This window comes from Sceloporus occidentalis, unplaced genomic scaffold (genome assembly GCF_023333645.1).
Source record: "Sceloporus occidentalis isolate IW3139 unplaced genomic scaffold, rSceOcc1.0.p SCAF_126, whole genome shotgun sequence".
Classification (NCBI taxonomy): domain Eukaryota; kingdom Metazoa; phylum Chordata; class Lepidosauria; order Squamata; family Phrynosomatidae; genus Sceloporus; species Sceloporus occidentalis.
The window spans coordinates 2,176,639-2,234,411 of record NW_028317106.1 but is presented as its reverse complement, the minus strand read 5'-3'; the positions used below and the strand labels follow the sequence as shown (position 1 = coordinate 2,234,411).

The 57,773-nt window shown below is 43.4% G+C and overlaps 1 protein-coding gene across 1 annotated transcript; it reads right to left on the bottom strand.

Annotated features, from left to right (window-relative positions):
- Positions 1-12,816: 12,816 nt before the first annotated feature.
- On the bottom strand, positions 12,817-57,142 carry LOC149281952 (syntaxin-8-like). The gene is made up of 8 exons (XM_089498845.1): positions 57,126-57,142; positions 54,840-54,939; positions 52,649-52,743; positions 52,162-52,272; positions 47,443-47,564; positions 46,023-46,115; positions 20,673-20,774; positions 12,817-12,905 (listed from the first exon to the last, which is right to left on the bottom strand). Exons 1-8 carry the CDS (start codon positions 57,140-57,142, stop codon positions 12,817-12,819), a joined length of 729 nt encoding a protein of 242 aa, XP_089354971.1.
- Between the last annotated feature and the right edge of the window lie 631 nt (positions 57,143-57,773).

Genomic DNA, 57,773 nt, shown 5'->3' with positions numbered 1-57,773 from the left:
TGGAAGGTGGGGGGGGGTGAGTGACGTCTAGGTTTAAATGCCTAGGGGGAAAAAAAGATTTTACGTTGTACAAAAAAATGCAAATCTAACATTTTTAAAGTATGTATATCGTTGAAATAACTTTTGAGAAAAAAATCTTTATGTTGAGTTTTGTATATTGTCTAATATCACTTTTTTTTTGTTTCTTTTTCCCCTTGTACCTAGCTTTATGTACAGGGATGACAGTATTAGCTGCGCATGTCTGGGGCATAGTGCACAGGTACCCGCAGAGTATATATATTTACCGATTTCAAAAGATATATATATATATATATGAGTTACTGTAGATTTATTTAGAGAGAAGGAGCAGTTACAAATGGTTTCTTGGGGTGTTTTTGCCAAAGGTGTACCTTTAACGAGTTAAACCTCACTGGCTTTGAAAGATGACCGGGGGGGCGGGGGGTAAAGGGGTGGAGGGGGGTTTAAGGGACTGTATACGGGGGGGGCACAGCTTGTGATTTACCTACTAAAATTAACACTTTCTAATCTGATAGGCAGTGCTTACGAATGCGGAGGGTTTGCAGCTGCAATCCTTAGAACCTTTTTTGGGGTTTGGATATATAGAACTCAGAGTCAAAGTAAGCTGGGGGGTAAAAAGGCCTTTTTTTTCTTTTTAGTTGGCAGTCCAGAAGCAGGACTTTCAGGTCAGCAATATGGAAACGACGTGATATTTGTCTTGTACCCTGTACGGAGGTTAAAGGTTCCAAGGATTCTCTTCTTTAGAACCCTGGAGATAAATTAATTTAACAGGGATCGGTCATCTACGAGAACTTATCATTTATCACTAAACGGTAAAAAACGGCGCTGAGTTGGCGTTTGATGAGGAGCTCAATAAGAACCAGAAGAGGCTCTCGCTCTGCTGCTTTGTGATTCCTGAACGATATAAATTAAACTTTTACGGAACGTTAACGCTACCTGTAGACTATTTCACTTTATGTTGCTAACGATGTAAACTCTTATAGATGACGGTCCCTTGAGTTCGCTCACAAAGCCAAGTGCCCGTTATGTTCCCAAGCGCTCGTCGGGGCAAATTGGCGAGTTCCCCCGACTCTCCCTGGGCTGTGGCTGCGCACGTTTCCAACCCATGTGTGTATCCCCCCCCCCCCCCGCCGCCATGTGTCGGTGCGAAGGATTTGGTATAACCTATAGAGGTATCGGTGTATCCTATCACTATTTTGGGTAACCATGGAAACCATGAGAGTTAGCAGCTTCATGTACAATGGTAGTATTTCTAAGGAACGTAGCGTGGATTTTATAGGGCAAAAGAAAAAGTTTTAGATAATTATATGGGAGAGTAGAAAGGGGTATATCAGGTGTGGAGAGGGGTGATGGAGGGGGTTAAATGGAAGAGTGGGAGGGGTTTTGTGGCTCAGTGGGTGGAGCTAAGAGGACACATTCACATATAAAGATGAATGACTCTTGTTGGTTTTCCTCTTACTCCATTGCATAATATTTTTGAATGAATAACGTTCCGTTTCGGAACGGAGAGATAATTGGCGTTTGCCTTGGCCGGGGGACAGGTTTCAGATGTTTGGTGTGGACGGTCAGGATGTGAGCGGAGTTTTGGAACGAGCTCCTGTATTTCCAGAACAACTTAGAGATGCTAAGCGACGAAGCATTAAATCAGTAAAACTGTGTACACGACCCCCGCGGGCTCCGGCCGGGACTTGGCTGATTGCGGCTGGGGAGAGGGCAAAGGTCGGCTTACAGTAAGAGCCATCGGCGCGTCCGGGAGAAGCGTTCACAATCCCAACGCGTGCTTCTCTTTCCTGGACGGCTGATCGTCTCTGTTTGCTCGGCTAATTTGTACGGATTACCCCGCGCTACATCCGCTCGACACGAGGTCAGAAGTTAAACGGCTCCGGCACGAGGAACCGGCCCCCCGCAGAAGCCGTAGCCTCTAACGCCTTTACGTTACAGAGCTTAGCGAGTGCTTTTTAAGGGCAGGCAGTTCGTTTTCGCTATAATGCGCTTATTGACGGTATTTTTAAATGAAATAACCCAGATTCGTAAATAGTTTTTGTTACGGATATAATTAACCTGTCGCTGCCGGCGGGTTTATAAACCGTATCTAAAACACGTAAGTAGATAATATCGCAGGATAAAATTCTATATTATATATATATTTAAACCCCGATCTTACGAGTCTTGTAATTCTAGTCTCGTTTAAAGTCATCCTAAATTAGTTTTCAATCACTAAAGGACCGCAGCGTAACTTGCTCTATACATCTTTATAACAAGCGAGGCCATCGCTTTCCCCGCGGCTCGAGCGATAAACAAGGGGCTATTTTTGCATCGGAATCTCGATTCAAATATGTTTTGGATTAAAATGTTACAGGACTGAAGGACACGCAAGCTTCTTGTAACTTATTAGAAGCCGCCTGGAACCGCAGGAGTTACGTTTTCGGAAACATTCCTTTCCGTAGTGTTTTTATAAGAAGAAAGTTGGGCAGCGGTTGGTAATATTGACATACATGATCTCAGCTGGCACGAGACGCGCGGGGAAAGAAAACAAACAGAAAGAGGAAAAAAAAGCAGGTGTCCCGGTAGGAAATCTGCAGCTTTGGTTTAACACCAGAAAGTGTTTGCAGGAAGATCAGAGATGGTGTCGCTAAGGGACCCTTAATTAACCCCTGTGCTGCCTCCGTTACAAATTGTTTCCACTTGACCTGTAAACTCGCTAAACCTAAACATGCTGTTTTTTTTTTTTTAACTTAGTTAAATTATTGATGTCGCGGAAATGGCCGATTTTTAGCGCTTTCAGTGCCATTTATGCGTGCACGCAACCCGGTGTTTATCCAGCTGGCAAGCGACTGGTTAAACAGCGGGTTCCAAATAAAGGGGTTGCGCCGTGACTCCATAGTCTTACGCCTGCGCGTCGAGCATCCGTAAACACAGCGTTGGGACAACAGGGTTGAAAGAATTGCTCCTCGGACCGCGTCCTGCGCTGCCGGCTCTGTAGACGCAAATTAAACCGACTCCTTTCTGGCTACTAAAAAAAAACAAACCCACGTATGTCCTCGTGTTAAAAGATTGGCCTTTAAGTTTAACCAGAAATATTGCCTATAACCGTATTAGCCCAAGAGAAGATGGCGTCTATAGTCAATGTTCATGCCTTTTATTGGGCCAACGAAGAAAGAGACGTCGCGCTGGCTAAACTTTCAGGACCTCAGAGATCTCTTCTTCAGATGGAAACGTCGCGTGAGAAGAGACATCTGAAGTCCTGGAAACTCAGGCAACGCGACATCTTTTTCTACCTTGGCCCAATACAAAGTATGAAGGTCGATGACAAGTAAGACACATTCTTCTATGTTTCTTTGAAGCTTTTCGATAGCGATGTCTACCCAAGAATTCTAGAACCTGGAAGCTGTTCACTGGTGGCCAGAGAGCTTCCTCCTAAACGCACCTAGAAGCAACGCGGCAGAGCTCCTCTCGCGACACACAAACGCACAATCTGAAAGTAAAAACGGTACCTGATGTGGAGATTTTCAGCTGGTATCCGTGCGGCACCAAAATGGTGACCTCTTCCTCGCCGTTCATTTAACGAAACCTTCTATTCCACATCAGGTTGTCATCTGCTCTCCGACTCCAAAGCTCCAGCTGTTTCAACATCTCACAGAGCTCATAATTTCTGGGAGACAGAATTCGTGTGATAATTTACTCCGTATTTAACTCGCGATTTCATGTTTTTTGTTTATTAGCGTATCGCATTTAATATATTCCTATAAATTATACTAAACGTGCTTTTGGTCTGTGATCTTTCCAAGGATCATCAGAATACCCCGTGAAGGCGACAATGCAGCCTCTCGCAATATCGGAAAACCTGGAACACCTTAATGCGTCAAAAGATTTTTCTTTAAGAGCCTCAACGCTGTTGGTAGTCTCTCGCGACCCTCAATGGTACGAGTTTTGGTTCCTCTCCATGCGCACAGGTGGTTTGTCATTGATCCATCTGTGCTCATGTGATGAGATCTCAAAACATGACTGCAGATCAACTCCAAGAAACTCTGACTTAGGCTACAAAGGACTCTACGGTCTCTTAGTATAATTTCCATTCTTCGTAAATATACAAAAACATTCAACAATTAATACAATATGACGTCATTGAGTCCCTCTTCTCGCTGTTGGTATCCCCTTTCTCACACCAAGTAAACTCCAAGACTACTGATAAGATCCCGATTTATCTCGACAGACATTATTTTGTTATCCGCATTAACCTGAATAACCAACATGTCGGGGGATGGGGGGGGGGATTTGCTGATGGTATTGTTTTCATACTAATATATTGTGTTAATTATATATGAATATATTTAATGACACGTGGAAAAAAAAAAAAAGGTGTGAATTTTTCATTGTTGTATTCTGTAGGTGGCAACTTTGTAACAAAAACACCCAGTTGGTTAGACTAAATCAGCATTGGTTAATTAAACTTTTGTTAAACACGGATGCCATTTCTCGTCTGGTTCTTTCGCTAACGCCTACATCAGGGGCGCCCAACCTGCGGCCCTCCAACTGCTGCAGGACTACGTCTCCCATACTCCTCAGCCAGCCCCTTAGCTGAAAGAGCATTGTGGGAGATGTAGTCCTGCAGCAGCTGGAGGGCCGCAGGGTGGACGGCCCTGGCCTACATTACGAAATACGGAAGACTTTCCGACGTCGGTTCAAAGATACGGTAAAGAGGGATAAAACCAACATTCTGCTAAATACAATCTGTAACTAAACTTACCTTTTTTCACGGAGGTTTCAGAGAGGTCACCTTTAAATAAAACTAAGAGATTCAAGGCGTTTGGTTCAAAAAGACGTTTATGTAAATATTTGACAAACATTCAAATTCAATTGGCTGTTACTAAACCAAATTGGATATTTGGTTTCGAAGCCTAAAAAAAATAAAAAAAGAAGATACTTTTAGAAGTGAACTTGGGAAGGGGCCGACGGTGACAGACAATTAAGAACTGAAGATGAAATCTGTATGTAAATCAGACTCTACGTAGAAAATAATATCAAACATTAAGATGTTGTAGAGTTAGAAGAAAGTAATATGGACGCTATAGAACAATGATGATTGGCAGTTGCCAGGTGCCTATAGAATGGGCTTGACCTATAGCTATCTGAAAAGGAAGAGCTGGTAGATCTTTTAACGTGATTTTAAGCCTCAGATAAGGTCAGACTTACAGGAATACGTTGATAGAACTGGACGTTTGCGTGAAATCTTCACATCTCTCGCTTTATTCTATGGAGGCTCCTTTAGAAGATGGGAAGACCCCCCAGCTTCCTGCCATCGCCTCCAATCTGCCCTGCGCACGTTCATTCTTGCCACCTGTTTTATGATGGATACAATCAAGGTCCACAAACGGTCATCTACAAAAGAGGCCAAAAAACCCAAAACAGTTAAATCCACACGTTTCCCAGAAAAACGGAAAAGTCCTTATTTCCCAGAATGCTCTGCGGTGAATCACAGCGCTACTTACCGAAGTCTGACTTACCTTCGTATCGCTATAGTATTTTCTTTGCGATGGGGAAGTCGAGGTCGGAAAGCATCATTCTCAGGGTTAGCGTTCCAAGCCTGACCTATAGGCCGACCAAATTTCTCCCCAACGCAGTGCGAACGATGAAGGGGAGAATTTATTTGGTGGTTTTTTTTGTTTTAATCCACAAGTCGTAGGATCTGCCAGATTTCTGTCTTATCTTTTACAAAATATCTCCAGAGCAGACACAAAAGGTCCAGGATTTTAATTAACTTTCTCCGAAGCCAAAATACTCATCTGTTGAACATTGTTCTCCTCTTGTGCGGTTCTGTGCGTTCGCACGAGTAAAGCACTCCACAAGTGGCACTCACTTAAACCCCCTTCTCATTAACATAGTCTGAGAACTCAATTAAGAGGCTTTTTTTGTTTTGAATCCATGCAGGTTTTAATTAAAACTTAGGAAGGCCGAAGGCTCCCCTTAACACTCGGCGCCTTTGTGTGTCGAATATTACGGCAGAATTTAAACTGCCGACTTATCCCCAGGCCAAAGCCTCGCGGCGATCTGCTTATATTCACCAGGCTTTGCACTATTGTGAATTAAAAAAAGTGACTCGGACGGTCTTGTTTTTTGGCAATAAACAGTGAATTTAGAATTAAAGAGCAAGTTGACGCTTATATTGGACCGGGCCGTAGCGGCCTTCTGTTTGTGCCATCGTCAACCACTGATATGTAAGTGTGGATGATGGGAATTGTAGTCACATTAGACATTATTGACACATTTGTGACGCAAAAAAGGAAAAAAAAAAACCAGTTTGGTAACCGTGTTCAGATAGTACAGACAAAGTAACATTGTATTTAGCAGACGGACGCCTAATTTTATCATGGCCGTAAAGCTGTAACTCCCAAATACCAACAAGACTTATAACGTGAGCTGCTTTTATTTTATTAAGTTTCCATCCTGCCCTCCTGCATACAATTTCGGCTACATGTTTAAACACTTCTCTTACATTTTTTCTGAGCGGAGCAGGTTTTTCATTTCGTGGCGTTAGACGTGCGAGCGGAGGGCCGCTGAGAAACGAGTTGTGTACGGTTGTAAATTGCCCACGATGTGAGCAACATATGGAACTCCTCAAACATGGGCCATGGGAAAAAAAAATCCCCAAAAACCCTCGTCCACAAAATGATTGGGGGCAAAAAAAAAACAACAACTGGAAGCGTTAAAAAATCGTGACTGCAACAGCTGCGGCTGAGCCATAAACATTACGTGTGAATCAACAAGCCGCATTTCCCAGAATCCTTTACACAGAACCACAGAGCTAATTACCTAAAACAGAATTCATTTCGTATCGATAAAGTATTTTCTCCTATTTTGCAGAGCCGGCCACATAGATTAAAAAAAGAGAAAAATCTACCTCGATACCGGTCATCCTCAAAAATCCCAAACGTCTAGATTTAAAGGGGAAAAAAAACCATCTATTTGGCTTTTCCTAATTAATGAACAGAATCATCCAGGGAAAACTGAGCTTCTGTCTCAAAAACACTATTAAAAACAAAACTTTTATCACTGAAATAAACAAGTTTTCCCTGGACCAGCCAACCCCCCAAAAATACGAATTATTATAACAACGCGCAGGTGTAAGAACCATCTCATTCATAACAACTTCTGGGACCCGAAGGGTTAATCCAACCTGCTGCTCTCGGCTCCCCAAATATTTCACCCATTAAGCAGCTTCGAATCTCTACGCCGGAGCCAAGTGGATTTAAACCACGTTACTGAGAGCCGCGCAGCTGCTTTCAGACGCACGCAGGTCGGCAGACATTTATATACACGCACTCTATACGTTATATTCAAACGTACTAAATTATTGCAGCTGGGCCGACAGTAATTCCCCGCCGCGGGAAGCAACCCCAATCCGTCCATCGATCCGGGCAAGAAGCCCGCGAGCTGGTGGGAGATCCGTAATAAAAAGTACAAAAGGGACATTTGGAGAGTCTCTGAATAAAGTTTGTAGAAAGGATTAGCGGCTTTAGTGGTCACTATGTAACGACTCACCACCGGTGACATCCCAGTAAGTGGCTTCAAAGTCCAAGGGCAGGTCATGAATCCAAGACCCGCGAGATAAGAGAGGCGTCTCAGCAGCTGCGTCTTCTCAGATCAGGACAATCGGGATTTCTTCGCCAGAACTCGCTTGCCTGCCCCTCGAGGGCTTTTGTTACTTAGTTGGCCAAACGGCTACCACCACAATAGCGATGAGTAATAAAACAATGACCAACAACATGGCTGTGGGGGAAAAAAAATAAAAAACGTTAGATTTCTGGACAATTACACAAAATGAGCCAGCAAATCGTGATCTGGAAAACTAAAGTCTTTACTTGTGAAAGGGTTGGGTATCTAATAAGTAAATTTACATCATATGAAATGAAACAAACACAAATAGCCGTATACAATTTCATATATACAATACATGGTGATGGGTCAGTTATACCCTCTATCACAAACAAAAGATACACAAGCACATGTACTGTGCAATAAGGCGGTTCCTGATTGGTCGGTGGATAAAACCCAAGAACAGGAGGAAAGATTCCTGAAGAACCTAAGAACCTCAGGAAGGGAAATATCATTATTATTGTATTATGATGGATATGTAATAACATGTAAGATGGTCCTGTGAATGTTAGGAGATCCCTCGAGGGGTTAAACAGTTAATCGGCATCCCTCCAGCCTTTGCAGCGGGGCAGGTGGCGTTTGAGGATATGACCGAGGACCTGCACATTCCCAGAGCTACGCTTAGGCATTCCCGAGCCTGGCCTTCTCCGACTCCTGCGGTAATTACACGCTCGTTTCTCCCAATCTCACGGACAATATAACTCCAGGAAGACCGCGCTTTGTGTCGGAGACTCCAGGCGCAGCTCACCCTCGGCTAGCGATCAGGAGATGGGTCTGGGAGCTGCTTCCACAGCAAAAAGTGTCGGTTATAAGAGGGGGTACTCGCTATACAAACTGAATCCATGGTTGGAGAGACCAGGTACTGTGGGGTAATTAAAGTAAAACTAATAATTAAACCATCGCCCCCCAGCAGAGATAGCATAGGAAGGGCACGACTTAGACCAGGCCTAAGAAATAAGTCAACTGAAGTATTAAACCGAACAAAGTCGTTTTGGAAACAATGTTTCGCAGACAGCTCTTACTTATAATGCCGCCATATTCCTAAAAGCAAACATTAGGACACCATCTGGGGGATTTTGTTTCCCTCCTTTATAATTTAGCATATTACCTTCAGTTTAGACCAAAAAAAAAGAAATTAAAAATTAGGAACCTCAAGAAAAAAAAGAATGGCCATCATAGGCTTTTCCCAACTGAATAAAGTCCTCGATCCTTCACTCAACAGCCAAGCGCCCGGCGAAAAAACACTGGCTGAGTCACGACGGAGCGGCAACGAGCGCATTAAGGAGAGCTTATGATTTCAGATTTTAATATCCGTCCTCTCGTGTCCCCCTTTCCCCCGATGTTGTGAGAAAAATCCAAGGGAGCGGAAAAAACGCTGAGAGCTCAAGGAGGGGAAGGAGCAGGAAAAAGGGGGATCTTCTGAGAAGCAGAGATATTCGATGAATATTACGACGCTCTGCGGTAAAAAAAAGGTAAAAGAAGCGAGGGCATCGTTTTAAAGGGTAGAAATCTATGTAAAACTCACAACAACGGGGTAACAAGCCAGGAACTGAATACCCCCTACTTATTTTAGGGGTAAACAAGTAGCAAAATAATATGTTACATTCCAAATTATTAAAGAAAAATGAATTTTCACTGGGCCGCGGTCATAACCGGAATTCTGATACGGCAGATAAATTTCATATATTTTCATGTTTATGTTTTAATTTTTTTTTATTTTTTTTTTGCGCTTCTCAGAATTTTTTTGATAGCGGTTATGTTGAGATCTTTTATTAAAAATGTCGTAAAAGCAGAGGAAAAGGTTATTTTTTTCCATACTGGTTTCCTTTAACGGTCTCTTGATAAAGCAGATCATATATTTCTTTTCACTACATAAATATTTGATAGGTTTTTTTTGCTATTATTTTATCTCCTTTTACTTTTTTTTTTTTAGCTGAAGAATTCTGCAATATATTTTAGAAAATTAAATAAAATATTTTAAAAACAAAATGCAATATTTCGGCTGTGTTGGGATATTTCTTGGAGTTTCGATGGGGGAGACCCACGTACCGCACCCCCCCACACACACACTTTTCTCGTTGGCTTTTTTTCGCATACATTTTTCCCCCCCTCTTTTTATGAGGTTAATCAAATTGCATTTAACTCGGTTCTTGGTAAATTTAACCCTAGGCTTCCTGGGGAATCCCAGCCAGGCAACAATTCACCATCAGTGCGGAGGGGAAAAGTTTCAGGATGAGATGTTGAGCCGCACAAGGACTTTCTCATCGCAGCACAAAGGGGGTAATTGTCGGCTGTCACTGCGAGATTCAGAGTCTTGTCTTTTTGGCCTTGTGGTATTTGTACTGCGAGCTGCCCCGCTCTTTGTGCGGCTGAGAACCTGTCTTGGCTTCTGGCATTTATTCGAGTGCCGTGTGAAGGAGAAAAAGTGGGGGAAGAAAAATAAGGGCGTCATAAATATGTCTAATTCTGACAACTCCCTTGTGTAGGAACAGCAGAAGGGAACGAGTCTTCTGCTTCCAGCGCCGGAACGCCCTGATTTACCGTGAAAAAAACACTCGGGGCTGTCTCTCTAAAAGAGTCCGGGGAATATGGTTCTAATTAGGGGGCTACGCTAATAGGGTTTTAATTGGGGAGGACATGATTGTTGGTGAAATGGGTTTTTTTGTCGATGTTTATGGCCCCCAGCGAAATAGTTAATGATGTTATCGTTGATGGACTGCCACCTGCTCCAGTGCCCAACGTTTAAAAAAAACACGTGATACCCATATTTTGGTGATGTGGGTCCATTTAAATCGATGCTATTTGATGTACACATGGTAGCCGCTCCAAGGATGATTGAAAGTTCTGGAACACGTCATTGTAATTACGTAGAACGTGACACGTATCATGTGGACGGGGTAGAGCTAGTGGGGAAGAGTCTGCAGAAATGGATGTGAACAGGTGCAAGAAAATGACCAAAATGCGGCCAGCCCAAGGGCCGCTGGTACCCCAAGTGAAAGCTTTGTTGGAATCCTCTTTGCCCCCCCCCCCCAAGAGCTTGACATCATAGCCAGTTTATTCGTACATCCCAGACAGATACTCGGAGAGGGCCTAAGCTGGGAGTACGAGGGGAGAAAGGGAATGCAGAGACTTCAAATATGGCACGACATACCCAAATGGTGGACGTTAGGATATATTGCCTGGGCCGGTCTAGGTGGGATAAGGTAATAGGAAGGTAGTAACCCCTAATCCCTCCACAGGGCCGGCACGCGCCTTCATTGTAATCTACACACCTGTTCCCTGCCGTCCAACACCTGTATGGCCACAGAGCCAATACCTATACCTTCTCTCCATTACTACCACCATGGCTTATAAAGACGCTACTGGCTACTAAAGTAGTGGCCATGAAAGAGTTAATCTACCCATCCAACTCCAGGATTCCCCTTTGAGCCGTGCCGGCGATAGCACAGGCGGACTCCGAGGGCACAGCAGGGGTTAAACGTGGCATCTAGTGGTGAGAAGGATATGAGGTAAGTGTTACTTCCAATATTTTTCCCCAAGTCCCATCCTGCTACGCGCTCTGGGTTGCGAACCACGCTTTAAGCGCTGACATTCCTCTGCTTTTGGATCGGGGCTCTGGCACCGTAAAGGCGCAGCAATGCGAAGGGAATGCGGTGTGTCAGTGACACACGCGATGGATTAATGACCCCGCGAGACGCTCAATAAAAACGCACAGAGCCAAGATAAGTGTTACGGCAGACAGCGGCATTCCTCGCGGCTCCTGAGGGCCCACAAATAATGGACGAATGTGTGTTGATGGAACCCAGGAGTAGTGGATCAATGGAAGAGCAGGGCCGCAAAGGTGGCAACGCACATATCTGTAACAGTATCTGTCACGGAATGTTGTGTAATCTGCAAAAATATACATGCAGATATTATACTAAGCGGGGCGAACAACCCCATAACCCAATCCCGTCCATGTGTAGAGGCCATTTACTGGGCCGGGGCAGGCATATTTAGATTTATCAGCCTGCGTTAAACTGCTTGTACTCAAAGTGGGTTCAAGCCGCAAGATATATAAATATAAAGGAATCCCGGTTTGCCGCTTGAATTGTAAGCACTGCGTTCAGATTCACGGGAAAACCACAGAGGTCTGGATTTCGTTTCACCTTCAGCGAGGCTGTGAGTGGAGTAGACGGGGCTATCATGCACACTTACACCGGGGCTAAGAGGCTTTAAATCTATCCCCCCAGAGCTGAGCGGTTTGTAAGTGTACTGATATTACAGGAGATATGAAACCACAGACCGTCCCGGCGTTAAAGGTGGGAGGTCTGGTTAACTTGTATTAACCCCTTCTCTACCGCAGAAGCCCCAAGGTTTGCCCTTAAAGTTGACGGCCTACGGGCTGGAGAGGTAGGGAGAGGGTTAACTGCGGAGAAGACAGACTGAGCATTATAAGAAGAAGAGACTGGGGGGAGACGGACGGGTCTCACGCTCAGCCACCTTATGAGATAAGATCCTGGGAAAAGTATACTTGAAAACGGCATCTTTGGAGACATTCATACATTCATTACAGGCTGGGGTGGGATGGAGGGGGTCGGGGGCTCTTTGTATTGCCAGAAAAGCAAAGAAAATCAAATATCTTTTAGTAACATTTTATCCCCCCCCCCCGTTAATCCACAATATCAGTCCTTGTTCTAAATTTCCATGTCAATGAGATGCTAAAAAGCGTTTAATCAGTCAAAAGTCTACATGATAATAAAAAAAAGAGAGAACATGTCTAGAAATATAAAGTTATCCAAGCAGAGGGCTTCAGAACCTCTTCCCAAGAGCTCACATTCTACTCCCGCTCAACGGCAACTAGAAGCAACCATTACATTCAACTCGTACCCCTTGAATATATGGATTGCATTAAGCGCTGCGTAGATTGTTGGCGCTACATCAATAAAAGATAATAATAATAACTCTTGATAAAACCAATAAAATTCTACCAGAGCGTTATATACTCCCTGCAGTCCATGGGCTGAAATGATCTATCGCTGTAGAGCGTTGGAACAACCCATATCTTGGCTGCAAGTGCGATGGCTTCCAATATTATCCGCGTTGTCCATCCTGAACACAAGTCTGACGAGTCAAAAACAAACTCGTTGAGTGACAATGAATCTGTTATTGCTGAACGGAGTCAGACGTGTCGGCCGAGCCGGATCCAGCCACCATCTTATTCAACTTGACTGCAGTTGAGTTGATCATCGTGTCTGACAATCGAGAGAATCACGCAAGCCAGTGGTCGTGTTGGTCAGAGAAGATGGGGGTTGAGTTTAATGGGGTAGCTGGTTGGCTTACCTCATCATAAGTTGTCAAGTTGGAGCCCATTTTCAAACTCATCTTCAACAAGTCCACTAAACCTTTCACTCAACGGCCAACTCAACGGCCAACAGATGTGACTGGAAATTGACTGGACTGAGTGTAGGCCGTTGAGTGGACTTGATTCACAGTTACGCTCACTCAACTCCCGAGAGCCTGCCTCGTGATAAAAAAGTGTTTTGCGTTACTTAACTTGTGTCTGTTTTCCAGGTTCTTCTGGACATCAAAGGGTTAAGATGCAAGAAGAGCTGACAATTATGGGGCAATTTTTTTTGCTAGAGGATAAGGGGGTTAAACCTTGCCAAGCAAATATGGATGACAGCTAGACAATCTGACGGGGGGGGGGGTGAGGAGGGAGCAGTTAGTGGGGGAGGTAAGAGGAATTTAAGGGGGGTTGGGGGTAAAATTAAGCAGTACCCTCCAGCTGTGCATGATTTTTCTTTCTAAAATTGCTTGAAAAAAATCTACATGTATATATTCACACATCTTTCTTTTAGGAAATTGCTTTAATTTTCCTTTCTTGTCCAACTCAAACATATCACTGTCAGACCCTGCGGCAATTTTCAAATTCCACACAAAATATTAAGCGCAAAAAGAAAAAAAAAAAAAGATTATTTTCAGTGGGGGGGGGTTATATATGGTGGACGCAGTAAATTGCCCAGAGGTTTTTCTCTCCTCCGCGGGCTCGCTGGAAATATTGAGACAATCGCGTCGGATAATTGATGTGGGAGCCTCCTGGTTAATTAGACGTTGAGGTCGCGATTAACTAAACTCTACGCTCACAACTGCGGAGGGGGGGTGGGCTGTAATATCCAGGAGTCACCGCCATTAATACGGCACCGATACTCTCCAACCAAGCGATTTATCATGATGGAGTTCAATGCAAAAGGGTCACAAAGAAGGCTCGGAAGATGGGTTTACATGGTTTCAAACGTTTTCATGCCCTTTATTTCAGAGAAAAATCTGAACTCATTCCTATAAGGTGAAATAGAGTTGAAGGGCCGCTATCAGAACATTTTTAAAGGTCCATTATTAATTTGGGGCCCGGGGGCCACTACCTGTCTGAGCCTATCGTGTTAATGCCTTAAGGTACCCTCTGTTAAAAAAAGCCAACCCCCTCTTTCCCTTAAGCCTCTATGTACCATGCTTCCTGACCGCCATGTAACAAGTCCCTACCGATATTCAATGTGGGACCATGGGGGTCCTCCACAGGCCCCATACAACTGCCTCCCGCTAATGGTGGCCTTGCGCCATCCTGTGGCTCTGCATGCTTTGGCCTTAGGAAAGAGAACAGAGGTTCACATTGTTGGAGGGTTCGGGTACGGAGAAGCTTCCCCTCTCCCCGCCGCTGAGCGCTCTCGAAAAGTCTCAGATCCATCTCGATAAATGATCGTTACTACGCACAGCTCTGCACTCGCAACAGAATGGGGTTTGAAGGACTCTCGAGCCGAGACGAAAACAATGAGGCTTCTTGTGCGCGTCTTCAATCCCAAAGGAGGTCTCTACATCTTCGGCTAAATTTCCCCATGAGGCCAACCCGCTCGAGAACTCTTCAGCCAAACCGAGTCATTAATACGTGCGCGAGCGGCACAGAGGACCAGAGAGCGGCGGCAAGTGCCCACATTCTATGACCCGGATAACGAGATAGATTAATGGCAACTCCAACCACGCCATCTGTCTATCTCACGCCGACGAGGATATCGCTCCAACATACAGATCGATAGTGATGGATTCCTGCGTTTATAGCCGCATTCTAAGAAAGTCCTGGAAGAAATGAAATAGAAGAGACCACGGAATGGTCGATTTGATAAATAAGGCGATTCGTATAAATGTTGTGTAATCTCTCTGGCAGTTGTTAATACGGCATTCGGTGGCAGACGCTTCAGGTGGAAACTGGTGAAAGCTACAGTGTGAGACAATAAGTCTCATAACAACAACACTGGCTGAGGATGATGGGGGTGGTTTAACATCTGAATAGGTTTTCAAAAATGTACAAAAATTGCACCGAAAGAGAGCTTTAATTGGTGCGTCTTGGGGCAGCAGCTAATAAAAGGAATAAGGAAGTTCCAGAATGGTGTATATGTTGCGGCAAAAAAATATAACTTTATAAAAAGCATGAGCTATCTTACTAAGAATCAAACATATACAAACTACGGAGTGAGTGAAAGATGGTCGGCTGATTGCAAGCTCACTTGCCCTGCGTTATGCCGTCCATTTTCACGCGCCCGGCGGGAGACTTCCCGAAGCGGTGACCTTTTACAGCAGTGAAAGGGTGTACACGAAACCTTTGGAGGCTTCTACACATGAAACCAGTGGGGTATAAACCGCCTGGAATAGGGAGAGCTTGTTCTCTGTCTCCTGGGTGATGTATTGCCCCCCCATAGCATTCATCGCACACTAATTCTCATTTATACCCCCCACCCTCAGCTCTGCAAATAAAGTCTATGAAAAGCGAGAGAGGGGTGAGGTTAACCGGAGTGGGGAGCGGAATGGCTGATCTCTGGAATACATTAATATCCCTTGGTTGGGGTTTTTTTTCGGATGGGAAGACAATGGGCCAGCGACTCGAGTTTCTGGGATCTTCAAATAAAGGCTCCCTGCTGTCAGGGGCAGCGGGACGTGGAATGAAGGCCGATATCCCCCGGCTCCTCTCCTTGTTGTGCCTTTGGCGCAGGCTGCCGGCTCTCTGTTTGGTCGTTACTAGGCGTCTTTGGAAGAAAAATGGAGGCATTTCCCCGGGGCATTGAAGACTTGGTTTATTAGGCAAATAAAGCTGGTGTGAGACACTTTAACGGGGAGGGGGGGTGAGTTCAGGGGATGGTGGGCAAAACAGAAGGAGACCATTATTTATCTTTGTCTTCGCTACAACAAGCCTCGCGAAAGCCACCAACACAGGTCACGGTGCTTTATACAGCATCCGACAATATCCACGAAGTAAGAGATGGCGGCAATATTCCGTCGATATCACTGCCTTTGTTATTAATGGACCATGAAGGCATAATTTGTTTAATTTGCGCCCTATAATTACTCTTACTTAACACAAACATCCCCTTATCAGTAACCGGCTACGGGGTAAGAAGAGTCCTGGAGTCCCTAGCTGGTACCCTGCCCCTGCTTTGTATGTCCTGATGGTCTAGGGCTCGGGGCAGAAACATCTAAACCTCCATCGGGGAAGCACCCCTTGGTAATCCATCTGCACTTATATCCACTGTTGACCCTCTAGAGCACCTCAAAGGACCATATTACCCCTGCTAGAGTAATAACCCTTCCTTATCCACCACTAATAGGTCCAGGAACTCAGCCTAGAACATCTCCTTTATCTACAGCCTTCTCTAGTAATCTGTTTTCCAGCAACCATCCTTGAAATTGTTTTTGTATTGCCCAATAAACGCCATTAGAACTTCCTAAGCCTTCTTAGGAGCTCCTTAATATTGCCTCCAGAAAGACTCATCAAAAGCTCCATAATCTTGTGTCGTATTCCCCCACCTTCTTTTGCCAGCACTCACTCAGATGCTTCCTGCCCCGGAGAGTTACCCACCTGCGGCTGAGCTCCTGACGCGGCAGAGATATTACAAACTCGCTTTGAACCGATTCCAGAGTTGACAACGTTTCAACCCCTGGTCCGCGGAGCCGAAGTAGAAGTGCCCAGATATTACGGTTAAGCCCATATCCAGACACTACGAACGCCATGATGCCATCCCGATTTCTTTCAAATAAATCCCAGCATTATTTAGAAAGCAAATTATCTTTCGAGAAGTGCCGGCCTCTGCGAGAACGGCCAACTTTTTGAAAGGTTTGAAGTCAGGCTTCTGGGCATTAGCAAGTAAAAAAGTTGCAAAAGGCAGCTAAAAAACGCAGAAAGTCCAGATTTATGAACCGCTTGGTGGAAGAAGAAGCTGCAACTTGTTATAAGAGCCGGAGGTTAACCTGTACGCTGCCAGATGGATGGAGTCACAGAAACCGGAATACTTCGTTTTAGTTAAAGAGCAGAATTCAATATGGCTGCCGCGTGGCCAGTCAGTAGAATCTGCCAGAAGAGCAGAACCGGTCGGTCCCCGTCTAGTCTCGTCTTAGATTCAGGAGCCGTATGTCTATCCCATAGATCTTACGACTTCTCACAGCAGAGTTACCGTTCATGGCACCAGCTATAGTCATAGCTTCAAGGTTGTGAGTGTCGGACCTCATGCCTTCCCAAAACGTTCTCACAATGTCCAGGCGTAGCGTCGGATTTAAGTTAATGTTTAAGTTATTCTCAAAGGTCCACCTGAGGCATTAAATAGCCGTTTAGTCTGGTCTCAACATCTCTCTTAGTTGGATGGGTCCAAGAACTCACTAATGGGTTTATCCATTAACCCCCAAATCTAAATGTATATACTTGTTAGGGAGTGCTTCCTTTTTTGTATCTTTTGGGTTTTTGCATTAAAGTATGGGTTTTCGGTTGAGTTGAATATTTTAGTTCACTGACTTTATCCCTTGGCGAGTTTCTCGATGAGTAGTGACGTCGGTGAGTTGAAATGTTTATATCCGTTTAAAAACTCACAGTTTAGCGATGAAACCCCTTTGTGAACTCGTGTCCTAAATCGTGATGTGACATGGGTTTTAATCTCGTGTTGTCCAGCTGTGACCCAAAATGTGACGTGAAATACGAAGGAAAAATCACTCTTTTTATTACGTGTAAAACTCCCCCCGGCAATGCGAGCAGAGCAAAACTGGAATTGTGTTTCTGACCCAACAAACACTCGTAACAGGAAATGACCGGCCTGATTTTCTTTTAAATCTTTGGATCGTCGAAATATATATATTTTACCGTTTTTCTGAACACGGGTTGGTACAGAGAACCTTAAATTAAGTGCTAATACCTACAAACTTGCGGAAATACACAACGGTTGGATAAAGCGAGGCTCTTTTCACATACTAAGTATGCCAACTGCGTATTATTATTTCCCAGAGTCTCAAAAATCTTAACATTATGAGGTTAACATTGAGGCAAAATATTATTAGTATTAGATGAAAACCAGGCCGTAGTCTAAACGCTAGGATTTCACAAACACGTGTATTCTCTACGCCGTATTGTGTTCCATTAGTAACATATTTATATCAATCTCTTGATACGTTATTATTACAAATACATTACATTTAGTAGAAACTAATTACGGGAATCTTTGGCTCAAGCAACTTCTGAGATTGAAATTCTGTCTTTGACCGTCCAAAGCCGTTTGAAGAATGGCATGGAATCCCACTGTTTAGTACATCGTCTGTTTAAAACTTGTACCCCGACGGCGGATCGGCCCCATTCGGCCCCCCCATACAGTCAAGATGTCACTGGTTAGTCCGGGGTTAGTCTAATTTTTAGGACATGAGGGAAAGTCGAAGCGCCCAGCAAAGGCTTCCATGCCCCACTTTGCTGCCTGAAAGTAACAAAGAAAAGTCATCCATGAAAACCGGAGTCTTGTAACTCGGGGATTAAGCAAACTCAGAGTTTAATGTTCCCATGATCAGACCAGACAGAACTATCTGACCCTTATGTTTTCCTTCGCTGCCTGACTTGTCCCCCGTTTGTCATCTCTCTTGGGATGAATCCCAGCGGTTCCCTAAGAAACGTTCTCTCAGTCCGTTGAATCCTAATACCCCCAGTGTCCCCAGCCAAGTGCCCACCCATGGAGACCAATCACAATAGCATTGTGGGACGCCTGGTTCGTTTTTGGTGTTTAAAAATCACCACCCTCGCCTCTGACCTTGATCTCGAATTGGGAGAGGTGGCCTTGATCTTCTCCGCATCAAAGGCAACTAAACAAATTGGGCTCTTAATCCACTTAGTTATCTGTCACCCCGTCCACTCCAGGGTCATAAGGAGCTGGCCTTTCTCTACAAAACTTTGGGCTTCCTTCTTTTTTTTTTTTTATTTAATCCCTCTGCGGCCCGCAGGAGCATAGACAGGTTTAAGATTCCTCAACGCTTGCCCCGATCGCAGCAAATGTTTCAAAAGAAAGCATCAACCTGGAACGAAAGCTGTAAGACCCAATTAAAGAATAAATAAATGTTTGTTCGATAATGGGCAGTATTCCATAGATCGGAGATCCTTCTAGTCTTTCCGTGGGTAGGAGACACGGGGTCACAGACAGTGCCGAAGAAGTGCATAAACGGACTTTATCACTAGTTCGTTCTAGTTTTAGACGCCCGGTTCTCTGGCGATCATCTGAGGTTTTTTCGGGCAATAGTGTACTGAAACTGCCCCCTTCCTGCACTCCGTTAGATGATTCTGCAGATGCCAGGACTTGGGAGTCATTAACGGTTATTGTGAACAAATATAACGATTCTGTGAGATAATTACCAGGACAGCAAAGTAACCGCCATGAGACTATAAAGGGGGTCTCTATATATCTGTCTATATATATATATCTATCTATGGCACAGTGACCCGGCTTGGATCACACGTTCCAAAAACAATCACTCCTCTACCAACATCTACAACTAAACAATGATAACGAAGGATATTATAACGAGGGCTGGACGAGTGCCAGGACAAACGGACACAAGAAAGCGTCCCGCTGCCTTATACAGATCTCTATAACTCTATCCAGCCCCCAATCTTACAAGTAAAAGATTGTTGGCCCCCTGAATAATGCCTTTCTGACTTTCAGATTAAACACATTCACACCCACTGATTTATAAGGTTTTGTTATTTACTGGATAGGGTTAATAAGACCCCTTTTAGCCAAGAGTATGATTTTCATATTGAAAGTATGAGAAAAATGGTCCTTGGATTCAAAGAGAAAGATGGGGGGGAGGGGTGGTCTAAGCAGGGTCGGGGAGGGGGGAGAACGCCTATTGATTTTTGGCAGGTTTTCAAACACCTGGCAACCTGACTGTATGAATGAAATGATATATATATATATATATATGTGTGTGTATATTATATATGTATATAAAGAGAAGATGGAAAGGAGGAAGAGCTGCTGGTGCTGGATTAGACGCTCGTCGGGCTCTGCTAGACCCACCGGCATTAAATGGGTTAAACAGGGTACATTTCAAAATCACGGGACATGAAACATGTTTGGGTAGGTTATATAGTCAGGAAGACATTGAAATGGGCTGCAGATTACGGCACTTTGGGCGCTGATCAACCGAAACCAAAATTCCATCTTAAATTCATGATTTACCATAAATTGTTCACAAAAATCTGCCGGCGGATTGGCCCTGTCCGGCTATTCTGCCCCCTTTACCTGCTGTAAAGACTCCGATCGTAATCAGTCAGGAGCCGTATGTCTATCCATGTTTAAATACCCTCCCTGGATTAGCCACTACCACTTCTGCTGGGAGGTTGTTCCACTTATCTACCACTCTCTCAGCCTCTGACCCTCTTGTGTTAGATTCTGGCTTCCATCCCCTCTTTTGAAATAAACTCCCCTCCTGTACTTTATTAAATCCCTTTATGTTTTTTAAATGTGTCCATCCCACCTCTCTCTCTCGCCGCTCCACCGGGCTATAATCAATCCATAGAGTTATGTATGAAACACTCCTCGCTCTCCCTGACTTCTGGAAATGGTCAAAGCTTTAATCAACCACAGATTTCAATCGCAGGATAACCGGGCAGGTACTTTATACACTGCCATAAATCAACGGATTCTTCACATATGGGCAAAACGTGGACAACTTACCGCAAGAGCTGGATTTCTTATCTACCAGTTTTACGTTCCGCGTTTGCCTGCGAACTTTCACGTCAGTGTTTTCCACCAGGTTGGCGAGATCGTCGATAATTTCTGTAAAGCAAAAAAATTGAAATTTGAATTTAGACAGACCTTAGAACGTTCCCAACACCTAAATCTCATACTTTCTGGAATTTTGAAGTTTAAAAATGAAAACCCAATATTGTAAACTCTCCCACAATTCTGTATATAAAGGTATCCCCGTATTTATGGCCGAAGCGGCTCAGCCTCGGCGATAGGGGTTAACGGCACAGATAATGTGGAAATGACATGTTAATAACATTGTATCCATACTGTGTATGCCAAGCGGTTCACGTGATTCCAGGATCGCATCTTGGGAACCTAACCCTTAAAACCCAACCAACATGGGTCGGAATTCTCCCACATATAAGCCAGGGAACTTTTCATTGAGGGGATCAGAGGTTAACCCCCAGACTCCGAGATGTATCGTTTCAAATCATGAGAGGATTACTGAAACGCAATCTAAATAAATCACTGGTTTTCCAGAATATTCGGCTGTGCTTTGGGATGGAAGCCATGTCTTGTTTTTAACCCAAACGATGCAATGTCAGTCGAGAACGCGCTACACGGAGGCGGCATAACCAAAGGGGGTAATTAGTACGTGACAAGCGAGTGACCTTCTGCTCCGACACTAGAAGGCATGCAAGTGGCAGGAGATGCTGGACCTCACAAGGCCCAAAGAAGGTCCTGCTTGGAGATTCCCAAGTGTAGTCGGTGTCACACGTGAATAATGCTCAGGAACCCGCTGGACGGCCACGGGCTGAGTACATGTTCTAGCTAAGGAGTTAACCGATTACCTAAACATTCTATAAGCCATTGTATTTTTATCCATGGTATCGGGGAGAGGCTGCCATGCCTGGATCCTGTATCAAGCTCTGAGCATTTTCCGTCTTACGTCTATAGATGTGCAGAAGTCCCTTCGGGCTGAAAACGTCTCATCTCCTAAATATTTCCCTCGACTCAACACAGCACTAAAAATATCAGCAGCTTAGATCTTGCGTTTTAACCCTTGATTTGCAAAGGTCTAACAAAACTTTAAGACACTTCTCTAAGCCCAAACATTCCTCAGTATGCTTTCACTTAGTATGATAATATATATATAGTATCGATGTGTGATCATTTAACTTAAACCTTTGAAAAACAGAGATATCAATAATGCAACAGATTATTTATACGACAAACTTCACTATTTTTGGACCTACATTGGAGCAGAGATATTACTGGAACGTATGGAAGTTTGTCTCCTATGAAGCTTAGCTGGCCTCAGGTATAAAGCTTTAGCTTTTCTAGCAGCACACAACAGCTAGACGATACCACAAAATGAAGATCCGAGGCTAGTCGGAAAGGTTCAATAACTATTCTGGAAGCCAGGAGTAAGAAAATACAAAGTAAACTTAAAAAAAAAATTAAAAAGGTCGAGTCAGGAGAAGTCATCACAGAGGAACATCATGTTGAAGGTCAACTAGATGAGCTAAAGTGATCTAGATACCCAAGGCTGCGTTAATTCAGAGAGATATCCAAAGAGGGAACCCAAAATCTGTATCACACCGTGCCCCTATAGACTACTGATCATGAGATCACATGAAAGACCTTGTCTACAACTTCTAAACTCAAATTAGAAGAACATTTAACAGTTCAACCTTTACCCCCATATCCACACACAAAATACCACATGGCAGTAGAAAACCTTGAACATATCTTCATAGATATATTTACAGATGGAAAAAATACACTGTTAGACCAACGCATGCAAGCCCTACCCTACTTTAAACTTAAACAAGAAACAAAAAAAGAGATATTACAGTGTTGATTAAATGAACTCCAAGGGGATGAAAAGGAGGACGATCTCCTCTGGGATGCGGCGGGGGAGGATGGACATATCTGTTCTCAGTTCGGACGCCTGCGAGAGATAATATGTTTCAACAAACGTTTGGCATAAATAAGATGTCCTTTGAAAATGAAATAAGACGTAGGCGGGAACACGAACGCAATTAGACGGCTTTGATTCCACAACCCCTCTCCTCGATATTTAGGTGGGTTGAGAAGACACGTCTCCAGAGCTACACTGTTTCATTTCAAAGCTTGCATTGGGTTTAAATTGTTGTAAGATACGAGACCCAACCAACATTGTTTCCGACAAGAAAACAATCATTCTGGAGCCTTCAATAAGTTTAAGAACTTAATGGAACTTTGAAGAGTTCCAAATAGCATCTTAATAAATATGATAGGCTGCTAATCAGCATCACATCAGGTGCCTACAAGCTATGGAGAACCTGTGGGACTATATGCCTTCTTCAGGATCACATGTTGGAACTGAGGCAGAAGTTGTGTATTTGGGGCAGTAAAGCTTGGTCCATTATGGACCGAAGAACATGATACCAACCCTGAAAATGAAACCTTTAAGAGACTTCAAGGTCAACGTCGTGGACGGCTACGTCTTAATCCTTAGAACAGAAAGTAACACAATGTGCTGATAATGCAGCCCGAAGACAGGGTGACTGATACCGTGTCCTCTGAATTAACAGAAATACAACTTTGCTCCATTTATTTCCCAAATGTTTAAAATAAACAAAGCTTTCTTCTACCTGCCAAAGAAAATTTCATTTTGTTTGATATAAAATGTAACAAAGTAACAAAATGTGCCACTATACCATACACATAATATCTACATATACACACATTATATATACATATGTATATATATAGATAAATAACGCTATCCATGATTAGATTCAATAGGTTAACCCTTTGACTTTGGGGTGTGTAAAGGAAGCCTTCATGCACTTACAGGGTTAAGCGATCTGATCCCTGCTTGTTATAATTCCGTCTTTGTAAACCCTTCTGTTTGTCCCCTAAAGGAATCGAGCTACGTCCGTGTACTCTGACATATCCTCTGGCGGATTTCTCTGTCAAACTCTGAAATTATGATATAAAGTGTGCAAAAAAAAAAAAAAAGAAGGAGCAAGAGAAAAAAGAAAAAAAATAAAGATTTTCAGAAAACTTTCCTCTCCTAAAAACGAAAATCAATTTATGGGCGCCAAAATTATTCCAAAAACCTAAACTAATCACCTGGCATTGTAGACCAATTACAGCTTTATCATCTAAAACGTAGATGCAAAAAAAGTGATGAAAAAAGACGGGATCACAGTGAATAAGAGTGTTGTTATTTTCTGAAGAAAAAAAAAAAAACATAGCTTGTCCTAAACTAAGACCATGGGCTGAAGATGTCCCCGCTTGGGCAAGCAATGGCCTTAAGACCTGGACTATCCCACTCCATAAGTAGCACATTACATAAAGTGTCGGTGTAGCCAGTCATTCCTAAAGGAGGACTTTTTCATCTGGCAAAAACTCAGCATCCTCACAAATTATCTTCTCTGTGGTCTACCAAAGCTTGAGTTGGACATCCCACCATTCCCACCACGAGAGGTCTAACCTTCAAATACTCACAATACCCCATTAAACAGGTGAAGGCAGAACTCCTTAGGAACTCCCCAAGACTCAATTAAGGGTAAGCGTGGCCTGCCGACTCCGAATGTGTCACACGCCAAGTGTATTCTATGGACTCACGCCAAGACCACCAAACTAACACTCCCAGAGCACAGCGCGACACCGCTACAAATACCGCGGTATTATCCCGGTGCCAACATATGCAATAAATTACACGCAAAAACTCATATATATTATCGTTAACTGTTTTCCTTTCTGAACTGGGAATTAATTATTATTCATAAGCAAGTTCAGGATCCATCAAATGAAAATATTTGCCTGTACTACAGCAGTCGCCTAATTATGCACTGCTTCTTTAAAAGAAATTTAACTATTTCAACACGGTCTTCAAGTACAAGGTTAATCTTATACACACGCAATTATTTACTGGGGTTCGAGGCCTTAAAGGACAATTGATATCCACAAAAAAACATTTTGGAGATTATTCATCGACCAACAGAAAACGGAAGGAAAAAAAAAAAAAATAAACAAAAAGAGGAAAAAAATAGATTTATTTTACCCAATAGATAAATGACCTTCTCTAGTTCTTTTTAGAGATGGCGTCGGCTTCATCCATTAGGAGGTATAAATACGACTAGAGGGGCCGAATAGAGCCGATTTGTCAGCAGGTTCTGTGGGCAAACTTTAATTGCAAATACCGTTCAGTCGTGACACTCAGAGAAGATAATATCAGATTCGGCGGGCGAGTTCGCCAAAAAGACGCAGCCGAGTACAGTTTTGGGTTTTTAATTTGATGAATATCGGTTTAGGAATAAACTCAGAAAACTCTGTGGGATCGTTGAACCGACTTTGAACCTCGGCAACATTCAAAGCTGCCTGGCTCCGCTTGTAGAATCGAGGAGCTTCAGTATGTTTAATTAAAGATTTTGGCCAACTCTATTCACGGAACATTGTGACAAATAACTGAAAATATTTTCCCAATCTGGTGAACCTGAAAGCCTGGAAATTTTTGCATTTTTAGCAGATGACTTCAGAACCAAAACAGATAATTTAACCGCTCGGAGTGAGGATTCCGCTGACATCAACGGCTGGCCTCGGTTGACGGGGGGTTAAACTTGGGCCACGTTTAATTGAATGATTTCTGGAGGGAATCGTTCAGGGAGAATTTAAGGGCGTCCAAGAGCTATTACCAGTTGGCATATACCACCGTGTCGCCGTGCCAACGCAAATACTACTCTTTAATGTTGCTGGAATCCTCTTCCTTCCAGATGTGGTCAGAAGACCCAATAATACTACGCAGGCGAGGGCTCTTTCTCGAAGGAGAATATTTGGGCCGTCCTCTTGCGGTTATCTGGCTGTGGATGACAGGTCGTGTAATTGAAAGCATGTGCGAGCAGAGCAGATAAGAGGCTGTAAGGCAGGCAGGGAAAGCTTGTTCTACACACGGACCTGGATTCTGCCGCGTCAAACGCCGCCGCCGCTATCGCTCCGAGTATTCATGCTTCAGAAGGATCGCTCTGACACTGCTAAGGACGCACTTAAATACCCCCACTAGGCAGAAAGAGAGAGAGAAAGGTGTGTGATTTTTTTGACATGACAACGCTAAACAATGCTGGCGGGGATCCGATTAACCCTGTAGCATCTGCAGATCTGATCGCACATTTAAAGAGCAATTAACCCCCTGAGCAGTCTTTTTAAGGATGGTGGATACATTTCCAGACTTCCAGTGCGAGTAGGGAGGTTAAAACATGAAAGGGATTTAAGAATTCTAGGGACGCCATCCAAAAAAGTAGGTTTGTATGAAATGGCCCTTCTGGCAGTCAAGAAGTTAATACCCGCGTTGGCTGTGTTTTGCCGCGGGAGCGGGGAGCAGGTACCGTTTTGACCCGTTGGACTGGAAAAATGGAAGAATGTATCAGAAACAAAACAAAGCTGTAATAAAAAGTACAGCATGCGCAGATCCCCGTCCAAAGCCAATTTCTGTTGCTGGACGTACCCAGCACACAGATGGAAGTTTATTTTGACTCACTGCAAGGCTTGTTGGTGTGTCAGATGTGCCTCAATGAATTTGTTGCGTTTGACCGTCAACCAAGGAAGTTACTCAATCTGGCACCGGAACAAAGGGTTCGGAAACAAGAGGGAGGAGGTGGAACGCGAGTCCATTCTATCCTGTGTCATGGGCTCACTTTCCGAGGGCAGAACGCGGGACCGCACACCTTTGGCTTCTCAGAAGTGATCTCTTTGGGATCTCTGGTCCCACGTGATCAACAGAGACAGTCTGTGGAACCATATTGGTCTCTGTGAGATACGTACACGGTTATAGCACTCAGACTGCCGGTGGAAAATGATTCACAGGAGTGACCGTCACAAAGTCCTGGCATATCATCATACAGTTGATGATGTCATAAGATTATTTCACTGCCGCCATATGCTTTGGCATAGCCAAGAGGAGGAGCATATGGGGACCTTAGTCAAAAACTATGGCCAGTCCTAACCCTCTCCCCAATCCAATCCATATGATTCCAACAAGTTTATACATTGTATCCATCATAAAGAAAGTAGATAGAGAAATATAACATAAAGCTTACTTTTCCAAATAGATTATTTTAGAACACATTTATTATCAATGATGTTATTTTTAAGAACAAAAAAAAAAAATGGTGATTTTTATGACGGCGGTGAAAAGGGCAAATCATTGCGTTTAACTCAAAAGACCTTTTAAAATATAATTTACTTTTAGACTTAGCTTTTAGGGCTCAAATAAAAACCAGGGGAAATAAGGCTCAATCGGGAGATTGTCACACTAAAAACGGGAACACCTGGTCCCCCTGCGGCAGAAGGGGTCAAAACGTATTTCTTTACTCAGATGACATACACCCAAAAAGAATCCCTAACGGGCATTCACACACGCTTACACATTCAACAAAAATATTTGTACACCAGGAATACAGGTGCATAACGAAGGTAATTAAAAAGAGAAGAAAAAAATCAAGCCTGACTTACAATAACACCATCTGTTCCCAACCTGAGCCGTGCCGAATAAAGTTATACGGTGTGGGCACCGCGCCGATTGAAACGGGGCAAAAAAATAAAATAAAAAAGGTCTTCGTTACGACAACCCGGCCCCACCGGCAAGTTAGATAGATAGATGCCGCAAGTAACTAACGCAAGTAGCAGGGAAAGGTAAGGTTTATTCAAGAAAGAATAATATGTGACTATGTTGAGTAATTTTTGGGTTATTTATTTTAAAAATGTTTCAGACGTTTTCCTGATACGCAACAAACTGGACACATCAGGGTCTTCTCCATCCTGGAATTTTGGTGGCTGGTAAAGTTGTGTGGTATCTTCCTGGGGCTGTATATATATATATTATTTATACGAATTCACCCAAGGTGCATTCATTATATACCGTTTTATGTGTTAACTTGGACCTTTTCAGAGGACAATCTCACCAAGGTCTCTCTAATCCCAAAACCGTGGAGAGTCATGTTGAGAGGATCCTCAAGGCACTTGCTGGATTATAATGGGTTAATTTCTTTACCCTCTTGGCCCTTCACGTGCTCAGATGTAGAGCCGTCAGAAGCCTCAATCCGTATACAGGAGATAAGGGGTCATGAAAGACGGATTGCCGGTAGTGGTCTGGACATCTCTACGATGTAAGATGAAGACAACAAGTGTTACTAATGGCAAACACAGATCTCCTGCAGACAACCTCTCTCCTCGAGGACTCTTGTGTGCGAAGTTAAACTCTTCAAGAACCCCAAATAAACCCAAGGGAGTTAACGCACTGGAAATTGAGTTTATACCAGTCGAGATGCTGGAATATCGCGACCTGAGACACGGAGAAAAGACAAAGGCGATGTCCCACTTCGACACGTTAATTCCTCTCTCGAACATGATTAAGAAACAAATCTTCATAAACATATTATATCCATATATCCTGTATTAACCCTTAAGGTTACAGAGGAACTAGCTGCTTGTAACAGTCGGCCGCTGGAAATCGGAAGAGGAACGTCTGAGGTTTGAGAGCACTGGAAATCCAACAGTGGGACTGAAGCTTTAGAAAGAGGTTAATCTTCTCTCCTTGTAAATGTCTGCTAATAATGTAACAAGCCTGATCTGCTATTAAATGTGGAGGCTGTTTTCTCTTGTTAAAAGGGGAGAAAAAAGAGGGAAAGAAAGACTCTTATCTGCCTCTCGTCTGGCTTGAGCTGTCTACTGGAAATGGAGCCATAAAAACTCTCATAAAAATCCTACCCCAGTGACTCCTTTTCATACGATCTGTAACACTAATCTTTTGGCACGCGCCACAACTCTGTAAGGGCTCTCTGGCCTTTCTCTGCTTTCCGAATCCCCCTGCAAGTCACCAGGTTTACGGGCTCGTGTTTTAACTAATATAATTTAACGACTCGGTTTCATTATCTGCTGGAAACCTGATGGATCGGTCAACTTTAAATAGTAGTAGGATTGCATGGAGTGTCTCGGACAACGAGGTATAGGCCAAATTCACCATTTAGATGCCAAGGCTTGCTGGCTGTGAAACCCCACAAACTCTCTGATCTCCAATCAAATCTGTTTAACCCTTTATTTTTCCTGCTGTGAATCACTTATTTCTTGGAGAAGAGGTTGGGTTCAAAATGAAGTCCTAGAAAAGCCCTCTTACCAAGCCACCAGCCTCAACACCCAAAATATAAGGGTCCCTCGTTGGTTGTTTAAAACATTGGAAGGTATGCAAGGATGTCAAAGTACCTTCTAAAAGCTCCAAACCAAGTGGTCCTGCACAAACGTATGCCAGTTGAGTCAATACATTTCAGTTGTGGATACTTCGGTTCTAGATTACAGGTTCTTTGTCCTCCACCGTGGGCAGATCCTGTAAACCGCATCACGTTAGCGTTTTTGGGGCAGGAATTGTCAAAGAGGTCATACACACAGCATAGCCTGGCGGTCATGGCGATAACAATCCCAATAATATTGACCATTTGGAATTAGTGGATGGAATTAGAATGGGGGGGGGCAACGTTCAGCTAGCTCTGGCCAATGGAAAACACCTAAGACTCCGCTTCTTCTCATCATCATCTCCAAGCCAGAGGAAAATATTCTCAGTCACCTTCCAGTGACCTCCGAGACTAAAAACGTCCAATTCCCCCGGAATCACTTTCATTGTAGAATCTTTTGAGAAGGGGAAAAAAAAAATAATAATTTCATAAACTAATACAAGAGAAAAAAAATGCCACGTAATTCTCCCAAAAAGCATTGGGGCTGTTTTTTTTGGGTATTGACGCCATGTACCCATGTGTTTATAAAGAATCCAGCAGGGACGCGGCGCCGACAGGTTCTGGGTAAAAAGCCCAGACGGTATTTGTTTGCGCAAAGTACGATGGAGATCACGGAAGTCTAGGATTCTAGCAAATGATCCATTACGCCATCACGTAATCTATGAATTATAGTTGGGACACAACAGAAAAGGATTCTGGGTAATGCAAATGCATCCAGTATACACTGTGTATATAGGTTAAAGGGACACTCCGGCCATCATATGCACTTCAATGCATATGGCGACGAAGTGGTCCCTTTAATTTTAAGTGTGGCCCCTGCTGTAAATGCATGAGAATTTGCCCTTTTCCCCGCCCCCTAGGAACTGGTCATGCAGGAGATGACATGTAATATACCATCAGTCACCTCCACGACTGGCTCGGCGATCGCTTCCACGGACGTCGATGGGAGCACATGTCTGCCACTTCAATCCATGGAGCAAAACATCAGACAATAAGGTGGGCTTTGGAGCCGCAGCTTCTCCTGAAGGTAAGTTCATTGCTTTTTTCTTAGACTAGACTGTCCCTTTAATTACATACACTTACAGCAACAAAAAAAGGATCGGCCAGAGTGTTATTTCTTTGGGTCATGTCGGCATGAAGCTGATTTATGGTCTGGTTGTGTGTAATCGGACGGCGGGGTGCCTACCAGGTGCACAAACATATAATTGGTAAAAATGATGATACATTTCAAGATGGAAGGTTTTAATCATTGTAATTGCCAGAAGACTTGTGTTTGCGTCTCCACTTCATAAAAGGGATCCAAATGAGCTGAAATCACCCTAACCCGACATCTGTCCGTTCCTCCACTCCTCCAGGATTTATTTTTTTTTCGAAGGGTTTAAAAATGATATTTATGTTCTTGGTTTGGAGCAAATGATCTCTACTCTTCCATATGGAAAAATCAGCCAATATCATAGCTCTACACAATGTCGGGAGGAAAAAAGACCAGGGATTTCTTGCTGCAAATGTATTTGTCTTGCGAATGGTCTATGGTTACCGATATATATTCATCGAGGGGTGAAATAATTTACCTCCCACATATTTTGTGAAAGTGTTCTGGGTCTCAGTTTTTCCCTCAGCTCCGATGGGAAAGAGGGAAAAAAATAAAGGGGGGAAAAGGCACTCAAAATTCCCCATAGCACACAGCTGAGCTCTCGTCGGTAACACCTAACAATGACATGTAAATGGAATGGACACTTCATGTGCATTTTCCCGTCAAGGAGACCCTGCGAGGGTGTTAGGAGGAAAATGCTAAACCTTTATGCCTTGTCCTTGTAATTATTCCGTAACTCTCAATTATGCATCTGGAGCAACGGGGCAACTTTGTGGAGGACAGTCCAGGGGACGCTCATCCTTGCCAGCAATGATATCATTAAAATTGTTTATAATGGTAGGCTTCTCGTGCCTACGGTCAATGATTAAAGTCCCATTGCTTCCATGTGCACATGGACTTCCTTAATGTAGATTGTAAGCTCTGTGGGTCAAAGATGCCTATCCTGTCTGCATCTGCCCCCCTATGTATATCTTCCACCTTCTACAGACCTCCGTAACCCAAGTAAAGGTTCTGAACTTGTCATAAAGCTATGGAAGTCAATATTTAGTTTTTAATTACTTTAATGGATTTATATATAATCGTTTTACTAAATCAATTCATTTTCTCTCTTCATGCTTTTATTCAATTGCCGTGCCGACGGGGCAAGGTCACATACCCATCTTATTTTCCACAGCCGGCGAGTGCTGACAGAGCGCTAAATATGCCGGGGATATGATTTAGGATGGTCAACGGAACCCAGCTCGGCATGGAACCTCTCGTCTCAGTCACCGAGCCTTTGATGAGAGCCTGACGGAACCTGGCAGAACGGGAGAGTCCTCCTGGCACGTCAAGGGCCTTCGAAACATAAAAAGAAACCTCCCACGTAAAGTACCACGAGAGAATCACTGGAAGACACCACGTTCCACCTCCTCTCTGCTTTCCAAAGGGAGGAGAACCGAGTGGTTAAAAGCGGGAGACTCGAGACTGCGTAGCGTGTTTTGTTCCAGAAGGGTCAGACATGGGTTTTTGGGTGGACAGGTTTTCACCTCGCCCCTAAGTAACCCCGCTTAAGAAAGATTCTTCCGTGTTACACATTTCATTCCTTCGGTGGCCTGCCTATGTCCACGATATCCAAGCACTTTTAGTGCAGAATGCTTAATGCGGTGCAGTCACCATGGACACCGATGGAACGCTTCATCCGACCGCTTCATTTTTACCATTCCATCTACAATTCAAATGCTGTCGGCACATAACTACGAAGAGACCGGATCCAGAAAGTGTCACCAGACACTGAAATTTGGAACCCGGAACTTTAGAGGAAAGTATTTAGAGGGTACTGCCAAGTGAGCCATTGGGCCAGGGTAATGTCAAGCACTCCACGGCTCACACTCCACTCATGCTCCACGTCTACTTCAGGTACCAGCACATAATGAGGCTGTAAAGTGGCTGTTTTAGGTGGAATTCATGATAAATAAATGGTCATTAGTAGCTTCGGTGGTCTCTATTTTATTTTTCATAAAGTGTCTTGTTTCTAATTATTTTTTTTTAAACAGGAAACGCTCCATTCATGGTATAGAAAGGCTGATTTCACACCATTGCCCATAACACGTTATACATATGTACGCACACGTCGCCAGGCTCTGTAAATCAGAAACATCTTGCCTCGTTGTCAGGGACGGCATTTTTCACCAGTGAATATTCTTTCACAGCAAATGCCTAATGTTCAGAGCGAGCCGAGGGGAGCACATGGGATTCATTGAGAAATAATGAGCACGGAACCTCGCACTCGTAAAGCTGTCACTCTTTCGCTCTGATCTCTGTGTTAATGCAGGATAAAACCGCCCGGGATGGACGGCTCAGCGAGCCGACAGATTTTCACCTCTGTACAGCCCGCTGGGACGCGAGATGGATGGCGGAGCAGATAGAGAGGAAGTCTATTTAGCACGAGCGTGGGGCAGGAATTTTAAACAGCCGCTTCCTCGGCGTTTAATGTATAAGCCTCTCTCCTTTTAACAATGCAACAAAGTAACCCCCGGAATAAACAGCCCAGCCATATGAGGGGGTGCAAGGGTGTATTAACGCTCTTAAATGGTGGCGGATGCTACCCCGCAGAACAGAAAAGGGGTAAAACCAATGAGAACAGAAATCGTTTTATCTTGGGTTAGATGAGAAAATACATTTTAGTACATAACACCAAGCATTGGGACTTTCTTTACTAACAAGAACACAAACCCAAGTGCCCGCTGGGAATTTGGGTGTAATAAGCCTGTTTTTAGAACAGCGTCCCCCTGTATTAAAATTGTCGTTTGGTTTCAGTGCAACGGGACAAAAAGCAAAGAGCCACAGACTTGCTCGACAAAAAGGTCCCTCGCCCTACAAATGTTGCAATCAAAACTTTGGCTTTCAGCGGAGAATTTTTTAAACCCCCGTTTCCTAAAATCTCTCGGCACCTAAAAAGAACGCATTTACTGGGGTGGCAGACGCCAAAAAAAATCGGTGGATTAAACGTTATTAAGCCCACCGCAGGCTTTTCTGAATCGACGTCGGATGATCAGGTATTTCAAAACACAAAATCAGCTTTGGCCGAGCTCTGTTGAGGTTAATAACGTCAGCCCATGACTTTCATTTGTTTATCTTTAGGAACATCTGGCAGGGAGTAGGTGCCCAAAGAGAGAGGGGGACTGGGGTTACAGGAAAGGTAAGAAGGCTCGTTTGGCTTCCAATTAATTCCAGGAGGATAAACTCAGCAAATGTGCTCGCGGTATGAATATGTTCTTAGGTTTGCACTGGACGAGGGGAGGCCTCTGCATGTGTGTGTCCGGGAATGTATACCCTATAATTCTTACCGCCATGTGGAAAACGGTGAGGCCAGGGGCAGTGAGGTAATGCAGACCACTGACAGAGATCTGTAAATACTACAAGAGCCCGATTGCCAAAAAATTAGGAGCGTGCCACCCACCCGACGGCTGAAGGACATACCAGCAGGACTGGTGCCGTTCCAGAAGACACAAGGCATGAGTCGAGGCAGCGCTTAGGCTCGGAGAGTCGCGCACGCATTTATAATTACAAATGGACTGTCCATGTCAACAATTCCAGCAGCGCAGTCAACAAAATGGCAGCCTCAACCCCTGAAGAAGGGCTCACAGGTGATTGGCCTTTGAAGAACCAATCAAAACTTTCAAAAGTTTTTCATTCGCTTTGTTTAGTGTTTATAACTGGCGAGGACTGTATAAGGGTGAAAGCAATGATTTTCTTGATCCCACATCAGCTTGACAATTACTTAGAGGACCAAAAAATAACATTTACCTTAATTATGAATAAAAGCAAATACTTCACAAGGGATACATTAATAAAAGGAATAATACCTAAACCTTGGCCAAAAACTCAGTGCCACATCAGGCAGCAGAAGAAATCCCGCTCTTTGCGGACTGAATGGTTATATTTCTGGAGCAATCGAGAACATCTTAAGATGTCGGACGGGTGTGATTTTTGGTTCTGATCACTCGACAACTCTTGAAACAAACTATATATATTCACCTTAGGCCCTTATTTCGTTGACCGACAATAGATTGCGAGCTCAGGGGTTCCCAATTACGAAGTGGCGCTACCGCAGACTGCCAGGTTCTCCAGGGGTTAACCGCGGCTTAATGTATAAAGGGTATGTACTGTGCAGGAATGTTCCCCAACCAACAGAGGCTATTGCATAATCCTCTCCCTATTGTAGAGAGTACATTATGACAGATTACGGGGTGTCAAGAGTGATGAATCCCTTCTAATGAGTTCCTGCTGCGTGCCTGAGACCGTCCATCGCTGCCCCATGCCTAGGATCTCTGCTATTCCGCTTACACCGGGGAGCGATGAAGACAGAGGAGTGCGGACCAGCTGCACGTTGTCAATCCCCCCAGAGACATCTTTTTTTCTACCCTGGGGCAGCGGAGACCTCCAAATGCTTTACGGTGCACAGCGTTGACAAGGTTAGACAAGGACCCCCGTACGGATCATACAGCAGAGGCACGGCCTGCTTTACCCCACGGATCACGGGCAATTAAAACACTATTAATCTCAAAACACCAACAGATTCCATAGCGATGCACACATGGCCAAAGCCGTGAGGTTCAATACCGGGTATTAAATCTTACCCCCCCCCCGCGCCTAATTCAGGAAAGGCTTATGGGCTTCATGAGTGCGATGCTTGCCCTCGGTCATTAAAAGGGTTAAGCACAGAATACCCGCTTACAAACAACATACACGTTCAGCCATAAGGATCCGTTTATAAAAGGAAGGAGAGAAAAAATGTTTTGGATCAGTATTTTTATGATTTTTTTTTATTTTTTTTTCAAGAATTTAAAAAAAGAGCAAGAAAAATAAATACTTAGAAGGCTGAGAGATTTAGGGGACGTCTATTCCCGAAGCAGACGAACGCCAGGAGAAAAAGATGTAAAAAGAATTGGATTTTCAGGCTGGTTTATGGTTGGCTCCCCCGGCAGAGATAGTAAAGTTTAAGAAAGAAAAAGAACGTTTTGGTGCAAAGCGGTAAAAAAAAGTTAACCGCAACAACGGTTGCTATGGTTATTGCACAGCAATTGCTCTTTATGTGGCACTGCACTGCACGGGGGCTCGCTAGGGGTTAAATAACTGTGCCCTGCATAAGTGACGTTGGTTTTAACATTTTCTGAAATTGTTTATTTTTGCTTTTATAAGATTCATTTTTAGAACGGAGACCACCTGGGAAAGTTTACAGTTTACAGGCTGGCCGCTCGTTTAACCCACTTGACTTTGGAACGCAAAGCTCACCCCTCTGGTTCTAAAACGGTTAAAATAAACCTATACGGGATTCATATCCCAGCTGTCTCTATTGAGATGAGGGCAATCATTTTAAATCTATGTTCCACCAGCAGTGTTTTCAATTGTTTGCGAGCATTGTGGGGACAAAAAAAAGTCTAATTTTCTTCCTGCGGGGGGGGGGGGGGATTAGCAAATATCAGCTTCGGGAACGCAGGCGGAGGGGCAAAGTGGTGCAAAAACCGCTCACTTACATCAAATGACGCAACTGCTCTTTTACTTGCAGACACATCATGTGCGTGGTGTCACGTGAGACCCGCTCACACTGCACGTGTTTATGGAGAGTAGCGTTGTCTGCCATTTAAAGGTTTTCGGACACCTTTGGCGCCTTTCATGAGGTTTTCGGCCACCTCAAGCGCCTTTTCTCATTGTAAAAAAAAAGAGAGGGAGAGCTGTGGTCCTTCAGAGCAACTTGCCCGCTGGCCACATCAGTAAACACATTGGGGCTCGCACCACTCGAGGCAAATAAATAGACGACTCGCAGGCCCTCGCCTGAAACTCATGAAATTACCAAAGAAATAAAAAATCATTAATCGCAGTTACTCATCCCTTACCCAACGGGATGGAGGGTTTTTAAAGTATTAAGGTCCCTCTGGGGGCATATGGCCCATAAATATGCTTCCCCCGATGCCAACAGATTTTAACATGGCCGCTGGCTGCACCGGAGCTTGTTATTGTACCCTCGAAGTTTATGACTTCCATCGCACCTGGAGATGCGGCAACATGGAAACCGTCCAAGCTCCAGCAAACATTACAAGCTCAAAGCTAGGGAAGAGGCACATCGAGGGAGGAAAGGGACACTTGGCAGGTATGATGATATACACTATAGTGGCCAAACAACCTTTTTTTTTATGGTTCCTTTATGGCCTTTGTGTAAAACGGCTCCGTACAGTGCATTTTAGAGACTTTCAGCCTTCGTATGCGCAGCTGATGTGATCGCGCAAGTTTTAATATTCACGATGCCCTTGAGTGTACCAAAGTAATTTTAAATTTCCTGTTACATTACTCCACCAGTCCGCTAACCTGTTAGTAAAGTGACACTTTCCCACAATTCCACCGAGCTTAACCCTTGGCAGGAAAACACTTCTTCAGCAGATGCGTGTTGATTTCAGTGAAGACCCGAACAAGTGTCGTAGGACAAGCACGGAGCCATAAACATTTCCCTCGATCCAATTAAGTTATGGGGGGCTTCCTTTTAGATTTAGCTCCCAAGCGTTTAAGGGTTAAAGGGTCCGCTTATGAGTAACTCGGCTACGGTGCGGATTTGGGTTCAGTGTCTCGTGATACATATGCTTATGCCTCCGCACCTGCGCTGCCCTGAGAATTATGGACCCCGCTGTTATTGTGTGAGGGCAATAACTCTGTGAGGGTTTCATCGGGCAGGGTAATTTGTCTGAAAGAAACTGGGTGGTAAATGGGGGGGCTTCATTAAATGGAGCGAGTCCAGGTCTGCAGGTGGGCATTCTAAGGTCCTAAAATACACGAGGAGGGGGGATTGGGACATTCCGCTATAGAGAGTCATTCGCTAATATGGGGAAATTAATGTCCACTCAGAAATGGTTCTGCTGCCAGAAAGAAAGAAATTATGTGTGTTATATATACTTATTTACTCCATGAACCCGGTCCCTCTTGAGACCAACCAACTGTAGAGACAGTGAACATGTGTGCAGATCCGAAATAATAACCACAATGGACCCACAGATACAAAGTAACAGCTCAGACTCTTTCGCTCTTTTTTTTACCTAATAGTGCTATACTCTTCTTCCCAGGCCAGGGTGCCTTTCCATGTATCCACCACTTTGTGTCACTAGCTGAAAAGGTGACAGAGATAAAGCACAAGCCCAAATCACGGGTAAAGCTTCTTTTTATTTCTAGAGATATGGGGCCGCCGAGAGGGGACCGGCGGACAGAAGATTTACGCTGGCAGATTAATGCGGTCTCGATGAAGAGTCCCGGGTTGAGGCGTCGTGATTGCTTGCCAATATGATATAGGTCCAAAAGAAATGAGCTTGTCGAGGCTGTGACAGGACAATATATCGGCTCCTCTGAATGCCTGGGATAAAAAAATTCGGGTTGCTGACCTTGGATGCTTTGGTAGAAGTTTTTTTGGACAAGTGGGACCGCGGAGAATGACATCTGGTTTAAGCGCGGGCGAGCTGCTTGCATTCGTACGCTTGGTGGGAGCGTGGGGGATTTATGTTTTAATAGGCTGCGCGGAGAAGCCAAGAAACAAAGACATGAGAAAAATCCAACAAAAAATCATGATTAATTATCTATTAAAACTCATAAAGACACGTAGAGCTACGCAGGTGCCACAAACAACAGAGCCACGTCAAAAATATCGTTATTTATACTGAAGGATAAAAGCTTTTAAACCAGAATCGCACTCTCCCTGGGAAATGCTGGAATTGCTACTCCTTTTATTAGTCTTCTCCGTTTACAAGAAGATGTAAAGGTCGCCTCTAGCTATGTGGTGGGGTTGGCCATGGAGAAGTCAATGTACTCGTTGTTTATGTAAATAGAGGAGAATTGTCTTCTGCTTGGCCTTCTTGGACCTCTTTCTACGAAGATTGACACCACGTCTCAAAAGCCAGGTTTAGCGAGAAGGACTGAAGACACCTTGACCAAACTCAAAAGCATCTTGAGTCCCTAAATGCTGCTGACCTCACTCCATATAGTCTTCCCAACCCACGCACTTTTTTTGCCCCCACCCTGAGGCAACAGAAGAGAATTCACATGATGACAATGCCTCAACGCTCCCGAACCACATCCTCAAAACGTTTTCACCGCGAGAGAGACGATGATTCACCGAGGGAGACACTGCCAAGAACAACAGCATCGCCCTTAGGGATTCCCCGAAAGACGAGGATCGGCTCATAGATCTATTCATTGTACCCCCCGAAATATTTCACGCGGCTTGTTGTCTCGCTTGTTCCTGAAACGTGTGGGCTTGAAAACCGAACTGATGCGGTAATCCCTTTCTCACAGCCAATGCACTGCCTCAAGATAAAATTCCAGCATGGGGTGTGCAACGTATACCTGGTGAAGAAACACCGCCATTTTTATTCACATTATCAGGAGGATTTCCATTGAGTTATCTCATATTATTATTTGAGTCCACCAATCAGCTGTAAGATTTTAGAATGCTTAGGATCATCTGAGGCACGAAGGTCCGTACGGATAGGACTTTACGAACTGTGCCATAGGGCATCCGGATCGGTGAGGTCAGAAAGACAGAGGTCCATCAGCTGATAACCCAAAACGGCAAGCTACAGGTCATCAGATATAATAGGCGACCGTTATATGGACTTATACAGCAAAAAGAACTGTAGAGATCTCGTAAAATTCTACGTGGAATGGGAGCAACACCAAGATTCTATTTATATTTATATTTTGAGACTTAAGAAAGCAGTACATCCCAGACAGAATCTCCTCTCGTTCGCAATATGGTTAATACCTTGTTCTATCGAGAAGGGGGAAAAAAAAGGGGAAAAAATACTATTTTGTTAGAAAGTATTCTAGCGCTTGAAGAATTGACAATGCATTTATTTTTATCATGAAGCATGCAAAAAATAAAACAAACAAAAAAAATCATATAATGGGGCTGTATTTCCAGAACATCTGCGGTTGCTTAATTTTTACCCACGTCCTACACAGCTTGACCTGCCGAACGCAGGAGGGTCTTCCCTGAAAAATTATGACTTTTCATTTTCAGCAATGGCACTGGCCGTTGTTTTTGTAATAGAAGGAATGTATGACGGGCCTCGATTCCGGGAGTGATTTAACTGCCCTTGGTGTTGAGGCTGCCGCTGAGCTCTCAATGATGTGTAATTATTAATCACATAGTTTCTCTTCCGCTGGGAGCAGCTGACAGAGGATACAAAATGTAAAAAAAAATAAAAGAACACAAAAAATAAGGGAATAAAAAATAAAAAAAAATATAAAAAATATCTAGACTCTAGAAGAAATCTAGGAAAATACTGTAATCGGAACATGTTGGGTTCTAGATATGGCTGATGCTCCTGGTGGACTAGGACTTCTCGAGATTACAAACATGGCTGCTACTTGTGGAGGCCAAGAAGGTCCACAGCAGGTCTAACTTGGATTCCAAACATGGCTGTGCCACCGGATTCCATGCCAGGTCACCACTTATCACCCGACAGATGCCATGTTTGTGTTGCTTCTTGTTTCCCCGCACATTTTTTGGAAGTCTTTTTCATTGACGTGGAACCGTACAGGCGTTGAAAGATTAATACTCGATAATTTAGGAGGCAGAACGTTCCGTGTGTCCTCTCTAAACGGAGATGATGTTTCCCCAACGAGCTATCGTGAGAAGTAAGGGTTAACTGGTAGTAAGAGAAGAAGATTAATGCTCTACATATAACATCTTTGTGAATCCGAGCTGTCACGTGACATCAAACGAAACATCTCAATTCATTCATTAAACCACTTTTGTTGTCTTGTTCACTCGAAATTCCTGAGTAGCGAAGAATATTTTCTTCGTGCTTTTGCGGTGACAAGATGCTGGCCCGCGCAGGCAATCAGATATCGTCATAACACTTCCCCGATTTTAATATTTTTTCTTTTTTTCTTGCCTGTTTCCCATGAAAAGTCCCACACACCTTGGGACCTTCAGTCCCGGCCAATAACGTTGGGAGCTTAAGGCTGTCAGGTGATGTTTATGAGCCTCGGGGGGGGGGGGGGGGGGGAGATGGCCAGGAATCCAAATTTAACGAAATGAAGCGAGGTGTCTGCAGCAGGGGATGTGGAGGATTTATTCCGATTGACCCTGAACTTCTGTCTAAGTCTTGAGGATATTAAGCGTCCAATAAATGAAAGGAATTCCCAGTTAAACCCCTTTCCTGAGGAAGTATTTAGACCACAGAAAGATTAACTCCAATGCTTCCACCAGAAAGAGGTGTCCTACCTTCTTCATACTTTCTCACCCTTCCCAAATGCCTATTAGATTGTAAGCTCCCAAGAACAGGACCATCTCCTCCTCTTGTACCTGTACATCTGAAAGCGTGCAGAGGTTATTGTGAATTTTCACTCACCCATATCGTGATACTGCTATGGAATCTGCTGGCGCTCTATGAATACAATGTAATCATTTGGGTGAAACACTGGAATGCACTCAATAAAAATCAGATTAAAAATTTGGGAGTTATAAATAAAATGTTTAAAGGGCAAGTCTTAACCTAAAAACAGGCTTCCATATGTCCAAAAATATTTCATGGCTTGAAGAAAACAATTTAATAAAAATGTTTCAACCGAAATAGGGATCCTTTAAAGAAATCGCAGGGGTCTAAAGTCCACGCAAATAAATTACTTTTACGTGAAAGCAGGCTCCATAATAAGTATAAGTGAGTCCTGGTGACAGTCCAAACAAGCCAACATTTTCTGAATGGAACATTTTTTTTTATTATTTTTTTTTTTAAATGGCATGCTTGAAAGAAATTATCCAAAATGTAGTTTTGTAAAGAAGGGGGGAAAAAATACTATGCGGAATGCCATGATTTGCCAAAAAAACAAGTATAATTTGTGAAATATATTAACTGCCTGTTAAAAGTTTATGGAATAATGAATATACATTAAAAAAAAAAATAAATAAAAAAGATAAGAAAAGATATACGCTGATCAGTGGCATTACTAATAAAACCATCCCGTGTTGCTAATAGCGACCTTGTGTCCAGAAGACGTTCAGATGTCTGTACATCATCAGGTTGAGAAGAAGGTTATTAAATATAATCTCGTTCGCTCGTTGCAGTGACATTTCGGTCAAGCTTTTTTTTTTGCTCCTCTTTTAATTAGTGCAGCTAATTTTTATTGGCAAGCATCTGGGGTTCCTACATCTATAATCCAATTGGCACCAAACCACACAGAGACAAATGAAATAACAGGTCCGGAAGGACTCCATCAAGTACAGAAAGGCAACCCATGGGCCTATTAAAAATGCATCAGCTGGAGGCTAATCCTCAATGCGGAGCTGTCAACGGAACAAAATCTGCTATTTTCAGCAAATTAAATGGAGCTGCCTATTGTCCGCCGCCGTCTGGGACTTGTAGGTCGTATTATGAAATTAAAAGGTCAGCTCCTTTGTCAGCTGATGATCCGAGATGGTTTCTGTATGCCAGGCTCCTCGGGCTCCGTCGTGCCAGGTAATACAGAGCCGCACCAAGACGATGCCAAGGGGAATATCGGATCACTGTTTCTTTGTATCGGCTCCTGCGTGATCTCCAAAAGACTGCACTCTATTGGCACCGGAACGAAATGAGAATATGTCCGGGCAGAAGCCTGCCACCATCCCGACTGCTCTGAATGAGCGATACTACTCGCTGGCGCTTGTTAACATTTTGTGAATCACCGACAAACGTTTAACTCTCTGACTCTTTCTAATAGCTTGTGTGAGATGGTAAAGATAAAGAATGTCTGGAAACAAAACACAGGACCTTGATCCTCTCTGGTGGCACAATGTAGGACAACACGGCAAAATGTGAGATGATCACCAAAGGTATCGCAGTATCGCAAGATTGAATATTCTGTTGGGGTTCCTATAAAACATGGAATTACTTTAAAGTTCTCTGGAGTGATTCCTCCAAGTGGCGTGGAAGCTCTGAGGGTCACCAGAAGATCTTCCTTCCCAACTCAACATCGCAGGACTATCATCACGCCCTACTGATTCTGCCCATCTTAACGTCTCTCTTCCTCGATGTAACCATCGCCTGTGTTTTCCTTCCCGTCTATCACTTTTCTGGGTCATTGCGGGGTAGATTAGTAAAGCAGTTGGCATGTGTCGGACTCCATGGGCTCTTCAGTCCATAATGCAAACTCCGAGGACCGTACTGAGTTGGGCAAGCGCAAAGAGACCCGTGTCCTCCCAGCACACGTTTCGGACCACAGCCCTGCTGTCCCGGGTAATCCCAGGTCACAGAAACATCATAAGGATACAAACTATCTGTGCATGCGCAGATCATGAATTAGAATTTAGAATGAAGCTTGCAGGTACTCACACGAGGCCACGCCCACTGATCGTCCCATGCAGTCATAAGGATTACTAGCAAGCAGCTGATTGGCTGGCCGTTTTACGTCCTTTCAAATCTCAGTAAGGGGCTTTTAATCGAGAGAGGGTAAAACGTGTGCCCGATGCCCCTCGTTATTAGTTTCATAGCCAATTGGGTTACTCTTATTTTTTTTAAATAATCTTTCATACAACAGAGAATGTGTTATTTACTGCAGACTAGTAATGAACAATATCACAAAAATAATTTAGCATCAAAGAGGAATTTATGGGCAGTGGGCCGAAAGCCAAGCTCATGCGGCGTCTAATTGAGATCACCCGTAGCTTCTTCCGCAAGTTACACGAAAACACGAGGCGAAACGCGTTAAAAAGTATTCGTCCTTACTGACTGAAGAAACCCGGGTTAATTCTCTGCTGAAGGACATGTTCCAAAAACTCTAGAACGCATCGTTCTCTGAACCGCGGCAAATTGATTTGCTGCGACTCCGTTAATTGCTGTCGGCTCTCGGGGACGGACGCTCAAGTCTCTTTACCCCCCACACCAACCCCCCCCCCCCAAAGCTGCCATTACTGTCCCAGGGGAGTCTCGGAGAACGAGGAGGAAGACGAGGAAGAACCAGGCCTGTCCGATAGAAACCTCACTTTGAATTCCCCTCCAGATGTGAAATCTCGTCAGGCTGGGACCGGCAGCGGGGAGGCTGAGCCAGGTGGCACGTCTATCTGGCTCGACCTCCGGCGTCCTTCTAATCTGGAGCCAAGTGGCAACCATATTAGTGCCGTAAGCATGCAGTAACCAGGAATGAAGTGAGAATGTACGTATTTATCTTGTGTTCCTCTAGCAGTAAAGGGGGGGGGGGTCTGCTAAGAGTATGAGTGCTTTTGTGAACCGCCGTGACACTTCGTGGTCCTGTCTATATTGATGTTCTCAACCCAGGCCTGCAGAACCCAATCTGCACATAATCCACTTTTCCGAGGCTTGTTTGAAGATTTGTACGACACGGAGCCAAGCATTCCTCCGCGACTATGCCATTCCGCCCCAGCCCTGACCTTTGCTCCCCCCCCCAGCCCACGTCATAATACAAGTCAATTCCCGCACGTCTTGGGCAAGTGATCAGCAATTTGAGCGCCGGAGGACTTTTCCAAACCGGGACCACGCCAGGTGCCTGGATGTTATGCAGTGAACAAAACACCCATAAGGCACAGCGTTGATGACGGAATACGCCAAGTACTTCTGCTCGTAAGCCTACGACGTGAGCCGTGCTACATTGTAGCGAGACGTCGGCATCTAGTTAGCTACTAGGACAGACATGGCCCTCAATCACTAAGTTCTACTGTACTTAGTGATCGATTTAATAGGGTGCAGCACTGTACAGCTGCTCATGGAAAGTGTGATATTTATAAAATTCTGTGGCATATTTTATAACAAATGTCCTTTGTTTTTTAAGTGTGGAGGGTAACATTTGAACGACGATTGCTTTCATAAAGATTTAGGGTTAGATGTCTACTTTAAATGCCCCATCGAAACCAAATTGTAGCTGGAATCTTAACTTACCAATTACACAAGTTTGTCACATAAGTTTCTGTCTACAAAGGAGACAAAACTTCTGCCATGAGATCATTTTTATAAGAGTTCAGGGTTTTTCAGATAAAATAATGGTTTCAGCCATTTGTATAACTTCTCGCTCTGTTATCTGAGCCTAGTCTACTAGACAAACACCCTGACCCCTTATGGGGAACGATGGAATGCCTCAGTCTTAGTCACCCATCAGGACTCTCTGACTAGTAAATGTCTATGGAGGAACGGACTTCATTAGCATTGCCATAAAGCATCAGCTGAGTGTGGTGTTTGAGCAGGAAAAATATCACATGACTGACAGCAATGGCAGCCTCCAGGTCTGCAGATTTTCTGTTTTAGCTTCTCCCCTGGAGTTAATTAGGAACAAAATGAGATAAAACCAGGTTTGTGCTCATGGAGAAAAATATATATTTTTCAATTAGAGTTCCCAGTTAATGTTATTTTGGCCATCTCAGGCTGTAGTATCCAACAGACGTTTAGCGTGTGAGTCGGGGGGTCTCTCAGACCCCGTTACTCGGGGGATTCCCTGACTTCGCACACAGCTTTGCCGCTCCAGGGGAGAAGCTAAAACAGAAAAGCCGCTGCCCTCTGTGTAAAGCATCCGAAGAGACGGACATCAAACTCTAGGGTTTTAGCAGAGAGGAAGCAGACAACAAAAAAAAAAGGACAAAAATATATACTTTACAAACAATGATTTAAAGGTCCCTTTAAGTTTTCTAGAACCTTTTCTGGATGGCTCGGAATTTTTGCCCGAGCCCCAAGACGCAACCACTTCAGCCCACCGCAGGTTGACACCTTTGCAGGATCTATCATCTCGAGAGGCTTACCAGGGGCCCCACCAAGCGGCTTTTGTATATTCTCTGGATCTCTGTTTGTTTTACTCGGCTTGTATTTTATTTTTAAAGTCAGGTTCTCACAAGAAACCCCGGGATAAAAATGACAGAGTGCAAATATTTACATTCGGAGATGTGTCACCTTTGGCAGACACAAAAAAAAAAAGAACATTTCACGATCCTCTCGCTGGGGGGAAATTATTCGTATTCTTGTCTGTCGGATCCTGCGCAGGGCAGAGTAGTTTGCAAATGTCAGACACAAAAAAATTTAAAAAAAAAATAGGGTTTTTTTGAGAGCGATGAGTGAACGAGATCAGTGAACGAGATAAAGGATAAGAAACTTTCTTTGCTAAAGAATTGTTTGGTGACACCATGGTAATGACATCACAAGTACCATTGCATCATTGGAAGAACACATTTTATTCTAACGGAGCGCTTAATGAGAGGCTTAAAGGAATTTTAAGTTATTTTACCGATTGCTTAGCAAAACCAAAAAACTAAATTCCCCATGGGGAAAAAAAACACAATACTATTATTCTGTACCATAAACAAACATATAATCTGCCGGCAGATCGGCCCCATGCGGCCCCCGTCTAGTTTTCCTGCTGTAAAGACTGAAACCTTAATCAGTCGTTGGTCTCGTCTTAGATTCAGGAGCCGTATGTCTATCCCATGCGTGTTTAAATCCCCTCACTGTATTAGCTTCTGCCACTTCTGCTGGGAGGCTGTTCTACTTATCTACCACATCTCAATATAAGTACAATAGTTATAAACAGTACATGGCAGTTCTCCGTAAGCCTTAACGCCATTAGACAAAAATAAAAACGATGTGCGATGGTTCCCAACCTTATTGAGCTTGAGAACCTCTTTACAAATTCAATATCATTGGAATCCCAGAGCAGCTATGGGTTACGTGATGAGCGTGTTGGGTGTTGGATATGGCCTGTGGGGGGACATACGGTAAGCAGCTGCTTTCAAGCATGTTTACCGTCACATGGCATTATTGAATATGGAGAATATACAATATACAATATACAGCCGCTCTGTGCCACATACAAGGTGGATGCTCAGAGGTCCTCCTGAGTTTGGGAACCACCGCTGGTGAGACACATGGCGATCATGGAAGACGAGGCAAGGAAAAGCAGTAGTAGTTCTGACTACAGAGGCAGCGGATCGCCATCATCTATACACACACTCCATTATCATAACGCTCCTACCGTTTTGTTCTTCCAACTCGTTCCCGATATCCTGGCCCATCAGTTTCTGTCGGGTTAAGATGGAGGAGAGGGCCTCCAGGCCGGCATCTTGTTCTGAAGACACAGAGAGAGGTTTAAGTGATGGGAAGATGGGCACGGATTTACATCACATGCAGCTGGGCTTGCCGGTTTTTAAAGGGCACATATATACCGTATTTCACGTGCCACTAAATAAGTCTCATTTACATGGCCCACCTCGGTGGCCATATACAAAAATACTATATGTTCCAGGGCCTGATACCTAACGTGAGACGCACATTATCAGGACATATGCAGGTGGATCAAACGCCCATTTACCGCTTCTACTTTTGGAGTGCCTTTGTTTGAGTTTAGAATTAAAATGCATCAGCCCTTTCGGCCTCGGATTGGGACCTGATTGAATTAACATGAAAGAAACCGGCGAACATGCAAATCTGCGCATGGCCAGCTATGGATAACCAATTGTGAGCAGGATAATTACCCGATGACCCTGGGGAATCACACAGACATTCGAGAATTTATTAATCGCGGAACGTGTATGGGTACTGAATCGCTAAGTAGAAAGAATTAAAAAAATTCTGATTAACCTCTTAATTGCGTAACAACTCTTGCTGTCGTGCACGAGGGGTTAAAAGTCCGGAAAACGAGGTGAATCCGCCGAGGGCTTTTGTCACCCCAGCGTCTTTGGATTCCAGGGCTCACAAGAAGAGACAACTTTGCAGCCGCCAGATGCACCATAATTACATCTTCTTATTTAGAAAACTCTGGGGTTTTTTTGTTTTTTTCTTCTCCCCCCCCCCATTCTTTTAATCAAGCAGCTCCCGACTCCGAAACGTTGGAAAGATGAGAAAGGAGAGGCATCTGAAGGCTGCGGGAAAGCCGATGGGGGGGGTGATGGATGTTTAGGAGCCCAGCTGGCAACGAAGCGATAGTCGCCGTGCCCACCAAATGCTAACAAACAGTCGCACCCACCCATCAATGAATTTTCATCGCAAAATTATAAAAGAGAAAAGAAAAAAAAAAGGATGTTCAAGCTAACGGCAAAAAAAAATTAATGAGTTTTTATCCTTCTGATCGCCGGTGAGCAAGAAGGATGCACTGTAATTATAGATATTTTTTTAAACAAAGATTTGTTGGCATTTTTAACGGATAAACTAAATGGCATTATCGGTGTGAATTATTATACAGAGATGCCAGCTTTTTTACAAATATAACAGAAAAAAAAAAAATTCACATCGTGCATTGCGGCCCCTAGATATGTATATATTATATATATTTAATGTCCCTCACCTTATTAATCTCTACTACTTCTGCTGGGAGGCTGTTCTGCTCATCAACCACCCTCTGAGGTAAGCCCTTACATGAAAATCATAGGCAAACCAGTTCTTTAAATTTGAATTACCTGCTATGATCCGCCGCTGATGCTCCTGAATTTCCCCAAACCCAAGTCCTCTGGTCTCCTCCGGCTCTTCCAAGACCCAGGGGTTATGTCGAGAAGGCCTTCCGCCACTCATCAGGCTCGACCTAAGGAGGAACGTGAGAAATGAACATCGAGTAGCAGTACAAGGTCATCGTTCATTAAATACATAGAATCCAGATATATTGTAGCAAAGGACGCGTCTCTTATATGGAACGCAGAATGTTTACTGTACAGAACCTTCCAACTTCCGCACGTTTCCAGAAACCCTCAGCCTTTTTTAATCTCCCTCTTTACTGAGGATAGGAAAGGTTGTTCTCTCTGATGTGCTTTATTTGATAAGTAAAGTTCAGAGGCTCTTTATCACTCCCATCACACCTATCTCTCCCATCACTCCTGTGTTCCAACGGCACGTTGTATTCCCTGACCCAAGTTTAAGTTTAAAAGGATAAATGATGGTTTGAAACCCTTTTGCAATTATCTTACAGCCAGAAATGTCCTTGTTTATTTATGAAAACAGCTGAGTGACCCCAAACTTTTGAACCACAGTGTAATAAAATGTGTTTACCATAGAAAGAAGAAAAAAACTATTTTAGCTGTTGGCGACATACTTAATTCCAAATACACGTGTAATTATTTACTGTTAAAACAGTTAAAGAACAAGGGGAATAACATTACATAGCTACACTCCCAGCGTTAGTATAAAGCACTACTGTGGATTTAACCCTTACAGATCCAAAACCACGTTCATACAATCATTGTTCAGTCTGCAGGTCATTATAGAAGAAAATAAAATTATCAGAACACACAAGCAGACCAATTCCGTTGTGTTTTGGAAAGAGACCGATGTATGTAACATAATATAGCGTTGGTCGACTATTCATGTAACCCATTTGTGCAACTTTGTATTTCTGTAAGTAACGCGATTCCAGGAGGCAATTAAGAAGGTGTGAAATCTTAATAAGTCTTTGTTTCCCCAAATCCCCAAGCGTAGACGGATGGACGAAGCTTATTTATCCTCTTTACGTAACATTTCATTTTTAAATATAACGTTGTTAACATGGCTGTTATGATTTCCTGTGAATTTTAAAGCAAAGACGTGTTGACTCGTTACTTACCCAGTTTTATGGTTATCAGTGGTATTTCTGCTTTTTTTTTTTTACCCAGTATTTTTCTATTATTTTAAGCTTAGGTGAACCTTTAAGACCCGTAATCAAACGGTAACAACCATCTATTATAATTAAATCACTTGGAACAAAAGGTTAAAATCCACAAACCTAATAAAATAAAATGAATGTAGGACAGGTGTGATGGCAAGCAGGTGTGAGTGCCCTGTAACGGCTTCTATAGTAATATGTTGTGGAGTACAGAGACATCTAGTGGCCAGTTAAGGGAACTACACGTGAGAATTCTCATACCCACACACAAACATTTACATACAAAAACTGAATCTGTCGACAGATCAGGCCCATTTGGCCCGTCTAGTCTGTCCGTAGATGCAGTCCGTGGTCTTGAGGCTTATCTACCGGTAAGTTCTGGGTTTCTATGAATTTACGCTACAAGTTTTTCCAGGGTGACATCTGAGATTGCTACAGCACAATACACTCGTACGGTCATCATTATTAATAACACTGTGTCCCCAAAAATTAAAATTCATCAGATGGTCCCCTTTGAAAGTCTTCTATTAATTTATCACCACGTCAAGACCGTACAGAGTGATTTAAACACAAGTTACTGCGAGTCAACAAATCATTTCAATTATTTATAAAAAATGCATCAATTAGTATAAAAGGATATAAAACCAGAAAGTGGGGACATCCAAAACCAAACTGCCCTGGTCACCCAGCAGGACTCCCCTCATCTTGGATCCCTATACTCTCTCCCTCTCTGATACTAATCTAGCTCCAGTCATTACCATTTTAACTGGAAATATGATCTTCTTGACATGGTTTAGTAAGCGCTTTCCCACAGGACAGGCTAAAACTTCCTCCGTCTCCTCTGTTCTGCGCCGAGCTCGGCTTTGCTGGTGTGAAGATTAAAGCTTATCCAATTAGCCACCTACTGCCTCCGCCGATTTAATCACTTAATTCTTTGAAAGCTCCACGGTGCGCTGGAGTGTGCACATACCTTTTGACCGCGGCAGCAGATTTAAGTCATTATCGGACTTATCAATGCGTCCAAACAGAAGACGTGAATTTGTTTTACCCAAAATTCCGTGAAGATTTCCCACTGAACTTGGATTAGTCGACCGGCGCTTGAGAGGCAGGCCACACATTAAGAACCTTTTGCCCTTTGGGGGGGTTGTGATTGACAGGAGAGGAACTTTTTGGTAAACCATGTGATGGACCCGTCCTGAAATATCTCTACATGTCTGTCTAATAGAAATGTATTAAAAAAAGATAATAGTCCTATATAGTATTTTTGGATACTTTCTTATCAAGAACGGAAACCAATTCTTAAGGATTAGAAGCTATAAACGTAAGCAACGTTACCCCAAAAAGCATCCATAAACTATGTTCCATCATACAATCTCTACAATCTCATCTGGGGTGGAGGTCTTCTGTAAAAGATGAGAAAACGCGCTCGATTTAGCGCAGGCGTGCTTATAACACCCTAGAAGTTAAGTAAAAACTCCCTTCCGTTGCATCTAAGCCTCTGGTCTTAGATAATGACCTTTTTTTTTAGATCATTATGGTCCACAGCTTAATCACTAAAAGTTTTGATAGCTGGGAGATATAGAAAGGGTAGGGAGTTTTCCTTTTGGTCGTCAGACAAAGGATCATCTCGGACTCATTATAATGGGGCTGATCAGAGGAGCCGTATCCCAAAGCAGACATCGGCTCGAAGAGGGAACAGAAGGCCAAAAGTGAGCGTAGGTCTAACCCGATACTTTGTTGCCATAAGAAATAAGAACAAAGTGTATTAAGAGCCGCAACCGTCATGCTGAACAAGAGCTGCCGGAGCTCAGTGAATGGTGACCAAACAAACTCACATTAATTCCTCTAATACCTTCCAACGAGAAATTAAACCGGGACCAGGAACCGCATCTGATCAGCAGAGCGAGAAGCAGAACATGGGACGCCGGGGTCCGAGACCTCCAGGGCCTCGGGACGGAAGCTGTCGGCTCAGGTAAGGGGGAAACGAAGGATGAGATGTGAAAGGCCCCCAGCTTGTAAATACAGGGAGAGATCAGCCGCACCGCTGAGCCGGCCTGGTCACACTGTCCATTTTATTCATCGGGAATGTGATTGTTTGGGGGTCTCAGAATACGCCTGATCTGTATCGACAACATGCAAGTTCATGCGTGTATATAACATGTGTGTGTATATAACAAAACGCGCGAGCTCTCCACGTGCCACAAAATGAAAGAGACGTATCAGGAGGAGTAGGCATGAGAAATCAGGGATTCGATTATTCATAAAAATGGCCACCTGCATGAATCAGCCCCAAATCTAAGGTTTTTTCGCTTTATCATGGTTGGGTTATAACTTTTATTACAATTATGAATTTATCATCGTGGGAATAACCCTGCTGAATCCGATAAGTCTTCGAACCTCCGGCTAACGGGTAGCGACAAAGAAAAAAAACCTGTAACGTCTGGTTATTGAATCAGACTGATGACATCATTTTCTGATCTCATTTTTGTTTTGTACCTCAAGAGCAGGAAGGGGGATGACCAAGCTGGGTAGGTAAGGAAAGGCTCTGAACTTCAATTAGTCAATGAAGGGATGAAAATTTACCAAGGGTGCCCCCCGAAAAGCCCCGGCAGTAAGTTATCCCTTCACTTTATGCTCCCAATATGTTTGCATTTTGGAGAGTTACCCCAAAAAAGCCAAGGGCGTCAAGAAGCCAAGATGTGACGGGCACCTTAAATCTCATGGCACATGTTAATCCACAACAGATGATATCTTAGAAACCTTGTGTCTTGATTTCCATTTAACTCTATCCACATTTCCAGGACTCCTACGCTGCTTTCCACGTACCTGCGCTCTCAAAGCTCCACTCTCCGGGCCCAAATCGCACCGTTTCTCCCGACACCCTTAATTAACACTTCCCCCTGTTGAACTTTACTGAGTTCCGGCTTAGGAAAAAGCGCTGTACGCTTCCCAGGTTTCTGATTTTTTTTTCACCCCCTCCCGTCCCCTGTCCCACCGGGGGTAACACCGTCTCACATACACAACCGGCAATTTTTGTTTACATATCATCTCAGCCAACGCAGATGATACAACATCCTCCGAGAACCAACACAGAATGAGTCACGGCTTGAGAAATAAAACAACGTTTATGCCACATTTCATTTACAAGTTGGCCATCACTGCTTTAAGCGCTCAAAAACATGAAAACGATGAAAACAGACCTTTAAATGAACCCAAAACACCATTTTTACTTCCGGAATGCAAAAAAAATGTTTCTTACGCAACTTAATTGCCGCAACGAGACAAATGTCCAACTTTATTAGTAAATCGCAGCTCCGAATCTTTTTATTTTTTTTAATGCACTCCCTACTGTTTGCAGATCTTGTTTGGGTAAATCTAATAAAAATATATTAAAAACACAAATCAGTTGTGTTCCAAAGAAATCTCATCAATCTAGAGAGGGGACCTGCTCCGGAACGCCATCATTTATCTCTCTCTGTTCCACGTCAGAAGGTTTTCTATTTCCAGTTATGAATTTAATTTACTTAAAACGATGCTGAAGTCTCACCTCACGACGTCGGGCTCTGCGCCGTCGTTTTTGAATAACATTTGCAGTTGCTTCTCTCTGGTGACGAGATCATCCACCATGTTCTGTCTACGATCCCCTTCCAGTTGTGTTCTAAGCAGATGACTGGGGTTAAGGAAGTAATGGCTCCTTAATGACAGGGTGCAGTAACAGGACTTAAAATCTAAAGCGGTGATTACTAAATCCTGCTTTGTAAAGGCACCTTGATGAATGCGTTGGGAGCCAACGGTTTACGCAATATGAGTCGTTTCCTTGTGGGATCTTTTCGGATTCTGAGTAAAATTATTTTCGGTGTGAAGAAGCCGCGAGTGGGAGAAAACGAAGAATCCCACTCGCTAACTGGTTACATCTGTCCCATTCAGCTCATCTTCACCATGAAGATAGCGAAGAGACCCCTCAATCCCACTATATATCTTACCGCTGGACAACCCTATGGAACCCCTTGATGGAGAATGCAAGTCAAGGATACATCTGACGCATTGACACGGATCTGAGCAAAGACTCCTTCAGGTGTTCAATCTTCCCATGTAGGTTCTGCGTGAGCGACCTCACGGTCACGTTCACCTGGAAGAAGAAACGGTTTAATGTGCGGTTTTACTGAAACCCACCATACAGGAAAAAAAAAACACCTTTCCATCACCCTGCACCATGATTTCCTCATCTCCGAGTTACATGAAACGTGTTAATGTTCATAATGTAAGCTTGCAGGCTAGATGGTGTCATTCCGCAACATCTTGGCCCTTAGCAAACAACCAAAAAACAGGCAGTCTTGCCCGAAGCGGAGGGTGATGCTCTCCAGCCGGAAACCATTACAAAATTCTCAGTCGGGGGGGGGGGGGGTTTGGTTAGATAATATTCTGGCAAAAATTTTCCATTGAAAAACAAGCTGAAAAAAAATGCTAGTTGTAAAGTTTGCACAGTCCACAGAAGATGTGACTAATGCTGCGGGTTGTGTTTCAGTGACAAGCTCCTGTTATGACCACAAACACCAAGTGGGTGTCTCTACAAAAAAGGCTGTTTATACTAAAGTAGAGCGAGGCAGAGGTCCTTTAATAACACACGGAGGTACAGAACACGGGACAGGGGGTATAAAAGAACTATTACGGAACATATTTTTTTTTACTTTAAATAGAAAACCAACGAAACTGGAAGTTAATGTGTAATTTCTACTTCCGTTTCTGCTGAGATCCTTTAGATCAGGGATGCCTTACTTGAGATTGCAGAATAGATCACATAGCCTCCAGCTCCCTCCGCTACTCCTAGGGTGGATTTGGGAAGGACTAAATAGATGGAAGTCTGAGGAACACCTCCATGGGACTAGATCTGGAGCGGACCAAGACTTTTTATTTTATTTTATTATTTATTTATTTATTTTTTAGAATTATTTTTTTTTAAAAGGAAGGGGGGGGTGTAAGGGTTCCGGATCAATAGAACCGTTCTGAAAGGGGCACGGAAATACACTGAGATACTTTACGCTGATAGAAATGTCAGGTGTCAGGTAGGCAGGTCTGCTTCCTCCAATCTAGAACGTTGACTTAACCTTTTCCGACTGTCAATTTGTAATTTTAACAAAATACATATAAACAGCTATTTAGCAGATATCTATTTATAGTGAAGTTTCCTACTGACCTCAGAGGGCTCTGAAAAATAACATTCTTTACCTGCAGTTCCAATTACAGTACTTGGAAGGGGAAAAAAAATACCCAGTCTGCGATCCAAACACCTGGAACTCCTAGCCCAATGTTTGCTACACAAGGACGATAATTATAAGGCAGATTTGTTTTAGTCCAAATACTACGTCTGCAAGAAAATGACATAAGGTCGCTGTTGAAAGATGGGGAAATTGAGAAGCAGACAAACAATCTTAGGATCCCAGAAGTTGGACCTCCTAAGAGCTCCACGTAAATTACTTATAACAATGCAGCTGCCGGGGTTAACAGTTTTGTGTGTCATGGCTCCCCATATCTCCTAGGCTTTGATAATCACGAACCGAAGATACATAATATACATGGAAACAAGTAATAGGTGCCTGCAAAGGCGCTGATTTATACCAATGCAGGTCTATTTTCATGCGCCAACCTTCTCTTTATCTTTAGATTGTGTATCGTTTTTGTTGCATATTTTGTATCATGTTTTGCATGTCAAAAATGTATCTTAAGCCCTCCCACTTAAAATTATGACATCATGGGTTGAAGGCTGAAGAAAGGAAGTAGGAGGTGATACTAAGATGTTCACAGCGAGCTCCTGGCCCATTAAATCTAATCTTAGAAGCTCTTCAAGAATACTACAATGTCATCACAACACTGTCAGCTTTGTATTCTTCACTGGTCAGCAGAAAGTTTGCCAGGTTCTATATATATATATATATATATATATATATATACACAAACATACATACATACACACAAGGCAAGTGAAGGGAAAGTGGCAGGTTATAAAAATGAAGACAACGCAACTACATTGGCTTGTACTTTACATTACAATAGAGGACGTTCCATGCAAGAAAGGTAAACCAGACCACATGAAAAATAAAAATGGTCCCTTGCTAACGGCACCTTTGGGAATTCTACTAAAAAATCCAACACATGCGGTATCACTTTTGGCAGTTTGTGTTATACGATGTTATACCGTCATTAATCCTATCGCGGAGTATAACATACCTTAACAGGATTCTCTCCGTTCCTCAGACAGCGATTGCGCTCGTGGATTTTCTCAGCAATCTCCTGAGCCAGGCCATGTGCGCTGTCATAGGCAGCCAACCTACAAAGAAAGTATGAAAAGTTGGTTTTCCATTGTCTTCAGAATTATGCAAAGATTTCAAAAATAGTTAAATGAGTAACAGAACAGCAGCAGGCACCAGAGGATTTGGGCAGATGCACAAAGTCCAGTGCTAGCCAACACAGAGAGGACACATTTCAACAGAGATACCCGGAAAAGAAATCACAGTTGTATAGACTCTGCATAGCCATTTTCCTGCCGCCCCAGACACAGGTAGAGATTTGCCCTTCAAGATCATCATGTTATATGGTTGAGAGGTTAACAAGGCAGTGTTAACTCTACAATCTGTGGGTAAATGATTGTGTATGAGTGGTAATAGCTCTACAGTCTATAGGTAAATGATTGTGTGTGAGTGGTACTAGCGCTATAATCTATGGGTAAATGATTGTGTGTGAGTGGTACTAGCGCTATAATCTATGGGTAAATGATTGTGTGTGAGTGGTACTAGCGCTATAATCTATGGGTAAATGATTGTGTGTGAGTGGTACTAGCGCTATAATCTAGGGGTAAATGATTGTGTGTGAGTGGTACTAGCTCTATAATCTATGGGTAAATGATTGTGCGTGAGTGGTACTAGCGCTATAATCTAGGGGTAAATGATTGTGTGTGAGTGGTACTAGCGCTATAATCTAGGGGTAAATGATTGTGTGTGAGTGGTAATAGCTCTATAATTTATGGGTTAATGATTGTGTATGAGTGGTAATAGCTCTATAATTTATGGGTTAATGATTCTCCTATTGGATCCGGTATTTTTTTTATCATCATAATTGTTACACTGTAACAGCAGATTCTATAGCTGTGTTACAATGACAAAATACAGAACGGACAATAAACCCAAGACATACTGGTACAGAAGGAGAAAAGGTCTTTGCTCTCCAGCAGACTACTTTACAGACTATTAGATTTAAAGCTCTCTAAACACATTAATATTAGACGGAGGTAAAAAAACACACAGGTCTGTTTAGTTAAAATGATTTCATACCAGATCCTGTTTACATAACAAACACACATGAATGCCTAGGTCAAAAAATAAAACCGAAGCACGTTTCACCCTTCAGATGCAAGAAAAGATGAGCAATTACACAAAAATAAGCCAAGCCCTCATGACGGTTACCATGAGGGGTTAACAACGCAAAAAGGGACATATTCACAAAGAACGGCATTAGCCAAAGAATACCCCAAGGTAAACTTTTTCATCTCGAGATATTAACTATGATATATGGAGTGTCTACTTGGCCCTTCTTGCAGGGGAACCAAGGACCCCCAAGGACCCCCTGCTCGCTCAGATGCTCCTGTGAGCTTAATGCATGCAGAGCAGGACCCTCCTCTCCTTCGGTTGCCCTATATCTTAACGTATTTGACCGATGATGTCATCAGATATCTGCCAACCTACAAGGAGCCGCCGCGGAACCTGACGGGCGACAGGAAAGGACATTTCTAGGAATAAATAATACCAATAAGTGTTGTTTGTTTTTTTTATTATGTGGTATGTATGGAAAAACACAAATCCCAGACCCAGTTCTCTGTTTTTAACCCCTGGCTTTCTGTGACAATGAGAGCATAGCTTTGGCCCTTGGGAGTTATTGCCTCCCCAGGAGCTCAGAATGTTTGCTGCTATATTACAGCGGTCACCATCCCTAAAATGTCTATAAAAACCGCAAGAAACAACATTATGAATAAAAAAAAATCTTTTTTTCTAAATAAATAGCTTTCTTAGGTCATAGAGTCACTTAAAAAAGTCCTAGTAAAGCCCCACCCATTAGTCTAGCCATCACCCTCTGAACAAAACTGCACCTCATTGGGGTATGTAAAGGGTTACAGCTGCAATGTGTAAAATACAGCTTTCTGGTAAAAATATGATTTTTCATTTCATGCCCCATATTATAAGCCCCAAATATGGGGACTGGAGGGGGCTCCTTGTTACCCTGCCTGGGGTTTCACTGACCCCCTGGTACAGCATGTGGTCCTCATTCTACTGCCACAGATAAAGGGGTCACCCTGGCTGGGGTGCACTGCCACCGGTGGCATGAGGAGAGAGGTTCACTTCTGACCTCCTGCACCTAAAACTGCACTAATTACCCCCAAAATTATAGAAACGTAACACCCCTCCAGAGGCGTGACAGCCCCATACCCCTCAGTCAGGCCTCCCTGGAGAAAGAGCAACTTACCACGGGTCGGGAGCCATAGCGACAAGAAACAGTTCTTTCACTTCCTGCTTGTACCACGTGACCGACGGCGCCCCCTCTGGGCCAAACTAGTGCAGTAATAACCGGGACTGTGCGAGAAGCTCTCCTGTTCGGGGTTTATTCGTGTGTATGGTAATAAGAAGAAATAAGAAAACACAATAAAAAATGCACAAATATTTTAATTAAAAGTCCTGCCAACCGAGTAATCTAAAATAATAAAATAAATAAATGATTCTTTCTTAATTTATTTTAAGGTCTTCCTGGAGCGTTTTAAGTTACTTGTCCAAATAAAAAACGAATTTGTTGTCATTTGTTGTATTGTTTTCATAAAATAAACGCCTGTAATCCCGATCGCTGTAGCATTAAATGCCGAGTATTGATGGTAAATACGCGGCTAACAATAGACGTCCCTATCCGCCGAAAAAACGTCTGCGATTTGGCACGCTGGGACGGTGTCGAAACCGCTCTGTTTCCGAGCGGTTATTATATTAAACTCGCTTATTGTTTTGCACTTGAAGAAAACGTCCTTGTAAAAAAAAAATAAAAGGTCATTACAAGAAAACAAAAACAGTGATTGGGAGGTTACGGAATCGCCCGCGGTGGCCCCTTGATGACATCGCACATCACATC

Excerpts from the sequence above, each read along its gene's own strand:
- LOC149281952 (XM_089498845.1), bottom strand. Across the intron at positions 52,744-54,839 it reads ACGGAGAGAATCCTGTTAAG|GTGAACGTGACCGTGAGGTC; the intron begins GTATGTTATACT and ends TTCTTCTTCCAG. Across the intron at positions 20,775-46,022 it reads CGAGTTGGAAGAACAAAACG|AAATTATCGACGATCTCGCC; the intron begins GTAGGAGCGTTA and ends TTTGCTTTACAG.